The 72,089-nt window shown below is 32.7% G+C and overlaps 3 protein-coding genes across 3 annotated transcripts; 2 read left to right on the top strand and 1 right to left on the bottom strand.

The window, feature by feature from the left end:
* The first annotated feature begins 7,889 nt into the window (after nt 1-7,889).
* On the top strand, nt 7,890-12,211 carry LOC114325717 (endocuticle structural glycoprotein SgAbd-2-like). The gene is made up of 2 exons (XM_028273847.1): nt 7,890-8,029; nt 11,738-12,211. The coding sequence occupies exons 1-2, from the start codon at nt 8,018-8,020 to the stop codon at nt 12,167-12,169; spliced, it is 444 nt and encodes a 147-aa protein (XP_028129648.1). The 5' UTR covers nt 7,890-8,017; the 3' UTR covers nt 12,170-12,211.
* Nucleotides 12,212-25,366: 13,155 nt separating this feature from the next.
* Nucleotides 25,367-29,540, top strand: LOC114325719 (endocuticle structural glycoprotein SgAbd-2-like). The gene is made up of 2 exons (XM_028273848.2): nt 25,367-25,516; nt 29,076-29,540. Exons 1-2 carry the CDS (start codon nt 25,418-25,420, stop codon nt 29,496-29,498), a joined length of 522 nt encoding a protein of 173 aa, XP_028129649.1. The 5' UTR covers nt 25,367-25,417; the 3' UTR covers nt 29,499-29,540.
* Nucleotides 29,541-40,047: 10,507 nt separating this feature from the next.
* LOC114325720 (endocuticle structural glycoprotein SgAbd-8-like) lies at nt 40,048-57,259 on the bottom strand. The gene is made up of 3 exons (XM_028273849.2): nt 57,017-57,259; nt 45,304-45,502; nt 40,048-40,265 (listed from the first exon to the last, which is right to left on the bottom strand). Exons 1-3 carry the CDS (start codon nt 57,026-57,028, stop codon nt 40,120-40,122), a joined length of 357 nt encoding a protein of 118 aa, XP_028129650.2. The 5' UTR covers nt 57,029-57,259; the 3' UTR covers nt 40,048-40,119.
* Nucleotides 57,260-72,089: the final 14,830 nt, after the last annotated feature.

A 72,089-nucleotide genomic window follows, 5' to 3' on the forward strand; every position in this document is an offset into this window, starting at 1 on the left:
TTTAAACAAATTAGACTGTTTATTTACAAATTACAAACAAATTAAGTAATAAATGTCTGGAAAAATTGCATATTTATAATGTACAGAAAAATTAGATACAAATTAAATAAAGAAAGATCAAAATATATTCAGTAGACCCCGAAATATACAAAATGATAGTAGTTTTAAGTTGCCTTTTTTAGTTTTTGAACTAATGCATTTGTCGGCTCCCAGCTCCCCCTTCACTTACCACGAGCAGTCACCAATTAAACTGCATTTTTAAAAATTCGTGTAAAATACTAGCTTTTCGAATATGTAAAATGATTTTTTCTACGTACAATTTTTTTAAAGTTATTCTAAATGTTTTTAAACTACAAAATTTCAAAAATTTGGTGTTAGAATTTTTGACTATATTAGATATTTTTTTTATTTTTTTTAGTACATTTTGGAAGTATAATTTTTCTACTTTAATTTGGTATACGCAGAATTGCCCTATCTTCATTATTTTCTGTCTCATGTTATTGCAAAATAAAGGTCTCTGATATAAACAAATTAACTTGCGTAGCAACAAATTAACTTTTAGTTTTTTAAAAATCGGCGTTTTGAAGGTTTTTTAATGTAATAAAAAATTAAATCTTTTAATTTTATGTTAACTATTTAGTTTTTGAATGGGGTGCAAAAAATCGAAAAAATCGCGATTTTTGTACTAAATTGTTAATAATAAAAAACGGACGCGAACTCTAGGCAGGAAACACGTAGGTTTTCTTCCTATATGTCTGTAACTCTTGCTTGGGCAGCCTACGGAGCTCTGAGAGACATATTTAGGAGCAGTATACCGATCGGTTTAAAAAGACAAGTGTTTGACCAATGTGTGCTACCGGTAATGACATATGGAGCAGAGACACTGACTCTAACCAAGGCAACAGCGTCGAAAATGCGGGTTGCTCAAAGGCGCATGGAAAGATCCATGCTGGGCGTAACTCTACGGGATAAAATAAGAAATGAAGATCTCAGACAAACAACCGGTATCGCAGATGTTGTAGAACGTATCACCAGGCTCAAATGGAACTGGGCAGGACACGTCGCCAGGCTGAAAGATTTAAGATGGGCACGAAGGCTGATGGAGTGGAGACCAAGAGAAGATAAATGAAGTAGAGGAAGGCCGCCTACACGATGGACAGATGATATCAGGCGAATTAGTAAAAACTGGCAAAAATCAGCACAAAACCGTGAAGTGTGGAAACAATTGGGGGAGACCTATGTCCAGCAGTGGACGTAAATTGGTTGGATGATGATGATGATATCTACAATAACTGAAAAAGCAGTCAGCTACCTGGATCTTTAAGTGTCTCGAACATGGTCTATTTCTAGCTTATTGCCCTGGAATAATGTAGCTCTTGCGGTTCGGGGCTATTGCTAGTCTACGCTTGATGGTTGTTAGGAGAAAAAGTGTTGTGTGTGAGGTAGGTCATTATTTGCCCTGCTTTTCAGAATTATCTGACTTTGGGGATCAACATTGCGAAAGCTTCTCAATCTTCTGCAATAGGGAATAATTGTCCAGCATTTCATATCTGGGTCCATTCACAAATAAGGTTTTTTAAATAAGAAACTTGTTTTCTTCCTACAGTTGTATTATTTTATATCGATTTATCCTCACTATATGTCAAAGATTTACGGTGTCATTTTCCGGTGTTTACGGTGCCCTCTTTTACGATCATTATTTTTGTTTTTCCGGTGTTGATCTGAAGTTCGAATTCTTTGCATATCCGAATTAGGCGTTAGGTGATGGTAATTATTTGATTTCACTCGCTACTAGTATGAGTGTGTCATCTGCGTATCGCAGGTTACTCAGGTTTCTACTTCCAATAGTGACTCCTTCATTCCATTAGTTTAGTAATTGCCTCATTATATATATTCAGATAATATTATGTTGTTCCTATCATAATGGTAATGGTATGCAGCCCTATCTAGTACTTATTTGTCTTAGGGTATGTGTATGTATGTATTCCTGTGAAAGGGATAAAAGGTGATCTACAACACTCATCAGACCATTCACCTATGGTCTACATTATGTTGCACACATCCAGAATTACATCTACGCCAAACTTGCCCATTGCTTTTACAGTCTTCGTTAGTATGCCATAGATCACTGGTTTTTTTTTTTGTTTCTTAGTTGGTCTCTTTGATTGTATATTTCTTGTGTTTTCGTCTGTTCTATCAAAGAATAGAAGAAAGTAAAAAAAAAATGGAAAAAAGATATACCTGGGTCACATTCCTGGGATGTGGAAGGGTATGATGGAGACCATGAGAAGAAGTATTTTATTACTAACTATATATTTAAAAACAATCTCATAGGAACTCTGGCAACGTTGATATTTACCTATTCATCCGATTCATTCTCTAATAATGCAAAGTAGGTGTATTGTATAATTTAACATTGTGTAAAACGGTACAGACATTCTTTTCTATAGGCTATCTATAGATACGGACGCCCTCGATTATTTGAGACTGTGATGGTATTTGACTCTCGCTTTTGTTAGGAGATGAAATTTAAGGCACCACCTCACCTATGAAAGCGAATTTTTGTTTGGGTGCTACCTTTGTAGCACTGTTTCGGTCACGAGTGGGCGACTATGGGGTCAAAGACGTGAAAATTGCAATCATTATGTTCTAGAAGTAGAATTAGAACATTTTGATCACGAACAATCTTTATTTTTTACACAAGTTTGTATCGGATACTAATTTGAATGTTATTCTTGTTCAATTTATTAACTTTTTTTAATTACTACACAATTAGGATATTATTTTTTCCAAATTAAAAAAACGGTTTGTTGTTATCAATATCAATCGCCCCTTAAGAATGACTGTCTGTTTTTTGAGAGTAATTTTTTTGAGATATGACTCTGTATGTTTTTTAATGTACCGCCAGTAAGCTATTGTTCCATTATTTTTGTGGTCTTCCCATTAATCGTCTTCCTATTGTGGAACTGTGTCTAGCTTTTTTCACTATATTTGTTGTCATTCGTTCGTACTGATTGTTCCATTTTGTTTATCACCCAGTCCTTGATTGCTCTTCATTTTATCTCCGTGGTATATAATGTATTTCTATCAGCTGTATCCCATAGTGCCTTACCTCAGATATTTCTAAGGATTTTCGTCTCTGTTTCCAACATTATTTGTGTTCTCTGTACCAGATCGTGTTACTTTCCGTATGTCTATTTTTTTTTAGGCGCCAGAGGGGCCACCGTGTCCTTTTTAATTGTGATGGACAAACTCAACGGTTTCTTATGGATTTTTGGCTGATGATTACGAATTTCGAGAGTGGATTTCGATCCGAATGGTCAAAAAATTGTTATAAACAATTTAATTGTTTATAAAGCTCTGGCTCATAAACTAAAAAAATAAAAAAAAGTTTTAAATAAAATTTGTTTCTTAATAAAAAACGAATAAAAAAAGGTTACTAAACTTAAATCCATTAATTTATTAGAATAGAATAGAATAGAATAGAATAGAATAGAATAGAATAGAATAGAATAGAATAGAATAGAATAGAATAGAATAGAATAGAAATATGCTTTATTGCCCTGAAAAATTTTACAATTTTATGGCCAAAGCTTATAAATAGTCAAAAGAACAAAACAGTAACAATCCAATTTACTAAAATTACATAAATCGTCAATATATTTAAATAATAAAAATAATAATGAAGAACAGAAATAATCAATTGCAAAAATTTAAATAAATTGCATAATATGCATAGTCTACCTAATAATTTATTGGGGACAACTTCAGCACAGACTATCTCCAATACTTAAAATACTTTGGAAATGTTATGAAAGGAGTTACAAAAAATGTGGAAAGACTTATCCAAGGAAAGGTAGAAGGTTGACGATCTCTAACAGGATGGATTGGCCAAATTACAGGAATATACAATAGACACTTAAAAAAAAATCACCACAGATAAAGATCTTTGGAGACCGACAAGGAAATTAGAACTGGAGAAAGAGAGAGACATAGACAGATAGATATAAAGATATAGGGGGAACGATAGAGATAGAGAGAGAATTAGTTCGTATCAAATAGAAAAGTTTAATAAAATATATTGATTGAATTTCGCAAGACACCATGGTAGTAAGATAATATATCAAGATAAAATACCAATATCGAGAAAAAGAATAGGCCTAATAAGGAAAGAGATTCTTGAAGGTGGATACTAGGGAGGCCAGAGGTCAATATGGGTTGTAGCGCCATTGGGCAGAGAAAATAAATGAAGCTGATCTGATATGATAATTCGAATTCTAACCTTTGGACTAAAGTTTGATGACGAAAGATGTCTTTATGCTCATGAATGTTTTCCTCGATTGTTTGATTGTTATTATTTTTTTTTTGATAATAACTAAAGGTTGATAGTGGCTCCCAGATATTTGCTTTATTTTTGATCCCTTGAAATGTATAAGTGTGTGTTTTGGCATCTTTGAGTAGACTAATATTTTTATTTTGGATATATTTACACATAAGCCAAATATTTAGCTAGAATGGACTACGAAATATGTAGAAATTACTACTCTTTCAACACAACTTAACATCCTAGAATAACTAATCTGAAAAATAAATATCTTGTGAGTGATTTTTCACTGCTCTAAATTTTGGCTAATACCTACTCCAAAGTTTTAGGTATTTGGTTAAACGTTTGAACTAATTAAAGCAGTGGAATCTTTGTAGATCTTTTACAATGACAAAACACAATATATTTTCTTGTATTTTACATGGACTGTATTTTCCTAAATTGTAAATTCAAACTCAATTCAAGGTAAAGTTACATCATCGTAGATGCGCACCTTAAAAATACCGTTAGACTAGCTAATATCATAAATTTCATTAATCTTGATCATGCAGACCTGTTAAAAGTGGTATATTTGCTATAAAATATAGATAAAAAATGATATTTGCATACTAAGTCTTCCCGGTTACTGGCCCATTTCTCAGTGTCAATTATATAAACATTTCTTTTTCCCAAATCTGAATTGTAGATTTGGTGAATTAAATATCACACCTCGAGATTTATAGATCAACTTTTAAATAACCAATTATCAATCTATGTTTAGTCCTCTACTATACAGTATTTGTAAAGGAGAGATAAAACTAAGTATGACCTTTTCTATATAACTTTTTCTATGTACTTCTACTACTTAATCGAAATATGTGAATTTATTTGTAAATTCCCCAGTACTCTTGGATATTTCAAAGCCAAAAATGTTGTTTTCTTCCAGATTAATGTTCTCTTCCTATGGATCCTATCCACTTGCAATTTTAGCAATCGTCATGGAGATTTTGGTTTCATTTCTTCTTCTTTATCTTCCTTCTCCTCATCAGAGGTTGGCAACCATCTACTTGTACTTTTCTCTGCCTTGTGCTAATCGTATAATTGTGCTGGCCTCCATGATATAGAGGTATTGGCGTAAGCTTCGCAGGCAGTGCCGTTTTATCCATTGGGCGCTTGAGACGGGCGCCCAGGGGCCCGGGCCCCGTAGGGATTCTTCCTTTTATTAATAACAAATTAAAGTCCGCTAAATAATCGAGGATCATATTTTTTTAAATAGAGAAAAATACAACGAAATACCTGCGATTTCGACATGGTGTGATTTTAAGACTAATAAAAACTGTGACAACTTTTAAACCAAAGAGCGATTCCTTAGAAAATAAAAAAAATGTATGAAACTGGAGACAAAGCTTATTATAGAAGATTAAATGAAAGCAACTCTTATAGAGTAATACCCAATGGAGGCAAAGAGAAGTGTTAAAGCTGTTTATTGTTACCCGTGCAAATTATTTTCAATTGAAAAAATAGTTTAACTGATTTTGGATATATTTTACCCACTAGAAATATTTGAATAGTTTACTCAAATCTCACGAAGAAAGTAAATTTCATCTGAACTCTATGGTTACATTAATAACAAGATCATCAATTGGAGTTAGATGGATCATCAGTTAAATTGGAGTTATAGACGCTGGCTTGAAAGAGCAAGTAGAACGCGATGCTGACTATTGAGTAAAGGTCCTAAGAAGAGTTGTTGTCACCATTAAATTACTTGCCTCTCAAGGACTAGCTTTTCGTTGATCCCATGAGAATTTAACGAGTCGTCATAACGAAAATTACTTAAGTTGTCTTTTATAATTTGCTTTTGACAACTTCTTAGCTCAGCATTTACAGCGGAATGCGAATAAAGAAAAAGGTTAAGTTAGCTATCTGTCTGACCAAACTTGCAATGAATTCCTGGAAGCGATGAAAACAAAACATGTAGAAACTTTTGACGCTGTAATTGCTTTACTTAAAAACTACGGATCCATCAAACATATTTTTCCAGTTAAGCAATAATAGAGACAAAAATCAGCAGTTAGAAGTGAAGCCAAGGCACTGCATAATAAAGTGGATACCTTTGAGACAGGTTAACTTGGATACTTTATTGACACTGATTTGGGCAAGGATTTTAAAACGAGTGAATGCAACAAGCAAAACGTTAGTAACTGTGGACTTGAACGTGTCAATTGGAGTAGAAATAATGACATTTGGGCTTTGTTGGAGACGTAAGAAATAAATTTAGCGAAATTGAACTAGAAGCCAAAGAGTTAATCTAGACTTAAATGACGCTTAACATTACCAATAATGGTTGAGCAATCAAAATACCTACGTAGTTAGTATTGTTGGTGCGATTAACCATTAAGCACAAATTAAAGCAGTTGCGTATAGAGAATGCTTAAGAAATAAAGAAGTGCCATAAAATATCATTTCATTACAATACTAAAATACAGTGTATACTCTCAAATTAAAAACTTAGCTATATTAATAATTTTTAACAATAGCAGAATATATTAAAAATCATTTGAACGTAAATAGAGTTTTTGATGTCAAATTACTACAATTCTACAGGGTGTGAAATTTGCTACGAAATTAATAAAAAACGTAATTATTTTATGAACTACCCTATATAATATTCCGAAACCTGATATTTTAAGAAAAAAAGAAATCAGGGAGAATCCAAAAATGTACAAATATACAGGGTGTGCCATTAAAAAAAATACGTTATAAGCAACTTCCGGTATAACCGGAGGCAGCAAATAGATGAAAATATTTTCATTAAATAGATCAGTCTTCAAAACCCATTCATTCCAATTTTCATGATTCAGTTGCCTTTTGTTCCCGAGATATTTCCAATAGGCCCTTTATCTGCCTCACCCTACATATCCTTATTGAAGTAAACGGTTCATTTATTCTTCCTTTATATTTGTTTATTAAGTAATTTGCAAATAAAAATAAAATATGCCAATAATTAAGGGATACAGATACCTACTACCGTAATTTCTTCAAATATTAAAAAAATGCATCAGGTAGATAATCTTTTTTGTATAGTTTTGGTACATTTTTTTTTCAGTTTTAGTACACATAAATAGTAGGAACACGAAAACGAACGGGACGTCTCTGAGACGGTCTGATAGTGTAAACGTAATTTAATGTGTTAAAGGGTGTTAAAGGGTTGAAGAACTATAAATACTGGGATTAGACAAATAATAGACAATATCTTAAATGCAATGGTAAAAAAATATATAGAGCTCTGGGTAAATATTTTTTTTGCGTGTAAAACAGTCAAAGTTAAAAAGATAAGATACAATCATTACCAAGTCTAAAAATGGCCAAAGAAGAATTTCTTGGAATAATTAAACAAGGTTTTTTAACCACTTTCGCGGCTTGTCTCAAAAAAGTCTATTTTAGTGCGACCAAGTTCGATATTAGTTTTCTTAAATATCAATATATTATCTCATATCAACGAACGACAGACAAAATACCATAATTTATTACCCTTCTGCCATATTATCTAACGACGCTGCCCATTCCTTATGCGACCCTGAAATAAAAAGCCATTCAGCCTTGAGAAAAAAATCGGCAAAGTCTAAATCTGATTATTTGTGTCATCACTATCTGTATAAATTTGGGGGCAAATTAAAAATCAACCATATCACGTTGAGAAGTGCATCTGATACCATGAAGACCATTGTGAGTAAAATTTTATTAAAATTCATATATTTTTTACATCATCACTACAATAATTTGCATTTTAATACCATTAGAAAATTAGGCAATAATCACAATAAAATACTGATATTGCTGAAATTTGTAAAATGATCATCAAACTTTTAGTCACTTTTGAATATATCTGTAAATATATGATTTTTTCAAAGATAATTAAAATTGTTGTTTAATTTACTAAAATGTCTTATAGTATATATCTTATCAGCTTTGAGTTCTTTTCTCGTTTAAAAGTTTCATTATCCACTTATTAGAATCGGATTCATGGTCATCATCAACCAGCTTTCTGCATTCATACTTGAATATAGGCCTCTCCCTAAGTTCTTCCAGTTCTGTCGGTTTTAAGGTTCCAGCAGCAAATACTCAACTTCGTTTAATGTCGTTGACAATGATAAAACTGTTCTAAATGGTTACCTACGTTCTGTTTTTTGCCCCCTTGAACATTTTTTGTCATAGATTCAATATTTTTTTCTAGTTGGTTTCCGTTTCAGCTGTCTTCGTTTTTTGCAAGTATTATTTAGCAATGTCTGTTAAATCTATATTTTTCTATAAATAATATTGATTTATTCTATGTTTTCGTGGTAGTTTCCCTTTTCAAAATTTTAGTGTATATTACTGTTTTGATTTTAAATCAGGTGCTCTATATTTAAATGTTAACGGCCTCCTCTATCTTAAATTTTTGATATTATAACTGCCGCTCATCTGTGTTATTTCCTATGGCATTCCTTTCTTTATTGACTTATGTTATTGTTCCGTTATATTTCGTTTATAGACGTCCTATTACATATTCATCAAGTATCTTTATTTCTGTATCATCTATAGTACATCCTTTCACGGTTTTTGCTGTAAATTTTAAAGAACCGCTTGGATTGATATGAAATTTGGCATACGCTTAGCTAACATGTCAACGAAAAAAAGTGATATGGTGCTGATGTTTACTTTTGCCCTGGGGGTGAGTTTCACTCCATCTCGGGGGTGAAAAAATATATGTCCAAGATAAGTCCCGAAATGTATAAACTGACAAATTTTAAGCAACTTTTGTTTTTTTCATCAGATCAACACTTTTCGAGTTATTTGCAAGTGAAGATGTTCATTTTTCAACATAATAACCACGTTTTTAGACGGGTTTTCGCAAATAACTCAAAACGTAAGCATTTTGTCGAAAAAAATATTCTTCGTAAAACTATAGCCTATAAAATAGTGAAAAAACGGTCTCTATACCTAGCAAAAGCAGAGTTATAGCTAATGAAAAATAGGTTCATATTCGTAAAATTCCAAATAGAATAATTCAATGGGAACTATCAAAATAATGAAGCATTCTTGGGGAAACACATTACAACTTTTTTAAATTGTTTAAAAAAGCTTTATTTCTGTTTTTATAAAAAAAAATTCTAGCATCAAATGTAAGCAAGTTACGCTCAAAATAAAGTTGGCCCCTTTTGTTTTGGCAAAAAAAATCAGGAAGATTACCCCCTATTAGCAACTTAAATGAAATTAATCGTTACCGCTTCACAAGTTACTTTACTTATGTTGTGTTTATATGATCTGTAAGTTTCATCCATTCAAAGTGCTTATTTTTGAAAAAATTTGGCTTTAAAATAAAATATTTAAAAATTTTTATTTTGCAAAAAAAATGATTTTTTTCAGAATAACTTAAAAATTGTTAGAGATACCAAAAATCTTATACAATAAAAAAGTCGGCTTTACTTTTCTGAATATTTTGTATTTTTTTGTTTTTTTTTTGTAAGACAAAAATTGGTTAAGATTCGGTGTTTCTAAATTTGCATACACTCGTGATAAGTGACTCGTTCAAGCCCTTTTAACTACAGCTCTTTCAAAAATAAGGACTTTGAACCGATGAAACTTACAAATACAGAAAATTTTCCAGATTTCTTACCAAAAAAAAAGGGACCAACTTTGTTTTGAGCGTAACTTGTTTACCTTTGATACTAAATTTTTTTTTAAAACAAAAATAAACATTTTTTAAACACTTTAAAAAAGATAAAATGAGTTTTCCCTAAAAAAGTGCTTCGTTTTTTTGGTTATGGCACGTTTAAATATTCGATTTGGAATTTGACGAATATTTTTATATACTATTTTTCAGTAGCTGTAACTCTGCTTCTACTAGGTATAGCGACCTAATATATACACAATGTTTTTCACTTTTTTACGTGCTATATTTTTGCTTGGAATTTTTTTTTCGACCAAATACTTATTTTTTGAGTTATTTGCGAAAGGCCGTCTGAAAACATGGTTATTTTGTAGAAATATTCACTCGCAAATAACTCGAAAAGTATTAGCTTGGTGAAAAAACTTTATAGAAAAAAAGTTGCTTAGAATTAGTCGTTTTATCTATTTCCAGACTTATTTCTAACATATAATTTTCACCCCCAAAATGAGGTGAAACTGACCCCTAGGGCAAAAGCACACAATGGCAAAATATCATTTTTTTTCTTTGACTTGTTAGCTATGTGTATGCCAAATTTCATGTCAATCCAAGCGTTTTTTTTTTAAATTTAGAGGTTTTGCAATATTTTACCTTTAAAGCACGTACTACTAGGATATCAAGTACTTTGTATTAAATTTAACTTAATGTAAATAAGATGTAGTCGCTAAACGTGATGATTGTATATTTTTTCTAAATTTATCCAGTGCTTATTCTATTAATTCAAAACAATATAGCTGATAAGTAGGCTTCCCTAATTATCTAAGCTTAACTAACTTTCTATCTTGGGTCATTTCAATATCAATGCCCTTTATACCGACGTGTCCTGCCCAAGCGTCTCTGCTTAGGTCTTCTTTAAACTTCCTCTCTTACACCTCTCAGGAAGGATCAGCGATTCTTCCTATAAGGAGACGCGGGGCTTTTCCCACACCTGTTACACTAGCTATTACTTCCTCATATATGTGTCTCTAATTATCTTTACATATTCATCGAGGACTCATTTCGTATTGAGTTTCCACCACAGACACCCTCGAAGAATTTAATCATAATGATTTTTCAAGATCAATAAATACCATAAGTGTAACAGTTTGTTTCTTTATTTTTTTAATTATCCTTAAAGTGTTTCTATACACACTTCCATAATTATATCTTCATAAACCCTTTAGGTACCTTGTTCTTGTTTCATTTAACCCCATCTGTAGGTCCCCAGGAATATCATGTGTTTAATATTTTACGTGCCTTTATTTTTTTAGTGCCTGAGTCTCTTACTTTCTGGTTAGTTATTTTGGTGACCATTTCTCTATAATCTCAATAATCTAATCAAATTATTTTGCTTCCTTTGCTCTATTTTGGTTTATTCTATACATCTTTGTTTCTCCTTTCTTGGTATCAAGTTTATAGTATACATTCGTATACGCTTCTGATTTAGCTTTTGCTACTGCTACTTTTGCTTCTTTTTGTCCACCGTATAGCTGTGAAGTTCTGCGTCCTGACCTTTTTTCTTTTGGTTAACCACTTTTGAACTTGTTTAGAGATAGCATAATCGTTAATGCTCTCTTTAATCTATTATACATAATATAATATCTTAGTTTGCTATCCATATTATTTAGTATTTCCGGATATTAAGATATTATTGAAAAATAAAAAAGTGATTTTGTTTTGTAAAATAAAATAATTTCTTTTAGTCAGGTTAGTCTAAAACTTATTTAAATATTTTTTTTTGTTTATAGATTGCTTTTTCCGCTTTGGTAGCCGTAGCCTTTGCTGCTAGTCTCGAACATGCTGCTCCCAGGCAACACATTCCCATAATCAGACAAGAAAATGAAGTCAGCATCGATGGTAACTACCGTTCTTCCTTCGAAACCGGAAACGGAATCGTAGTCCAAGAGCAGGGTACCCTTAAAAATGCCGGAGGCCAAGAACCAGTTGCTGAAGTTTCTGGGTCAGCAGAATACCAAAGCCCGGAAGGTGTTCCAGTAGTACTTAGGTATGTAGCTAACGAATTTGGATTCCAACCTGAAGGAAGCCATCTCCCAACCCCACCAACAGACACCAACACACCTCCACCAATACCAGAAGCAATCCTTAGATCTTTGGAATGGAACGCTGCTCATCCAGAAGAAAATGAAGAAAGACCACAAAGACCCCTACAACATCATTAAATTGTAACCATAAGTTGTAAATAAATTGTTATTTTTATGCAACGTCAGCGTTTTATTAATACTCTTGAGCCATATTTTTGTGCTTGTTTAAATCACAGCTAACTTCTTAAATGTGATGCGAAGAACATCTCAAGTAATGTGTAAAATACTACTAAATTAAACAAAACGTTGTTGCTTAGTAAGAAATTCTTCTAATAATTTATTTAATCTGACTCATTTATATCGACAATTCAGACATAATATATTATACATTCTAAAGTGGAAGACTTTAAAATGATATTGCCAATATTTATGAGTTGCGTTTCTGAGACGACTTTACTGAAAGATAGTTCATTCTATTATATGAAATCAACCATAACTCAAGAATATACGCCACAAAAAAATCATAGCGTGACTTTAAAAAGAGTACCAAATGCAGCGGTGACAGTAAAACTCTCGCGTTAGAGATTCCATAGTAAATCACGAGGGAAAACCAAAGAAAAACCTCGTGATACTATCCCGACATCGTAAGTATTTGGTCTTACATTTAGTTTACTCTCAAAACTAGTACCAAATTCTGACTTTAATATATTATAATATATGTATATGTTGTTAAAATTATAAATAATATTAATAATGAAGCCATTTTTGGGGAACACATTTAAAGCTTTTATAAAAGCTTTACGTTTACTTTTTATAAAAGTCTCTAGCATTAAAATTAGTTGCGCTCAAAATAAAGTTGGTCTCTTTATTTGGTAAAAAAAAATCTTGAAAATCTCCCCCTAATTAGCAACCCAAATGAAATTAATCGTTACCACCTTACAATTTACTTTACTTGACCTATTCAAAGTGCTTATAGCTATTGGTAGGGGAGCCCAAGCGGGGATTTTTGCAGTTACTCGAGCGCGTCAGATTATCATATGGGGAGAAACCTGGTACACTGAAGATGTACCTCTACCATATATTGGCTCTTAACACAGGGGAGTTCGTTAAGGGGGGCCCGAAAGAAAAATCTATCCTTAAAAAAACTCGAAATTGTCAGATTAAGATAAGGTAAGTTAAGTACATGCAAAAGAGTGTATATTTCAAAAATCTGACGATTTGAGCCGGGCGTAAAGAAATGGGTGAGCCCCAAAATTTCACAAGAAAAAAGCGAATATTTCGCGAAATTAATGACAGATCGAAAAACTAAAAGATATGTGCTCAATATTTTTTAAAAATCTATCGAATGATACCAAACACGACTTCCCACGGAGAGGGGTGGGGTGTAAATTTAATATTTTAAATACGAATCCCGCGATTATTCGCGAAATATACATCAGATGGAAAAACTGTAAAATACACTTATTCAATATTTTTGAAAAATCTATCGGATGGCATCAAACACAACCCTCCACGGTAGTGGGGTGGGGGGTTACTTTAAAATCTTAAGTAGGAACCCCATTTTTTTATTGAAGATTTGCATTCCTTACGTAAAATAAGTAACTTTCATTAGAAACATTTTTTCGAATTATGGATAGATGGCGTTATAATAGGAAAAAACGATTATTTGAAATGAAAAATTAAATTAAAAAATGGCAAGCGCCCACTAAAATGGAAAACTTTAATTAACTTTTTTTGGTTTTAGGACCTACTCTTCACAATCCAATAGGTCCCCAAAGCGCTCGAGTGACTGCACATTTAGCATACTTTGCTCCCCTACCATATTTGAAAAAATCTAGTTTCGTAGTAAAAAAATATTAAAATTTGGAAAAAAGCCCTTTTTTTCATAATAACTTAAAAAGTATTAGTGATTCGAACAATGTCAAAGAGTAATAAAATGTAGCATTTGCTCTTTTGAGAATTTGAGATATTTTTGTTTTTCTGTAAAAGAAAAAATGGTTAAAATACGATTTGCATACACTTGTGATTAGTGACATTTTCAAGTCCTTCAGTTATAACCCTTTCAAAAATAAGGGGCTTGAAAAAATTACTCAAATGGTTTTATTTCTCTCAAAAAAGCATACAATAATTATTTATGAAACAGTTTGTGAAGTATGCTTTTTGCGAACGCACGCGATGTTTAGAGCACGAGCGACAGCGGGGCGAGTTCGCAAAAATACTTCACGCACAGTTTCATACAATATTTTATCTACGATAAACAAATAAAAAAACTGTAACTCTTCGTGACTGGAACTAATTTCTATTCTACAATTTTTAGAACTTTGACATTTAAAAATTCTTACTTCTTTCAAACAACAAAACTGTCAAAACTTTTGTCGTAATTTATTTCTGACAATGTCATCACCATGACAACGCGAAAGTTAAGGATATTTGATTATATGAAAGTGTGCCAAAAACAGTGCGAAAAAGTAAATCCCATTTAAAATACATTGTTACTTCACGCACACTTTAAATACTTCACGCACTGCTATCTATAATGACAGTTTTCACAAACTAAAAAGTTATACATAATATGAGATAGAGTGGATAAACTGGATTTTTAAACATTTCTTAGTTTAAAAACTGGCAGAGCTATGAGGAAATACCAATAACATATTATTTTAAAAGATATTAAAACGAGTATACTGGAGCCTTGTAAGATATACATAACGTGCTATAGAAGCTACTTTTCATGTGCTGCAACTCTGCTTCTACTAAGTCTACAGGCGTCATAAATACGTATTTTCTTGAAGTTATATTTCTTTAGGCACGAGGGTGAATTTTTACATTCACTGGCGCATCCGCATACCGACAGTGTGTTATTAGTTGCTAAATCGTCCAATTTTATGTATGTATCAGCGCAACTAAGGTTTGAAAATAATATCTTACTGTTTTTAGTAAATATATTTATTATAATTTTTGTGTCTTTGGATTTTTCTTCGTTGAGAGTAAGATAATAAGTATTTTAAACATTTTTATATTTAATACTTCACTTGATCCATTTGTCACCGTCGTTTGTAATTACGTCCCAGAAGCCGTAAAAACAAAACCCTGATGGGGTATTGGTAGAGCATTAGAGTACATAATAGTCTAAGAGCTAGTGAACCCTTCGACTAACGGTCGTCCTGTAAGGCTAGAAATTTTTCTAGTGATAATTCATAGCACACCAAGGCTAAAAACCATGACCTGGCAGGCCTCAGCGGTGCACGTGTATCTACCAGGTGAATCGAAAAGTGCAAATTTAGGGGGTAAAATAAACTTTCTCCTGTAAGGTTTAAATTTAAGTATGTGTTTGAGTAAGTCATTTAAAAGAAATGTGTACAATGACAGGCGATTCTGAAGAGCATAAGACCTTGCCAGGCGAGGGGAAAGATTAGGGGTTTTTCCTAAATTTATTTTTTTTGCATCGAAAATTTTTTTTTTAAGTTTTTTGAATCATTCCAAACCGAAAAGGTCTTTAGTGATTTTTCTCTTAAGTTAATAGTTTTTGTTATACAGTGCGTCCATAAAGTAACGCATAAATTCATTATTTCGTAAACCGGCGATATTAAGGAAAAATCCCGAAACAGGTCGATTTTTATTTTTAAATTCCGATTCTTTGGCATATATATCATACTAGTGACGTCATCCATCTGGGCATGATGACGTAATCGATGATTTTTTTTAAATGAGAATAGGTGTCATATGATAGCTCATTTGAAAGGGTATTCAATTCTCTATTCACTAATATAAACATTAACATATTTATTTATACAAGGTGTTCAAAAAAACATTTTTTTAATTAAAATAATTGAGAAAAAAAGAAGAATATATGTAATTTATTTAATTCAAAATGCGTTTTACTATTGTCAGAAAACAGGAAAAAATGTTTATTTGACAAATAAATATTGTTTTTCGCTTAAATTCAATGTTAAAGCTGCCACCCACCTGTCTCTTGGCAGTTTGAACATTTCTTTTAAACGAAAATCAATGTTTATTTGTCAAAAAAAAATTTTCTCTTTACTGACAGTAGTAAAATGCATTTTGACTTAAAATAAATTACATATATTCTTCTTTTTGTCTCACTTATTTTAATTTAAAAAATGTGTTTTGTACACCCTGTATAAATAATTATGTTACTGTTTATATTATTGGATAGAGAATTAAGTACCCTTTCAAATGAGCTATCACATGACCCCTGTTCCCATTTAAAAAAATCCTCGATTACGTCATCACGCCCAGATGGATGAGGCCACGAGGATGATATATATGCCAAAAAATCGTAATTTCAAAATAAAAATCGACCTGTTTCGGGATTTTTTCTTAAAGTCGCCGGTTTACGAAATAACAAATTTATGCTTTACTTTATGGACGCACTGTATAAGCGATTGAATATTTTGAAAATTGCGAAATCGACCATTTTTAACCCTAAATCGGATATTTATCTAAAAATTTCAAAGTTGCCAAGGTAGGTAGATATTCTTTAAACATTGATTAATGAAATCCCAAAAAGTTTTTTGCAATACAATATCGGAAACCCCTTTGTTTTTTAATTGCTAATCAAGCGGACGCGACACTGTAGTATAAATGAGGACGTTTGAGTTGGCATAAATTCATTATCTCGAGAATGGGCAACTTTCAAGAGCAATCCTCAGACAGGTCGATTTTTATTTTTAAATTAGGACTTTTTGGCATATATATAATAATAGTGACGTCATCCATCTGAGCGTGATGACGTAACCGATGATTTTTTTAAATGAGAGTAGGGGTTGTGTGGTAGCTCATTTGAAAGGATATTTAATTCTCTACTCACTAATATAAACATTAACGTAATTATTTATACAGGGTGTACAAAAAATTTTTTTTTATTAAATTAACTTTGATTAAAGGGCCTAGCCGGGTAAGATGATGAAAAGTGCCCCCAACTCGATTCGAATTCGATATAGGTCACCGTTTAGCATTTTTAGCCCCCTAGGTGACCCACCTAGCGAAAAACTTTAAATAAAAAAGTTGTAAGATTTAAAAAGTTATGGCCGAAAAAATATTTCTTTTAATTTTTTGGCGGGAAATTTAAATTTTCGAACGATTTTAAAATTTTAAATGAGTATAAAAAAATAACTAAGACATTCGTGTTTTTCACAAAAAAAATATGTAACGTGTATTTTTGCATAATATTTCACCCTAAATTTTTTCATATTTTTAAAATTGGTGAAACGTACCTTTAAAAATAAAACCCGCATTTTTTCGGTTTTTTTTTCGTTTTTTGATATAATTTTATACATATTTTCCAAAATAGGTAATACCGTCACTAGAATAGGTAAAAAACTGAAAAATAATTGGGATTTGTTTAATAAAAATTTTTTGTAATGCCATCCATTTTAAAGATACAGGGGGTTGGAGAAAACAAAATTTTACACATTTTTTACGATTTTGCCGAAAATACTGGCAACATTGTAATAAAATTTGGCGAGTATTAAGAGGTAGTTGTTGTTCAATTTTTGACATACAATTAAGAATTTTATATTTTTTGTCATTGGCGCGCATAGGGATAATGGTCTGAACTTTTTAAAGAAAAAAGATAGTACGCCACTGACATATTATATCAAATTAACAATCGCTTTTGAATTCATCGTTCAATTCGTGACAAGAAATCTATCTTCCTATTTTTTCATACGACGCGCCATTTTTATTCAAAAAAGAAAATATCTTAACCCTTATAAAGTATTCGAACTTCTAGCAGTTTCTACATCTACATAAACTACTCATACATCCATAATATGTATATAAAAACTAATTCGAATACTTTGGAAGCGTTAAGCTTTTTAATTTTTACAGCAAAACGGCGCGTCCTATGAAAAAATGAGAAAAAAGTTTTTTTTATCGCAAATTGAAAGAGGAATTCAAAAATGATTGTTAATTTGAAATATGTCAGTGGCGTACTATCTTTTTTTCTTTGAAAATTTCAGACCATTACCCCTATGCAAGCCAATGATAAATATCAAATCCTTAATTGTATGTCAAAACATGCACAATAACCACCTCTTAAAACCCGCCAAGTTATATTACAATGTTGCCAGTAGTTTCGGCAAAATCGTAAAAAATGTGTAAAATTTTGTTTTCTTCAACGCCCTGTATCTTGAAAATGGATGGCGTTACAAAAAATTTTTATTAAGCAAACCCCAATTATTTTTCAGTTTTTTATCTATTCTAGTGAGGGTGTTACCTTCTTTGAAAAATATGTATAAAATTATATCAAAAAACGAAAAAAAAAACGAAAAAATGCGGTTTTTTATTTTTAAAGGTACGTTTCACCAATTTAAGAATATGAAAAAATTTAGGCTGAAATATTATGCAAAAATACACGTTATATATATTTTTAGTGAAAACGAATGTCTTAGTTATTTTTTTATACTCATTTAAAGTTTTAAAATCTTTCTAAAATTTAAATTTCCCGCCAAAAATTTAAAAGAAAAATTTTTTCGGGCATAACTTTTTAAATCTTACAACTTTTTTATTTAAAGTTTTTCGCTAGTTCTCGATGCGGCTGAGATAAAAAATAAAAACATAAATACCCTAATTAGGCTCTAGGTGGGTCACATGACCACCTAGGGGGCTAAAAATTTCAGAAAGGGAATTTAACTACATATGCTAAAGGGTGACCTATATGAATTCGAATTGAGTTGGGGGCACTTTTCATCATCTTACCCGGCCAGGCCCTTTGACAAATAGAAGAAAATTTTTTTTTGTACACCCTGAATAAATAATTATGTTAATGTTTATATTACTGAATAGAGAATTAAATAACCTTTCAAACGAGCTATCACACAACCCCTAATCTTATTTAAAAAAGCATCGATTACGTCATCACGTCCAGATGGATGACGCCACTACTACTATATATATACCAAAAAGTCCTAATTCAAAAATAAAAATCGACCTTTCTGAGGATTTCTCTTGAAATTTGCCCATTCTCGAGATAATGAATTTATGCAAGCTCAAACGTCCTCACTTAGACTACAGTGTAGCGCCCGCTTGATTAGCAATTAAAAAACAAAGGGGTTTTCGATATTTTATTGCAAAAAACTCTTCGGGATTTCATCAATCAATGTTTAAGGAATATCTACGTACCTTGCCAATATTGAAATTTTTAGATAAATGTCCGATTTAGGGTTAAAAATGGCTGATTTCGCAATTTTCAAAATTTTCAATCGCTTATATAACAAAAACTATTAACTTAAGAGAAAAATCACTAAGAACCTTTTTTGTTTGGAATGATTCAAAAAACCTAAAAAAAATTTGTTCGATGCAAAAAGAATAATTTTAGGAAAAACCCCTAATCTTTCCCCTCGCCTGGCAAGGTCTTATGCTCTTCAGAATCGCCTGTCATTGTACACATTTCTTCTAAATGACTTACTCAAACACTTACTTAAATTTAAACTTTACAGGAGAAAGTTTATTTTACCCCTAAATTTGCACTTTTCGATTCACCTGGTAGATACACGTGCACCGCTGAGGCCTGCCAGGTCATGGTTTTTAGCCTTGGTGTGCTATGAATTATCACTAGACAAATTTCTAGCCTTAGAGGACGACCGTTAGTCGGAGGGTTCACTAGCTCTTAGACTATAACGCGAAGGTCCCGGGTTCAAATCCTGATACGGACGATTGTTATCCTTTTTTTAATTTTTGGTGTTGTTTTAATAAAAAATTTTGGAAAGTGGTAATATCAAAATTTGTTTATTAATTAAATAAAATACAAATAAACTTTTAAGTATCCTTATTTCGTTGAAATCATATAATATAAATATACCTTCTTACGTGCATACAAAGTACACACACATTCTTTTTTTTTTGTTTATTAGTCCATTTATCCATTTCCGCACTTAACTTGTAGGTCCGTTTTTCACCCCCGAAAAGGGGAGGCTCTAACCCCCACGTAAAAGCAACCCTCGGCTCAAGTTCAATAATGAATTAGAGGGTAAGAGGAACTTGAATCTAAATTTTGTTGCAATTCGTGGGTGATACTGTAAATCACACGGTATCGCCGTATTTAATGTTTATTCACTGGCTTATATTGTGTGATATACTGTGTGATAGTCTAAAAAAAGGTTATTTAGCTCTATGTTGCGCTATATCTATAGCCTGTTCAATCAGGCTAGGTATCAATACTAATCAAGATTTCTCTTTTAAAACCAAATCTAGCTTTTTTCAAGAAAAGCTCTAAAGTTTAAAGGAGAAAATTCCCTAGGTTCTCCTAATTGATCAATTTCAATTTTTCAAACTGCATTTGAAAGTTTCAGCCTTTCTGTAAATGTAGAAAATTGAGTAGTTCAAGTGCTTGTTGGGCCTAGTATAATTTTTCAAATTTGTATTTTTTTGCGGACTTTGGATTGTAAAATGATTATAAAAAAACTATTAGACCAACCCTAATGAAATTCATCACACCATCCATCCAATGGCACTACAGCTTAAACTGGGCCTTGGCGTCCTTATCCAACAAGCTTCTCGAATCATTTCCATTTACCGCTGTTTTTTTCCATGAACGCGTTTTTAGGACGTTTTTGGTATCCTCATCTACTTCGTCTTCCCATCTCTTTTTTGGTCTTCGAACAGGTCTTTTTCCTAGCATTCTTGCATTTAGCAATTTTTTGGTAATCTATTCTCATGCATGCGGACCACGTGCCCTGTCCACCGCAATCTCTGAAGTTTAGTGTATTGTGCCAGCGTTGATTGGCAATATTGTTCGTATCTTTCTTTATTGTACGTAATTCACCCGTTGTTATTTTCACTTATAATTGGGCCCAGTATCCTACGTAATATTTTTCTTTCAAATAAGTCTAATTAGACCGGACTCTCAAAGGAGTTTCGTTTGAAACAATTGCAGACAGGATTCTGACTTCTGAAATGTGTTGTTGTAACCCTGGAATTTGATTTCACAGATGTTGCCAGTCTGTACTGTGGTTCTCCCTCCCCCACCCCACCCTCTCCAATACTTCATAATATTTGTTTTTCAAAAAATTCTACAGACTGTACAATAGCACCAGTAAAGTTAATTTTAAATTTGGATCGATCTCTTAAATATGACCTACATAACAAAAAATGAATCATAAAAATCGGTTCATAATTGATGGAGTAATCGCGTAACAGACATAAAAAAAGTCATACAAATAAAGGCTTGTATTTGAGATGAACAAAATAAAAATGCGATGAGATAAAAGCTTCTTTTATTGAAGTCGATTAAAAAGACTATTGCTTTTAGGCATGAAATTTTATAGGTACCTACTTGAGGCTATGTTTTGCCTATTCATATGTGGCGAAAGTAAAACTACAATAAGGATTTAAAAACTTTTAATAGAAATGAAAAATACGCATTTCGTTTCCAAAAGTTGCACTTTTCCGCACAGCGTGCGCGAAAGTAAATTTTTACGCACGGCGTGCGGGAAAGTAGAATACCTTGTAATGTGGCATTATAATATATGATAATACATGCAATAAACTAATATTTAGATATAAAAATTTATACTATTTTTATTCAGTTGCAATGCGAAGGCAAAACAATCTTATTTTTCATTTAGAATACGGAGCGCAGTCATGCACTCTGAATCGATGATTTTCGACTCCTATTGGAGTCTCATCAGAGAGACCTAGGCCTGCTGATCCATACTCTAAGTGACCAACATCGAGAGTTTATCCCCCACACCGCAACTGACGTGAATGGATTAGATGACTAGAGTCATCTGCCAATTGAAAGGAAAAGTTTTTCAATCCTAATAGCGACATTAATAATATTTAAAAATATTAAAATGCTACTAAAAGATTTTTAAATTGAAAACCTATTGGTCTATTTCCCTGGTAACACCTCCAAGGCTTCTAAAATATGCAAGCCAGATGGATGCTGCAGTGAAAACAAAGAGAAGGAATTCTACACTTTGCAATTCACAACCCCGTCTGCAGCTTGGTAAAGTTCCAACGGAAAATGGACCTAGTTACTCTATAGGAGTAACTGGGTCCATTTGGGTGACGATTATTTGGGTCACTTGATGAGAGCTCATAAATACGCATTACTTCAAAATATAATTCAAGGGAAAATAGAAGAAAAACGGAATACAGGCCGTAGAAGAATGTCATGGTTGCGGAATTTGAGAGAGTGGTTTGGCTGCACCACTAATGAACTTTTTAGGTCAGCTGTAAACAAGGTCAGGGTAGCCTTGATGATTTACAATCTCCAATATGAATGGCACAAGAAGAAGAAGACTCTATAGAAGTAATAATAATATAAAAATAAAAATGTATGCCATTTTTATTCAGTTGCAATGCGAAGGCAAAACAATCTTATTTTTCACTTAGAATGTGGGGGATAAACTCTCGATGTTGGTCACTTAGAGTATAGAGCAGCAGGCCTACGTCTCTCCGATGAGACTCCAGTAAGAGTCGAAAATCTTCAATTCAGAGTGCCGGACTGAGCTCCGTATTCTAAGTGAAAAATAAGATTGCTTTGCCTTCGCATTGCAACTGAATAAAAATGGTATACATTTTGATTTTTATATTAGTATTACTCCTATAAAGTAACTAGGTCCATTTTCCGATGGAACTTTACCAAGCTTCAGACAGGGGTTGTGAATTGTATAGTGTAGAATTCCTCACCTTTCGTTTTCACTGCATCATCCATCTGGTTTGCATATCATAGAAGCCTTGGAGGTATCACCAGGGAAATATACCAATAAGTTTTCAATTTAAAAATCTTTTAGTAACATTTTTAATATTTTTCATTATTTTTAATGTCGTTATTAGGATTGAAAATCTTTGCCTTTTAATGTTTAGATATTGTTTACTAAATTGTTTCAAATGTATCTTATTGTGTTAATGTTTTATTGAATTAACGCAATAATTCGATGAAATAAAATTATTTTGACATACTATTTCAAAATCAAATCAGTAGACAATACAATTGTTTTGAATCGTCGTCATGGAAACCAATATCGCCGTCGTGGTATCCCATTATATTGAAAGTTTGGTTTTGTCCACCTTGTCAAAGAATTAATTTGTGTATTTTCACTCCTAAATAAAAATTGATATTATGACTATTTTTTGAGGCTTCTTTCCAAACGTACGGCCCTAGAAAAAATATTGTTCTTAACGCATGCGGAAAGTGTCTTCCCCGCACTCGACTGCTTGCCCGAACTCCGCTATCGCGTCGTTCGGGTCAACGGCAGTCTCGTGCGTAAAAGTATCACTTTCCGCACTAGTTAGGAAAATAACTATTTCCTCCTATATTTTCCCCCTTTTAGGAGTAATATCTCCCGTCTTATGGGCGAAAAATGGAGACAAAAAGTAAAGGTTTTGATTCTTTTCAGATTTTGTTAAATAAAAAATTCAGCACAAAAGTTTCACAGCACAGTTTTCTACGACCTTTTTTTATTTTAATTAGTAAAAAATTTAATTATCAACTACTCGAGATTTAAATTATAATAATTTAAAAAAATACCTAAATGCTATTTACCCCTAGTACGTCACTGAATAATTGGTTGCCTACTATTACTAAATTCTTATTATTAATTGTAAAAATACAACTAAAAATGGTCAATATAAGTTCTATTCGTTTCCGAAAAATTATAAGCTTAAATTTGTACCTACATACTATCAGTGAATCTAATTAATGGGAAATGGCTGTTGTCGGTGGACGTATTTCATATATATAGTTATAATGTTTATTTACATTTAACTATATATAATATAACAATATATAACTATACATAATATGTCATAACATATTTAACACAATATAACTTGAAAAACAAACACAATATTAGTTATAAATTCCAATTAACATAAACAAAATGCGCTAATGTCACTGTCACTAAATTAAATGATAGACGTCAAAATTTTTAGTAAACAAGATATAAACGTAAAAAAATATACTGACATTGTTACAGTTAAAATTCATTTAAAAATGTTTCGAAGTTAATTGTTGGTATAAATTACAATAATTATTGTATTAAATAAATATGTTTATAGTATATTATTCAACGAGCATGTAATGATGGCTATTACTCACGATGAAGAAGTTTGCGACACGAGCCGTAGGCGAGTGTCGTAATTCATCAGAGTGAGTAATAGCCATTACATGCGAGTAGAATACTATACTTTTTCTACGACCTTTTTTTATTTAATTAGTAAAAAATATAATTATCAATTTCTCGAGATTTAAATTATAATAATTTACAAAAATACCTAAATGCTATTTACCCCTATTACGTGGCTGAATAATTGGTTGCCTACTGTTACCAAATTCTTATTTATTGTAACAATACAACTAGAAATAGTCAATACAAGTTCTATTCGTTTCCGAAAAATTATAAGCTTAAATTTGTACCTACTGTCAGTGAATCTAATAAATAGGAAATGGCTGATGTCGGTGGACATATTTCATATAAAATATAGTTATATTGTATATTTACATTTAACTATAATATATAATATAATAATATAACTATACTAATATGTTATAACATATTTAACACAATATAACTTGAAAAATAAACACAATATTAGTTATAAATTCCAATTAACATAAACAAAATGCGCTAATGTCACTCTCACTAAAATAAATGATAAACGTCAAAATTTGTAGTAAGCAAGATATAAACGTAAAAAATATACTGACATTGTTACAGTTAAAATTACTTTAAAAATTTTTCGAAGTTAATTATTGATATAAATTACAATATTTATTGTATTAAATAAACAAGTTTAAGTAATTTTATATGCAGTTTATATACGATTAATATTAAAAGTGCCATGCGCCCTTGAATCTAACTTCAGCCCGTGAGTAATGACACGTGAGTAACTTCAGCCCGTGAGTAATGAATTATTACTGACGGGTACAGTAATGGGTACTATTATCTATGAAAAAATAGCGAATAATGAGCATGTGATTAAACGGTCGTAGAAAAAGTAATTTTATTTGAAGTTTATATACGATTAATATTAAAAGAGGCATGCGCCACTTGAATCTAACTTCAGCCCGTGAGTAATGACCCGTGAGTAACTTCAGCCCGTGAGTAATGAATTATTACTCACGGGTACAGTAATGGGTGCTATTATCTATGGAAAAATAGTGAATAATGAGCATCTTATTAAACGGTCGTAGAAAAATGATATTATTAACTTTTCGACGTCCACATCGGATGTCGGTGTTAAAATACAAAACATTAATCATGTAATAATGACAGTAAAATTCTCCCGTTAATGATAAGATGCCACAAGAACAATATTAATTCATTTATTGATACCTACACGTTTCAATCCTTGTGCGTCCTTGAAAAATAAAATGGACCAACTTTGCCTCAACAAGTATCTGCAACTCTAAATATGAATAATTTGTGTCATGAAGGTGTGTATAAATTTGGTGCCAAAATAATAAGTGGTCATAACAGACTGAGAAGTGCATCCAACAAGATGAAAACCATAGTGAGTATACTTTCGGTTTATTACACAGATATATTTCGTGTTGTCATTACAACACACACACGCAGTTAGCAAAAAAAAACAAAGGTCGTTGATTCTTGTACCGAACCGCCAAGTAAAAAATTTACATTTGATCATATTTTTGTTGAAAGTTCTTCAAACAAATCTATTTTGATTTAAAAAACGTCATAAATTATTTTCCTGATCTACCTATTCATATCTTTTTTTATTTTTTATTCAAAGCAAAGATTAAAATATATTGTTGTACTATTTAAAATACACAGTTCAAATCTTTCTACTTTCAAGCACTCAAAAAGCTTGCACGAGCTTTCCTGGTTTTTGGCTTATATTTCTTTGCTTTTTTCTTGGATTCTTTTTTAATTATTCGTCTTATTTTCTGTTTTTCCCTTGCCACTACTGCATTTGGCATTACGGCGAATGATTATGCAAGTTTTAGGTGACGATTTCTTTTAAATTTTTTTCGAATTATATTTTTCGTTTTTTTGCGTTTTTTTAGCCTACACTTTTTTTACAGACCTTATTGGCTGGGTTTCTAGGTTTGGTGACAGTTTTTAGGACTCTTTTTTCTCTTGAACTAAGTTTAGCGTGTCTAGGTAACGAAGAATATGTTCAATCCAGGTTTAATTAAATTTTGGCATATTTTTTTATTCACTTGTGCATCCAATGCAATATTAAATATTCCACAATCAACAAATATTCTGCTTTCCCAATGCTAAGGTCTACCGCTTCTATCACAGATGCTTGTATTAGTTCCCATTCCTCTTCTGTTCCCCGTCGTCATTCTTTCCAATCTCTGGTTTATCTCATCCTTTCAACCATTACCCAAGTTTATTAACTTCGGAAGAAGAATTTTATAAATTTTTTCAATAAAAACTTCTGTCACCAATAGGATCCCTCTTTAGTAGTAGTACTTTTTGAGTTTTGACCATAGCTCTGAAGATGGCTTTGTAAACCGAAAGCACTTCGGTTTACGAAGCAATTTTTACACACTTTTAAAATGGTACCCCGTCAAAATAGCCCCGTCGAAAAAGCTCCGACAAAATAGCCCCGACATAATATCCCGCACACAAAATAGCTCCGACAAAATAGCCTGCAGACAAAATAGCCGCGGAATAATAGACCGCCGACAAAATAGCCCCGACAAAATAGCCCCGACAAAAAGCTCCCTTTAGAATTCATCATGAAATAATCCCTTAAAAATACATTTTTTCGGAAATGGTAATTATCCTCTATTCAGATGTTTATCTTAACCACATTAAATAAAAATGGTCTTTTCAGAGAACTCGAGTCCTGTCTTCCCTGCCTCTTGGAAGTCTGAACCTTTAATTTAAGCGAAAATCAACGTTTATTTTTTTCTGTTTTCGGGCAACAGTAAAATGCATTTTAAATTAAATAAATTACATACATTCTTCTTTTTTGTCAAATAATTTAAATTAAAAAAAATTCTTAGACACCTTGTACAAATAATTACGTAATTGTTTATATTACTAAATAGAGAGTTAAATAACCTTTCAAATGAGCTAGAACACGACCCCTATTCTCATTTAAAAAAACATCTATTACGTCATTACGCCCAGATGGATGACGTCACTAGTGTGACATATATAACAGAATATCGTAATTTAAAAATAAAAATGATCTATTTCAGGATTTTTCCTTAAAGTCGCGGGTTTACGAAATAACGAATTTATTCCTTCCATTTGCATACTGTACGTCTGAATTGCCGATATGAATTAAATTAAATTATTAGAAGAATTTTTTTACTGATTAACAACATTTTTGTTTAATTTATTAATATTTTGTATTATGACAACGACGTCCGAAGTGGAAGTCGAAATGTTAATAAAATAATTTTTTTAAAAACATTGTGGGTTATTTCCCAGTAATTTAAAATATGTAAATGGTACTCCGTTAAAAGGTAAAACATTTTATTGGAGATGTTTCCTAAGAGCCTCTTTTAGCCGGGGCTATTTTAGCCGGGGCTGTTTTGACCGGGGCTATTTTGTGTGCGATCTATTTTGTCGGGGCTATTTTGTTTGCGGGCTATTTTGTCGAGGCTATTTTGTGTCCGGGCTATTTTGACGGGGCTTTTTTGACGGGGCGGCTGTTTTGACCGGGCTATTTTGACGGGTCACGTTTTAAAATACTTTTTTCTTTTTCCGTTGAATAATTTGTTATATGTACTTACTTATCCCTGTTCACTCCATGCGAAGCATAGGGCGTCAACTGTCTGCCTCCATTCTGTCCTATCCTTTGCACTAATCTTTATTTCTGCCCAGGTTTTCCCAATAGCATTAATTTCTTTCTCCACACTTCTTTTCCACGTTTCTACCGGTCTACCTGGTCTTCTCTTGCCATGTGGTGTGTATTCTAGGGCTTGCCTCGCTATGTCTGTAGTAGGTATTCTTAGTGTGTGCCCCATCCAACTCCATTTCTTTTTGCATATTGTCTTGGCTGGTTTGGCCAGTAAATGTTAAGGATCTTCCTTAGGCATTAATTTATAAACACTTGCATCTGTCCGATACATTGTCTTGACACTTTCCAAGTTTCTGCTCCGTATAATAACACAGTCTTCACGTTGCTGTTGAATAATCTTATCTTGGTTTTACTTGTCATCTGACGTGAAGTCCACATTTTCCTTAGCATATTGAATGCGTTTTGAGCTATTTCTATTCTCCGTTTTACGTCCTCCTCCATCCCTCCTTTGTTGTTCAAAATACTGCCCAAGTAGTTAAATGTCTCTACCGTTTCTAATTCAGTGCCTCCCAGTGATATTCCCATTTCTCTTGGTGTATTTATTTACATTATCTTAGTTTTTCTGACGTTTATGTTAAGTCCGATCTTCTTCCCTGCCTCTGCTACGTTTTCAGTTTTGCGTTGCATATGTTGTCTTTTTTCTGTTAAAAGGCATATGTCATCTGCAAATTCCAAGTCCTCAGGTTAGTTAAAAACATTCCATCTTATTCCAGTCTTATTACTAGTAGCCTTAGACATGATTCAGTCGATTACTATCAGGAATAAGGTTGGAGAGACCACACAGCCTTTTCTTACTCCTGTACCAATATCTATTTGTTCTGTTAACTTGCCTTCGTGGACTATGTGTGCTGTGGAGCCTTCGTAGAACAGCTTTATAATTCTGATATACTTGGGAGGCATTCCGTATTTCTCTAAAAATTTCCATAAGGCTTTGCGATCTACACGATCAAACGCTATCTCGAAGTCTATAAAGTTCACATATAGCTTATTCTACCACTCTAATGATTGCTCTATAATCGTTCTCATCGTACAAATGTGGTCAATGCAGGATCTTCGTGCCTGGAATCCAGCTTGGTTTTCTCTTATAACTTTATCAAATTCCTTCTTCATTCTTTCAAGCATAATTCGGGTCATTATTTTGCTTGTTGTGCATAGCAGGGTGATCGGCCTCCAATTCTCACATTTGGATGTGAAACTTTTCTTTTTCCCTTCATTAATTTGTCCTATGTAAGTGTGTACAAAAAAATATATCAGCCTTTATAAATTTTCAATTTTTTCTTTACAGATCGCTTTCTTGGCAATTTTAGCAGTATCATTAGCAGCTAGTCTCGATCATCTCGAGCCTAAACACATTCCCATAATTCGTCAAGAAAACGAAGTCAGCGTCGATGGAAACTACCGTTCTTCTTTCGAAACTGGAAACGGAATCGTCATCCAAGAACAAGGTGTTCAAAAAAACGCTGGTAGCCAAGATGCAGCATCCGAAGTACATGGATCAGCTGAATGGCAAAGCCCCGAAGGTATTCCAGTAGTCCTCAAGTATGTAGCCAATGAATTCGGATACCAACCCGAAGGTAACCTTCTCCCAACTCCACCAACAGACACCAACACACCCCCACCAATACCAGAAGCAATCCTTAGGTCTCTCGAATGGAACGCTGCTCATCCAGAAGAAAATGAAGAATACCAAAGACCAAAACATCAGTAAATTTTAATTAAAAAATTGTAAATAAATTTTATTTTTCTATGATTTTTTGTTATTTTAATTTTTATGTCTATTCTTTTAATTTTTTTTAACATCCAATGTTTTTTGATACTTTAGCTTCTAGACCTGGATCCCGCGTACCAAAAAAAGTTGATTAATAGCAAGCTGAAAATTTGTTAATAGCTTAACGGTATATAGTCGGACAAACTTTGATGTATAAAATGATGTATGTTAGGAAAACTGGAACAGGGGAAGTTTTAATTGTGGAACAGGTTAAAAATCTGGAACGTCAGACTACGAAAACGTTCCATGTATTTTGTCGGACAAAACTTCCAATTGATTTGTTACCATGTCATTAAACTCTCATGCAAAAATCAGACTGACGTTTATCATCAACTGGGCATTTTAATGAGTGGAACGCGAAGAGCATGTCAAATGACAGGAATCATGTTGGTTAGTAGGAGCAGTCTGATTTTTGCATGGGAGTTTAATAAAAGGGTAAAAAATCAATTGCAGTTTCTGTCCGTCAAAATACATGGGATATTTTCGTAATCTGACGGTCCAAATTTTTAAACTGTTATACAAAAAACTTCCCCTGTTCCAGTGTTCCCGTACGTCAAAGTTTGTCCGACTAGATACCGTTAAGCTATTAACAAATTTTCAGCTTACTATTAATAAACTTTTTTTGCTACGTGGAATCCAGGTCTATTCCATGTCAGAAGCTATTTTCATAAAAAGCATGTTTTTAAAAGTTTCCTATTTGAACAAAAAAAAAATGATGGCTAAAATGTAACGAAATTTGGTAAAAATTTATAAACTAAAACCTCATAAGAAAAGTTTACAACAAGAACAAACTTAAGAGTTAATTCGTTCAGCTGACTCATTAATCTTATCTAGTTTGTATAGGTGTTTTCTTAAACGATAATGTTCTGGGTCATCAAATTTTTCGAGAGTTTTCAATATCAATATCAATAATATTCTTAATTACTTTCTTAGCCGTAATTTGCCCTTGAGTGGATATCCATTTCTATTGATGATTTCTTATCATTCACTTTGGAACATAATTTTATATAGGTTTCTCCATAGTTTTTTATAGGTTTTAATATCAAATGTTCACGGTCATCCTCATGCACTCCTTTATGACCCTGCACCAACATTGAAAACACTTTATTATTTCTTCGTCGCCATGTTTTGATTTTGTGAGTGTATTCTTTACTGCCAAAATAGCTACTTGGCTAACTACAAAATGTTGATTGTCTTTGGTTTGAGATTTCTATCTACGATTCTATCAATTAAGGCCACCAAAGCAAAAACTTCTTGCTTGAACACAATTTTTGTATATTGACCAACGCTGTAATATTTATTTTAATTACATGTCTGCCCAAAGACTCCTGATCCAGGAACATGGCCAGATTTAGACCATCAGATCCATAGTGACCATAATAAGTCCCCATTAATATTTTGGCGGAAGTAAAACTAAAGATTTAAATCAATTACTTTTAATGGGAAGTAAGCCACAATTTTACCAAAAAAATAATTTTATTAACGCTTCGAAGTATTTTGTATTATTTTGTATTTTGTATTTTGACAACGAAACCCGATTTGGGCTTCTAAACGTTAATAAAATCATTTTTTTGGTAAAATTGTGGCTTATTTCCCATTAGAAGTAATTGATTATAAAAATGCCACAAGAAAATAGTATAGTACAGCACTAAATTTACAATCAAGATGCAGTAGGAATAAACAAACCAAGACACTTTAAATGCTACTAGGAGCACTCCCAAATCATAATTTATAATGTATATACATTATAAATCTCAAATCATGATTTCCAAAGTTTATACATTGTAAATTATGATTCGGGAGTGCTCCTAGTGGCATTTAACGTGTCTTGGTTTGTTTATTTCTACTGCATCTTGTGAATGTAGTATAATTCTATTATGTGAATGTCACTGTAACTTGAAATGTAAACACAAAGTCGAGAAAATTGATGCATATGTAGATGAAGTAACTATATGTAAAAAGAACAAGCAACTCCTTTAGGAAGTCTTAGGGCAGACTAATTATTAGGAGCACAAAAAGGCACTTAAAATCAATGAAACAAAAGCTAAAATTATGATAGTCAGTAGAACATGTAAAATAACCTTACTTTTAATCTTGAGGATACCTTCGCCTGTTAATTAAAAATTGAGAATGTATTTAGTATGAAATCCAAATAATAATTTATAAGACAGTAATCAGTAACAACCTACAGAACTGGATAAGGATAAGCTCAGAACACTTACGAGGAATAAATTCAGAACGGTAAATGATCCAGACCTAAATGATGCATAATGAATAAGAAAACAAAAACGATATTACTGTATTCAATAAAGGATATGGTATGGTTCGATTAGTAAACAATCAAAGTAAAGCTGGCATTAGAAAAGTCCAGAAGTTACAAGACCCAGTAGACCATAGGATGAAAGAAAGGAAGGTTGATTTGAAAATAATGGTGGCAAGAACAATAGCCAGACAGGGAAAGAACCACTTACGATTATAAAACCAGAAGGAGAAGAAGAGGAAGATCTGTTTGTGATACTCAGAAAACTAAATAAATGAGAAACAACTTCAAATCACAAAAGGTTTGGTTTCGCTACTAATATAAAATGGAGTAATAATTCAAATCAGAATTCAGTATAACTTCCGCTGAAATTGAAGTGTTCTCAATCGCGTATCTATAAATATTGATAAGCGCCTGGTATTCCTTTATTTCCAAAACACTATTTTTAAATTAATAATCATTTATTAATTTAAATTTTTATTTACATATCACCTACAAACCATGTACCGAAGTAGTAAAATTCTGTCTATCTCAAAAACAGTAATCTTTTAATCGTAGACACACAACTTGAATAGTACGCTCAGTTTCCACTAGATGTCTGCAGTAAATTCTGAAAAATACAAAATACGAATAATTTTTTTCTTTAAATACAATTTAGTAATAGCCAATTATTATTAACTAATAACAATTATTCGCGTATGATGTTACTTTATTCAGTGAGCTTAATTAGCTTTATAGATTGTTGATTTCATCTCTCAGTTAATGTGTGGTGTGTGGGTTACAACAATAGGTATTTAGGCACCCTGCTATTCTATTTTTGGTCTTTGTACTTATTCTTTCCTTCTTTTTTAACGTCTTCAAACTTGGACAATGATGTAATAACTAGGTATTTATTTCCTTAACCATATCCCTTTATTTCCTTAACTTGTTTCATGGTAACTCCATCGACTCCCAATGTATATCTTTGTACTTAATTGGTTCCTTACTGGTAACTGGTGTTCTAGTTTTCTGAGTTTAAATCGTCATGTTTTGCTCTTACTATATTAAATCTGTAGACTAGTTTTTGATGAATATCTTCATTTTGGGCTATCATTAGTGCATCTTCTGCGTAACAGATTATGTTAATTTCATTAGGTATTTCTCATTCTGTATCCTCATCCTCTGTCGTTTACTGACGCTCTTTTTGTCTTCATCAACGACTAGATTAAATAGTATAGGGCTCAGTGAATGCTCATGTCTTATTACATTGCTTGCATGTAGGTTCCGTAAAGACTTTCCACAGAAATCAAATGTAGGCTAGAGAAAGAAAGATCTGCATTTCAAAAAATGGCTAAACTGTTAAAATATCATGATTTATCAATGCTCATAAATATCAGGTTACTATTATATTATATATTTCCTATACCTACTGTTGTCGGAGTTAGGGGTCGGCAAGACAATAATTCTTGTCTTGACAACAACTTCTTGTCTTGTCTTGAGAAAAAATCAAGAAATTTAAAAAAATCTGGTCTTGACGTTTTCTTGACATTTTATATTTTGTCTTGACTCAAGAAATTTCAAGATCTTGAAGAGAGATCTTGAAGAGCTTGAAATTTCTTGATTACCCAGTCGGGTGATTCCACGGCGACCTTTTTATTGAGTTGCGTGCTAACACGGCGTTCACTGCCATTGGGGGGAGTCCTTGACCTGCATTTGTTTCCTGACGAACCCAAAATTGATGTGTAGTTGCATGCTTACAATAAGCATTTTATATGTTTCGCACATATTCTAAGCTTAGCTGTCCAGGATTTCATAAAAATTGCTGAGCCAAATCGAAACAGTTTAGAAATCGAAAAGAATTTTGATTATTTGGAGAATAAGATCGAAGTAGAAAATGCTATTAATGCTACTACTTTAGATTTTAACTTTTCTGTAAGTAAAATTAAATACCGTGTAAAAAAAATCAAAAATCAGGGCAAATGCAACTTAAACTTAACAGTGCTTGCGAGAGCATAAATTGTAAGATGACTTTGCCAGAACTAGATGTGCCTACAAGATTGCATTCAACTTTCGAGATGCTAACATGGGGCTTAAGTGTAAAAAATGCTTAAAACTATATTTTGGGACAACAACCAAAATCTAAATAATTGAAAAATGTTACATAAAGAATGGTTCTGATCAGTAAATTTTGTCAGTATCTGAGAAGGTTTAAAACACATTCTTCAATTCTCGAAGGGGAAAAATATTGCACACTCCCATTGGTGGTAATTGGAGTAAATTTACTTTTAGACAAACTGGAAATATGGGCTCATGAACTTAATAATTAAATTGATAGAGATGCATAAGGACAAATTTCCTGTAGCTGGCTGTAAACCACTAATTTCAAAAATTTAAGAAAAAAATTTTCTGTGTGAAAGGTATATTTATTTAAAACCCCAATAAAGGGCTACATTAAAAGACAGGGCGTTTTCGCTCTAAAGAGAGCATCATCAGTGTTCTAAGCAAGCTCTACATGCTACACCGAGAGAACAATTTCTTTTCTCCTAAAACACCGATTTCTTTGAGCAATATTTCTTAAAAGTTAACATATCCTATTAACTTAAACATACCGGTTCACATATAAAGAAACGAGTTTTTTAAACACAACTCAATAATTTCTTACAGATAATTTCGTCAATACTAAGAAATGCATTAATGGTTACATTTAATTTTCTTATCCTAAAGTTTTTATTTCTTAAATTGAAAACTACAAATATTTTGCAGTATAAGAAATATAATGTTAAGTTAATCCATATTTATATTTGCGAACAAGAAATTTTCTTGCAATCAAATAAATATTTTAAACCAAGAGAAATAATTCTTCAGAAATACCCTCTGTAGTAACTGTGGTTATAAAATAAAAACTTTGTCATTAATGCCGAAATGTCACTTGCAAACAGATTTTCTTCCACAAAAGAATTGTGCAGATTAACTATTTATGATTTAGTCGTCAGTGTTTGTCAAGATGGCGTGATATGTTCATGTTCATATAGATGGATTTTGGATTCATTGGTGTTCTTTAAAAATTACCGGATAATTTGAAGGTACGTACATATATAGGTATTAAATAAAAGTAAATTGAGTAATTTAAGATGTAATAATAATATTGTTGCGTATCCGAATGGTTAAAAGAGACACATAATAGTATCTTTATATGCTTTTAGGTATAATGATGGACGACTCTAAAATAAAGGAGCTTATTATTCTAACTGGGAAATATGCCACAATTTAAAGCTGCGACAGAATGATATAATATATAGCTTCAGAACAATATTAAGAAAGGAGTTATTAACCAACTGCGGGGCCTTCCAGAAATGGTAGAACTTCATACATGTAAGTACCTTTTTAAAAATGTGTATACTTATGTATCAACTATAATAGGTTTCTTGAATGTATCGTCTTCTATAAAAATATACAATACAACGCTATATCAAACATGGCGGGTGCAACGCTGAGGATGTGTTCTGTTAATTTATTTGAGATAAAGAAATCAGTTAGTCTAAAAGAAATATATGTTTATGGTTAAGAAATGTTATTGCCGAAAACCGTTAATTAGTTAATATGTATTAAATGACTAAGATGTAAACTAATAATACTTTCCCGTAATAAAATTTCTTAATAATTAGGTATGCTGTCTCTTTTACATTATAAAAATTAAGAAAATTACATATTATTATGTCTGCAGACATAAAACATTGAAGCATGCTTCAATGTTTTATATTGGTTGTATTTTCCCTCTTGTTTTAGCTAAACAATGTTTATTGTGTGACTTAATATTATACAGATAAATATTTAATATTTTATTAACAAAAAGAAAAAAATAAACAAAGATGTGTAGGTTAAATAATGCCATGTTTGAACTAAATATGATTGATTATTATTATAAGTATTAATAGTTCTTATGTGGGGCCGTGTATTTGTTTTTTTTTGTATTTCCTAAATTTGACAAAATAAATATCTATATCTTTATAAAAAAAATTTATTAAAGTAAGTTTACTCTTTCTACATAACGATTTTGTTTTAGTGAATTGCTGATATACAAAGTGCTATTAACAAAAGAAGGAAAATTTGAGAAAGTTGGATTTGCCTCTCCATCCATTTATTGTTGTGTAGAAGCCAGTGGTTTAAGAGTGGAGAAAATATTTGTATGTAATAATAACGCTTTATATCTTGTTTTATTAATAAATAATGATTTTACCTTAACACAATGATTTATTTCGCCGTATGTAATATCACTTTATTTTCAAAAAATATTAACTTAACTCTAAATACACGTTTATCTCTGCGAAATATATTTCTTAACATTAAATACATTAATTATTAATAGTAAAATAATAATTTTCCTTACTAACAAATATTATTGCTCAGAAAGAATAGTTTTGTAATGTGTGTAAAATATATTTTTATGACTAATAAAATTAATTAACATCAAGTGTAATTTCTTTCTGATAAATGGGTTTGAAGTTTGCCAGAAAGTGATAGTTCAATCATGTTTAAGATATATTTCTTTGGCTGTAGTAGAATTTATTTGAAATATTTTAGAAAATTATATCTTACATACAAAGATATATTTCTTAGGCAATATGCCAAGTCGATCTTTCTTAAATATTAATAAAGTTTCTTTATGTCAAGAATTTTTTTTTCTCGGTGTAAGCCACCAAAAATACATGGGTTAAAACCCTTAAAATGCCGACCAAAAGTCTTACATTGGCATATTATATATCAAACCCTGGCGATGGGTGAAACTTAAACAAGATATACCTCAAAGCATCATATGACTATACCACGTGTATGTGGGTGGTTGAGTTGATTTCTCTGTTGGTAACAATTTTGGTGATTTTTTCATCAATTTTTGATAGAGATGCTACCGATGAGCAATTGATTTACTGCATTCAAGCTGCGAGGGATAAAATACTGAAACACTTATAACAAAACTAATTGGATATACTATATTATTGTTATTTTGAATCCTCGCCATAAAGACTAGCAGCATTTTCCTCTTCATCTTGGGAAAAGCTTCTATAATCAGCGGCGGTACAAAAATTTTAACAAATATTTAAAGCTAAATACTTTAATAAATCCCAGAATGATCTATAGAATCCAATACCAGAGTCAGTCTGAAAAAAGAAGATAACGAATTTGATTTAGATATTACTTACCTATTTAAGAAAGCTGATAAAGATAACTTACAATCTTGGAACTGTGAAATTGAAAAATACTTAAATGAGCCCAGGTCAAAAGATTCTGAGAATATACTGATGTGATCTTGATTATTGATATGAGATAATATTCTTATATGTCATTTAATTTAATCAATGCATTAATAATAATCTAATTAATTTACCAGATCACATATCAATGTTTTCAATCTCAGGGCTTTTTATAAAATTAATTACTTACTTACGTGGCTTCTAAGTATTTCTCAATGGTTCCTAATCGGGATAGGAAAGAAAAGAGTAAAATAATACACACATATGGGTTACAATTGTAATCAAAATATTGTTTATTTTATTTAAATGGCAATCACTGCTTAATATTTGCTATATCTTATTATTCTTAAACATAACATTTACACATGGGAATCTTATTTCCTTTTGGTTTCCAATTGAAAGTTTTTATTAACATTTAACTATTATGATTTATTAGCAACAATTCTATTTAAGTTTGATGAAGCTTTTCTGATATTATTGATTATGTTTCTTCAATTTTAAATGTGGTATTTAATACGAAAAACCCATACATTCATGTCCAAACAAGTGAGACTGACCTTTTTCTGGTGAACTGAGAATGTCTTCACACAAGACCCGTTTCCTGCTATCCTTGGCTGCGATCAAAACCTCGTCCTGGCTTCCAGTAATGTTCTCCTTTGAAACTAGCTCGTATAGCTCTCGTTTCCTGCTTCTGTCGTGATGCTGTGTTCTACCTTTTTCGAAACTGCAATCAGCTACCGGGAATTCTTGGCTCAAGGAGGTTGGCACACTCACGGAACTACACCGGCTTTCTCACTCTCCGTACACTACCGTCTACTACTGGACTTCACTTCTCGACAGCTCAAAACATTCTGATCTCTATTTGTCATTCATTCCCCTACTTTCTAAATATCCCTTCCAGATTCACAAATCAAACTTCCACCACCAACTCTCATTCGCAGTATTCCTCAAAACCAATTTTTAATCTTTCTAAATATGCTTAATGGATTTCAAAAGAAAAATAGTTAATTCCCATTCTAAAATTACTTTCTACTATTTACAAAATTGAATGATCTATTATCTACTTCAACTGAGTCTTATTTAGCATAAGCTAATGATCGAACCTTCCGCGAACAACGATAATGACCTATTATCGATTTCACTTGAGTTTTATTTAGCATAGGCTAATGATCGAACCTTCCGCGAACAACGATAATGGTACGCGCCATTCACTTTGTTTGTTCTAAGCGCATTGTCCCGAGTTTCGTTTAATCACTTCTTAAAATTAAATATAACAATTTGTTGTATACAGGTTGTTCTAAATTTATATGCCCGTGGTTGAGAAAATTGAAAATATTTTATATTAAATTGAATTTTGTTTATAATTATCAAAATTTATTTTTCATATCAAATAGAAATATAACAATACATACTTGATTGGTGGAATAGACACGAAAATATCTACCCGTCATTATCGAAAATAGCCAAGGATTTTCTCGGAACGCCAGCAACATCTGTACTTTCGGAAATACTATTTTCAACAGCAACTTTAACGATAACAAAGCCAAGAAATCAGATAGGCGTTGACTCCATAAGAAGTGTTATCTGCCTTAATTCATGGCTTATCAATTCCGATTTAAAAATGTGCTAAATTTGTTATTTAAAATAAAATCTAGTTTTTATTATTACGTAGTCAAGATATTTCAAGATTTCTTGATTTCTTGACAAGAAATCTTGGTATTGACATAAAATTCCTTGTCTTGTCTTGCAGTCTAAAATTACTTCTTGTTTTGATCTTATCTTGCAAGCAAGACAAGATCTTGAAGTTTTCAAGAAGTTGGCGACCCCTAGTCGGAGTTGAGTCGTGGACTCTAGCAGATGCCACCTGCCAGAAAAAGAGGCTTTCGAAATGTGGCTTTATCGTTGAACCCTGAAGATATCTTATACTGACCACTTTACTAATGAGGGTGTCTTGCTAAGAATATAAAAAGAAGAAGAGCTGTTAACCACAAGAAAAAGAGCCAAAATCGAATACCTCGGTCACACATCATGAGAAACAGCGAAAGATGTGGACTACTGCAACTAATCTTGCAAGAAAAAGTAGAGAGAAAGCAGGGACCAGGAAGGCGAAGGATTTCCTGGCCGAAACATCTACGTACGTGGTTTAACACAACAACCAACAAGTCCTTTTAGAGCAGCAGTGTGCAAGGTACAAATTGCCGTAATGGTCGCCAACATCCGAAACGGATAGGCACCACAAGAAGAACGAGAATAGGTTCCGTAAGTTGTACATATATTCTGACTTCCACCTTAATATTCTGATTCCGTCTTATTATTTGGATAGGTACTTTCAATTGTTTTTATAATATCCAATGGGTCTTCTTATTTAAGTCTTATTCTGTCAAATGCCTTCTTTAAGTTAATCAAACACAGAGATTTGGGTGTATTGTATTCTAATGCTCATGATGTAATCGTTTTTTGAGGGATATTGTATACATGCATGGCCCTACCGTACGGAAACCTTGCGGGAATCCTTATTTCGTGTATCAAATAAAGTCATGATTTACAATGAGATCACCAACATCACCAACAGTCATTGCATATGGTTGTCTTTTTAAAGTCAACGCACATGCTATGATTTTGACTAAATGATATAATTGAATGAACTATCTTCCAATAAAGTCTTTCCAGGAACGCAACTCAGAATATTGACAATATCATTAAAGTCGTCTATTTGGAGTAAATAATAAATATGCCCGAATTGTTAATATGTATGATTAAATAAAATTAAATTATTAGAATTTTTTCTAAGCAACAAAAACAAAATTTGTTTAGTTTTGTTAAAATTTTTAATAGTTCCTATACAATAAAGTTTTATAATCTATTTGTTTGTTGTTTACATACAAATATGTATTTTTAATTTATCATTCTTTCTGATTATGATTATCACGTCGTAGCATTTACATTATTCTTATAAATTTTCTTACGCTGCGAAGTACAATTTTATTAAATAAAATTTCAATTTTGTACTCTGGATACCTACTTTTTGATATGTATAAAAAATACAGATTATTTTTTAAAACAAACTAATTATTTAAGGCCAATTGCTAAACGAAAAAGATGCTGGAGGAAGAGGGGGGGCAGTTGGTAAATGCGCACCTTGGGGATGAAAGCCATCTTCGTCAGCTGTGTATATCGTCCTTATGATCTCCCCATTTGGTCCAGTATATTGGTACTGTCCTAAAAAAGTAATATGGACAAATAAAAAACGAAACATATCAAGTGCTTATATTATACATAAAACAATACACATAAAATAAATAAATGTAAATCGTTACAGTGTAACTAGTCACTGTCACTGCTTCGGCTATACTAAATTAACAATCAAGATGCAGTAGAAATAAACAAACAAAGACACGTTAAATGCTATTAAGAGCACTCCCGAATCATAGTTTACAATGTATACGCATTGTAAATCCCAAATCATGATTTCTAAAGTTTATACATTATAAATTATGATTCGGGAGTGCTCCTAGTAGCATTTAACGTGTCTTCGTTTGTTTAGTTCTAGTGCATCTTGATTGTAAATTTAGTATAGGATGTTATTTGTTTTGAGAGACCAAAATAGAATCAGTTAGCAAGAATGGTTCATGTCTTGACTTCGTTGTTCATGTCATTTTTTGTATCTACAAGAGAGCCAACGTATACAAATTCTTGAACAGCTTAGATGATCAGACCATTTATAATGTCTTTGAAAAGTTGCTGGTTTAGTATAATATATTTAAAAATGTATAAACATTTTCAATTTCTTTGCAACACGAAAATGCAGCCGCTGCATAATATTCTGGTTAAATAGGAGAGTGCAGGAAGAGTCTATACCGGTTTCGGAGATCTTTTCCCCCGCATCAGTAGTCCCATATCCTGTTCTCTCCGATTTCTCCACGCATCATAATTTGGGCCTTTCCGAATTGTAAAGAAAGAAATGTCACGGATGAACTAGAGCCATCTACCGAAAAACAAAGTAAGTTATCAATCGAAGTAGCACAGAAAACAACAATAAATATCGCTCCCGTACCACGAGATTGACAACAGGTGGAATACTTTCTTTGGTTACACCTCCCGAGATTTTCAAAATTTATAAATCAAACAGGATGCCGAGGAGATTAAGATGAGAGAATTTTAAATAACTCACAACTAATCTGCTTAGCGTGGTAAAAGCTCCAACAAGAAAGATTCCTTAATACTCCTACAAGGGAGTAAATGAATTAAAAATTTGTAAACATTTTCTATGGGACTACTGATGAGGGGAAAAGACCTCCTAAACCGGTATAGACTCTTCCTGCACTCTCCGATTTAACCAGAGTATTATGCAGCTGCTGCAACAATCTTTCTTGTTGGAGCTTTTACCACGCTGAGGAAATGAGTTGTGAATTATTTAAAATTGTCTCATCTTAATTTCCTCGATATCCTGTAAGATTTATAAATTTTGAAAATCTCGGGAGGTTGTAATCAAAGAAAGTATTCCACCTGTTGTCAATCTGGTGATATGGGAACGATATTTATTGTCGTTTTCTGTGCTACTTCGATTGATAACTTACTTTATAATATATTATTTCGTCGCCTTAATACTACAACTTGATAACTCGAAATTAGTAGTTTTGAGATAAACGAGCTTAAAGATTTTAAAGATATTTGTGCTGCTACCATGATGTTGGTAAATACGGAATTCACTCTGCGGCTCTAAAATACTGTTCCTTAACTTTTTGGCTACTGATCTATTTAGGAATATGGTCTAAATTTGTTTTCTAATATGGAAAAAAACATGAAAAATTAAAGTTATCAACTTTTAGCACTACCATAATGTTAACATTTGGTAATGTCGCATGTTGTGCTAAGTCGCATATAAGTGAACTTTTTAACACAACTAATATTTTAAACATTATTTTGTTGAAAATTAGCCCTCTGTCATGGGGGTTGCCAGATCTGCTTACAATTCTCGAATTATTGCATTAAAATGAACCGAATAAACAGACAGCAATTATGTGGTAAGTTCAATGGTTTCAGAGAAACACGTGCTAAAACTAGATAACTCGAGTTATCTAGTTATAGCATTCAGTGTATGTCGTATTCACGATTATTTCGATTAAATAATAGCTTGATAACTTATCTTGTCAAGTTTTAGCACTGAATATTAGTGGCATTTGAGTTTTATCAACTTTCGTCAATCATAAATAAATACATAACCCGTTTGAAGTGAGATATCAAGTTTTTACACAATATGGAGGCAAATAAAATACATCTTGTGAACTAGTGATCCCAATAACGTCAATTTTGGAGTTATCAAGTTATAGTACTAAGGCGACGATTTGTTTTCGTGTAAGGGAACATTGTTTAAGCTGTAATTGTATGGCGTTTAAGCAAATGAATTTATGGTAAGTTCTATATTCCTTGGGATTTATTGCTAGCGAACTTTTCTATAATTTGCTAAGCATCATCAAATCAAGTTCGATGACTTTCGTCATATCATTCAGTCTTTGTTTTCTAGAGTATGGAATTTGAGAGGTATTTTAAAATAACTAAAAATATCCTATGCAGTGGTGCATTATATTTAGCTTTTGTTAATTAAGTTCCATCGGTATCTTTACAATACGTAGTTTTTGGTTTATAAGATATTTTTGTGAAGTTTAGTGTTTATTATTCTTCTTCTTTTAGCCTTCTATCATCCATGTTTGGACATATTGGATATTATGCCCTTCACAACTCATTTCATCGATCTCTATCCTGAAAAACTTCAAATTTGTTCCCGCTATTGTTTTAGTGTCTTCTATCCTTTTCTTTTTCTTGGATTTTTACCATTGTAACGTCTTCAATGTCGTATTGCTTTCAGAATGCTTCAATGCTTTCAAAACTACACACAAAATCTTGTAAAATAGGACTGAAAATGAATTTAAACAAAACAAAAGTCATGCACTCCGAAGAAACCGTGACAATAATAAATGAGAAAGTTATAGAAAAAGTTGAAAAATATAAAATATATACTCAGGACAAAAAATAATACTAAATAGGGAAATTCAAACGCAAGAAATAAAAAGAAGAAGAAAGTTAGCTTGGGCAGCATTCGGCAAACTGAATTATATACTCAGAAATCAGCAAATTCAACTACAGTGGAACCTCGATTATCCGTCTCTCTATTAACCGTCACCTCTGTTAACCGTCAGGGTCCATACATACATAAGTTATATTGACTACATAAGTAAAAATTTAGTCATCAATTCATTTTGTTTGAGCATTTCGATAAGCCAAACGAAATTCGTTGAAATGTACACGTGCAGTTATGACGCCACCGCAATTTTTATGTAAATATTTTTTGTTCTTATTAAGGGCTCTGGATTAAATTTCAATTTAAATATGTGATAAATGATACCGTGCTTTTAGAGTTCTATTTTTAGAATCGCAAGCCGAAAATAAAAATGTACAGCACGATCATTATTACAGTCAATATCTGTGTGTCACCATAATTAAATTTGATTCAAATTCGAACATTGATTGTGTCACTTAGTCGTTTGATCAATTAAGTTTTGTTAATGTTCTGTTAACCGTCTTTTCGATTATCCGTCATACCCTTGGTCCGGTGCCCTGACGGATAATCGAGGTTCCATTGTACTTACATCTCAGATCTAAAGTTTTTGATGCATGCATTATTCCGATATTAACATATGGGGCACAAACATGGACAATAAAAAAAAAGAATATGAACATACTCAGAGTCACTCAACACGCGATGGAAAGAGCAATGCTTGGCATATCACTTAAGAACAGGAAAACAAACACATGGATAAGACAGAAAACCAAAGTCATTGATGTGGTACAAAAATCATTAAAATTGTAATGGGATTACGCTGGACATGTAGCTAGGAGCGATCTAAACAAATGGCACAGAACAATTTTAACCTGGAGACCATACCAACACAAAAGACTCAGAGGCAGATCTCCTATGAAATGGACAGATGATCTGAAACGAACTGCCGGGAAAAATTGGCAACACCTAGCGTACAACAAAAAATAATGGAAAAGAAGACTTGAAGAGGCTTATGTTCAGATGTGGACGTAAATGGCTAGACGAAGAAGAAAAAGAAGAGGAATGTCGTACAGTAGCGTAGTACCTTTGGTATTTTTATCTGGCAGTGTAGCCAGCCAAGCTCCAGTTTAGTTTCGCAATTTCTATTGTGATATCCTCGGTTTTTGTTTTTGATGTTACCCAGTCACTCCTATTGCTATCTGACATTCGTATACCTAATATTGACCTTTCCATTGTTTTTTCTGCTATGGCTAGTTTGTTTATATTTGGCTTCGTTAGGGTCCAGATTTGAGATCCATATGTCAGGATGCACTGGTTGAACACTTTGCTCCTGAAATATTGAGGTATTTTGAGAATTTTACTTATCGAACTGAGATTTCCTATAATTGGCAGTCTTACTCGTCCAGTAGATTCTTCACTTTGGTTCTCTTTGACAAGTTTTATAATTTGGGCTAGGTAGAATATTCTTGGACTTATTCTCTCCCATTGCCATTTATAGATATACGGTGGGGTTTTCTGTGTTTGTCGTTCTTTTTTGTCATATTCATTTTTAGCCGGATGTATTGGGAGTTATCTGAGAGTTCCATTATCATAGTTTGCAGTCCCTTGAATGTGCTCGCTACAATCACGATGTGATCAGAGAATTTGAGGTGGTATATCTTGCCATAACTTTAATGCCACATCTTGACCAATTTGTAGTTTTGTCTTCTAGGGCTAGATTAAACAGCTTTGGCGATATTCTGATGCTTTGTCTAACGCCTCTGTTAATGTGGAGATGAGTTGAGATAGTTGTATTATTATAGTTAAGTTTCGTATACAGTGATGTCGCGCTAATAACCGGCAAAATAGTACAAAAGATTGAAAACATAATACATTGTAAAATAAAAAGAAGTAAATCTAGTAGAGATGTAAAATTATCAGCAGGAACCTATAAACTTACATTGCACTACATAGTTTCCCACCATTAGACGTATCAGGGGATTATGAGAACTGTCACTGTGACAGGAGAATTTTATAAAATTTTGTAAAATTCTCCTCTCACAGATGTATAAAGGTGGGAAACTATGTAATGTAATGTAAATTTATGGGCTCCTACTGATAATTTTACACCTCTACTAGTATTATTTGTTTTATTAAGTGTGAGTGTCATGTGTGTGTTAAAACATAGAATATATAAAATATTTATGAATAAAAACTCACCTTGTTTTGTTAATGTTCCGTCATTATTATGATGTCCTTCCTCTTCTAAATAAATTTCGTTTTCAGTTTCAAAAGCATAATTATATGTTCCTTCAGGAGTAATATCAAAGGTTTGTCGTACTATAGCTGGAACTGTATTCGACTTGGTACCAGTTTGAGTATTAATGGTCGAAATAAGGTTAAACAAAACTAAGGACACCTAAAACAAAAATAGGATGTAGATCAAATACATATATTATAAAAAGATCTTTTTCCATTTATTAAAGTATTGGAAAAAGTAAGGTCAAAAAATAAAATCAATTGATAAAGATCTATCATATTTTCTTTTAAATAGAGAGCTAGCTTTGATTAAGATCTAAGCGAAAAGCATCATAAGTTACTTCTGTTCAAATTCTGTTCAAATAAAGTTGAAAATCTGCAGGACGATGATACAAACTACCAAAAAAGAATGGCAGAAAAATGCAGAAACATATAATCATACAATGCGACGGAGTCGAAGAAAGCTGGGCAAAAATGAAATCAGACATCGTAGACTGAGCTAAAAAGCTTACAATGAAAGAATGATAAATAAAAGCAAGTCTCTTCCAAAGCGAAAAACTCTTTCTTTATATACACAGATGAAGAAAAAATGGAAAAAATGCAAGGCAACTAAGATCCGATAATGTCGCAAGAAGAATAAAATTCCAAATACACAAAACCTTAATAACCAGTACTTACACTGAAAACGTGAAATCTGAACAATCTCTAAAATTGGGGAAAAATTAATAGCCACATTTGAAAGAAAATTCCACACCTGTAATTTTGAACCAATCAAAATACGTTATTTTGACAGATCACCATGGCAACGGAGGTATTTTATCGGAAATTTTTTGCTCGTGGGGTACCCAACAGCGAATTATAGTGGAAATTTTTTGACGTTTACAATAACAGAACATTTTTGACAGACTGGTTTTTATTTGTTTACATAATTTAGTTTTGATTCATTTTCTATCACTTGTAGTTACTCAAAACTTATGTAAAATTGAAGAATATACTATTTTCTATCTTGAAATGGTATTCCCATGCAACTACAATGAGTAGAAATTACGAATTTGAAAGCCTAAATAATTGCTGACAAAGCTATGGCGCGCTATTAATCTGTTCATGCAGCTTTGGATTTTCAAATGCAAATTTGGTGTGGAATTTTCTTACCGAATACCACGCGAAGTCAAATTAATATCCGGAAATTTTTTTTTGATCATGAATATTTTTAGAAAATTTCCCTCGTCTGCGACTCGGGAAATTTTCAAAATATTCATGATCTCAAAAAAATTTCCGGAAATAATTTGACCTCTAGTGGTATTACTAGTGAAAATTTTTGTGACACATACAGGGTAGCGAGAAAGTATGGAAACACGGTAATTTCTCGGAAACCGCTCGAACGATTTTTATAAATTTTGGTGGGTAAGGGTGTCCGGCCGATAATATAGTGGTAATTACATTGTTGTCAAATATTCCGTTTTTCTGGAAATCTAATGAAATTTCTTATTTTAAATGGAACACCCTGTGTATTGTTTGCGTCTTGAAGTCCTTTATAAATACTGATTATTTTTCATGATATGTTCCCTATACCTAAATGCCATAATTTCGAAGTTATTGCTACATTTATTAAAGAAAAACATTTTAACAATTTATAAAAATCAATTATTTCGGACCAAGTAGACATTATTTTAGGTTCTTTGGATCATTGGGAACAAAAAAGGTGCTTTGTAATTTTTCTCAAAAGTTAATCGTTTCCGAGTTATAAACAATTTAAAACTGAAAAAATCGAAAAATGACGATTTTCAAGGTTCAAAAATACAAGTAAAAAAATCCATTTTAAAATTATGAAATACCTAAATTCAAGCCCAAACCTTTTTCTATCAGATCCCTATAAGAACTTTTTGCATATTTTATTCGAAAACATTGTTTTTTTTATTGTTAATAAAGCTCATGTGAGGGGACGGGCTATCGCGCATCATTAACAACTAAAAAATAATGTTTTAGAATAAAATAAGACCAAATCACTTATCGGCATCTGATAAAATAAGGTTTGAACTTGAATTTAGGCAATTCATAGTTTTAAAAATAATATTGTTTACTTATGTTTTTGAACCCAGAAAACCGTCATGTTTCTTTTTTTTTTCAGTTTTAAATTGTTTATAACTCGGAAAGGATTCACTTTTGAGGAAAATTACAAAAGACCATTTTTGTTCCCAATAACTCAAAGAACCTAAAATAATATCTACTCTGTTCAAAAAAATAAATTTATATAATTTGTTAAGATTTTTTTTTAAATAAATGTAGCAATAACTCCGAAATTATGGCATTTAGGTATAGGGAACATAACATGGAAAATAATCAGTATTTCTTAAGGACTTCAAAACGCAAAAAATATAGAGGGTGTTCCATTTAAAATAAGAAAGTTCATTAGATTTCCAGAAAAACGGAAGGTTTGACAACAATGTAATTACCACTATAATATCGGCCGTATTAGAGTACCCTTACCTACTAAAATTTATAACAATCGTTCAAGCGGTTTCCGAGAAATTACCTTGTTTCCATACTTTCTCGCTACCCTGTATATACCCTATTCCACGAACATACGCCTGTTTTGGATTACTTCGACAACGAATATTTTACTGTGCAAAATAAGAAGAACGAAAGTAAATTGCAAATTACATTGTTGTTTACTGGAATAATTATTATCGCCATTTACTTTCGTATTTCTTATGTTGCACAGTAAAATATTCGTTGTCGAAGTAATCCAAAACAGGCGTATGTTCGTGGAATGGCCCATACAAAGGCACAAAAGGAAGCGGAATTTGGCTAAGAAAGTAGAACGTTGAACTATACAAAATATACCAAGTTCTGGACATCGTAAAATTAAAATAGAACGGCTGTGTTCGATATAATATGTAAAAATGGAAGTGGAATGGAAATGGAATGAAATGTAAAAATGCAAAATACCTAACAAAACTTAAGTAAACAAGTGCCAGTAGAAAAAGGAAAAGGGGAATACCGAATAGTCTAGGCGCCAAATAGAGGTCACCGTGTCATTTTCAATTCTGATGGACAAACTCAAGGGTTTCTTATGGATTTTTGGCTGATGATTACGAATTTCGAGGGGGGATTTCGATCCGAGTAGTCAAAAAATTGTTATAAACAATTTAATTGTTTATAAATTGTTTATAATGCTCTGGCTCATAAACTAAAAGAAATAGAAAAAAATGTTTCAAATAAAATTTGTTCCATGATAAAAAACGAAGAAAGAACCCTTTACTAAACTTAAATCCGATAATCAGAACTCAAGATATTGTAAAATTAGTGCACAATGCAAATTGCAAATTGCAAAATAAGTATTTTTCGAAGCTTTATCGATCGTAACTCGGCTTCTGCGCATGCAAATGAGCCCTATAAGGTGTCCTTTTAAAGCTTAATTAAGAATCTTCCAAACAAAGTCTGTTAAATTATCTGATCTTCATTTGTTTTAAAGTTATACCCGTTTGAAGTTATAATTTTCTCAAAAAAATTGTACATTAATTTGTTTATGGAGGTTTCAAGCAAACTTGAGCTATAAACATTTATACTTTAATTAACAATAATCATAAAACAACTTAAATGGAACAATTTGAGCTTACGAAAATGTTCGTAAGTTTATTTTTGGCTAAGATGTCGATATTTTAATGGCGCGCTATGAGGCGCAAGATTGGCTCACAGTCAAGTAAGTATGTATTCTTCGACGCTTTATCGATCGTAACTGGGCTTCTACGCAAGCAAATGAGCCAATTTGTGATATCCATATAAAAATGGATCAAGTTATTTTGCAGCATCATCATTGCATATAAAACGAGAATTTATGATGTGGCGGCATACACACAATTGACGGGACTTGATGATGCTGCAAAAGAACTAGATCCACTTTATATGGATATCATATAGATAATTAGACTCTGAAGCCTCAAAAAGTTTTAGTTTCACTGCCTACAAGAACAGACTTGTACCACCATGTAACTGTTTAATGTAAATTTGGCTAAGAACTTATGCAGATGTAAAAAAGCTGATATTCCCTCTATATCTATATGCAGATTTGCAGATGCATGAAAAAAATGTTTGTAAAAATAGTACTAATAAATAATATCAACTTACTTTTTAGTTATACTTCTGAAATATTAGTTTTTAATGTTTTTTTCTCATTTAGTGCAAAAAATAGAAGACAAAGTAAATAGAATGAAAGGTGTTACGAGATACAGTATGATGATTTAATTATAAGAATTATATGACAAAATTTTATTAGATTCTTTAAAAATGAAAAATGAAGATAACGTATGTACACATAGAAATTATAATTTGCATCGAGAAGTTAGCGCGTGAACCTTTACGCGGTGAGCCGATCTTGCGCCTCATAGCGCGCGTCATTAAAATATCGACATCTTGGCCAAAAATAAACTTATGAACATTTTCATAACCTCAAATTCTTCCTTTTGAGTTTTTCTATCATTATTGTTCATTAAAGTATAAATGTTTATAGCTCAAATTTGCTTGAAACCCTTATAAACAAATGAATGTACAATTTTTTTAAGAAAATTGTAATTTCAAACGGGTATAACTTTAAAACAAATGAAGATCAAATAATTTAACAAACTTTGTTTGGAAGCCTGTTAATTAAGCTTTAAAGCGACATCTCCTAAGACTCATTTGCATGCGCAGAAGCCGAGTTACGATCGATAAAGCTTCGAAAAATACTTATTTTGCAATTTGCAATTTGCATTGTGCACTAATTTTACAATATCTTGAGTTATAATTGTTAGATTTAAGTTTAGTAAACGGTTTTTTCTTGGTTTTTATTAAGGAACAAATTTTATTTGAAACATTTTTTTTTCGTCTCTTTTAGTTTATGAGCCAGAGCCTTATAAACAATTTATAAACAATTAAATTGTTTATAACAATTTTTTGACCACTCGGATCGAAATCCTCCCTCGAAATTCGTAATCAGCAGCCAAAAATCCATAAGAAACCGTTGAGTTTGTCCATCAGAATTGAATATGACACGGTGACCCCTCTGGCGCCTAGACTAGAAGATGAGGCATACAGAACAAATAAAAATAAAAAAAAATCAAAATAAAACTTAGAAAAAAGCACAGAACATATCAGAATGGAGAAAACTCGTGGAACAGCCCAATACTCAAAAAGGGTTATTGAGCCAGTAATGATGAATGATATTGATTGACGTTAGTTTGAGTTGCTACTCATAAATAAAATTTTCTGGAATAGCAGAGTAAATTTTACTTAGCGTATTATTTCTAAGGAATTAACCCTCGTAAAGCGGTGTTTAGATTCTTACGTAAACGACGGTGCGGGGTGTATTTGCACCCCATCCGTATATCCATTGTGTTTCATATGTGAACGTCTGGGAAATTGATTTGAAAGATAAATAGGACTTGCATATTGAACTATGAAACATAATTTTACAAACAAAGTACTCATTTCTTAAAAAAAATTATTATCGTTGCATTACAAACACATGAAATTTTTCACAGAGTGAGCAACACAAAGTTTTTACACACAATACAGTTATGTCGGGACTTTCTGTCTTTTTCTGTGACATAAGTAACACCGACCTTGTCCCGTAGCTCTGTTAGCTCCAGGTGGAACATCAGAAACGTCCAATTCAAGATATGAAATTTTCATCATATTATGCACCCTATAGTCATTTTTCCAAAAAAACACTTAAATGCAAAGAGTTTTAAATGCTGTAATGGGTGGAGTGAGTTTTGAATCGAATTTAATGCGAATAAAAAAATGGACAAAAATAAAAAAAATCTAAAAAAAAAAAAGAATGTGTGTGTACTTTGTACGCACGTAAGAAGTTATACTTCTATTATATGATTTAAACGAAATTAATATACTTTTTATTTATATTTTATTTAAATATTAAACTAATTTATACTTACTACTTCTCAAACATTTTTATTAAAACAGTGCCAAAAATTAAAATAATAAAAGAATAAAACACACACAAACACATTAAAAATGCTACAAATGATTTCTGAACATTAATTGTCGGAAAATTTTTTAACCCTTAACTTGGCAAAACAAGAGATACGCAAAATAAAAATTATTTCTGACATTATTTGTTGAAGTGGGTCATCAATTAATACATTTTCACTAATAAACTTTTTTTTTGAACAAATTTTGACTTTAATTTTTACGTGTGTATCTGAATGCACAACGCCAAGAAACCATAAAAAATATGTGTGTATTACAATACACATTACCAATTTGAGTATTTGTTTTCTAAATTAAAATTAGGCGGAAAAATGAAAGAACACCCAGGGTTGTACTGATTTATTTTACTAACAAAAATATTACAATGATTACTTGCTCATATGGAAATCGAAAAAACAATTTCGTTTTGACACAAAACAAAGACGTACGTCACATTTCGTACATTTTATATGTGTTTAGATATTTACACAATTGCGACATCGGCCCTCTGTGGAAAATTGTGGAAGGTGTCCGAAATTATCAAATCTTATATCACTTTCTGGCCAGGGTTTAAATATGGTTCTTATTCTTTTTTTGGAACAGCGATGTCCTCATTTGAAGGTCTTCCAAGTTTTTTATTTTCACGGAGCAAGCTGTCGATTATGGAAAAACGAAACTGTTTTAAAGTTTTTGTTCTTTTATATCATCAAAAATTTATATCATCGAAAAACATTTTAAAGTAATCAATTGGAGATAAAATCTCGTCTGGAACTTGAAAATTATCCTCTTCAATATCTACCGGGTAGCTAAAAGGTTCCTTTGTCCAGCTATATATTTTCACTTTCTTGGTTTTGTTTTTCTTTTGAACTCTTTGTTGTTGTTTGTTCTTTTTTAGCACATTTAGCTCGTTGTTTTTAGCACCTTCTGCATTTTCTACCTTTTCATTGTTTGCTTCGTTTTCCAAGATCTCCTCGTTTTCGAGCAATATATTCGATAAAATAGTAAACTTAGATGAATTTTCTAATTCATCGTCATCAATACCCTCTATTACAGGATATGCTAAAGGGGCAGACGGTAACATAATATATTCTTCATTATCACTTTCAATATCGGAGTCAATATTTCTATTGGGATCTAAAATATTATACTCACAATCCTCCTCATAATTTATTTGTTGAGTTGCTAATTGTATATTCTTTTGTTCTGTTGGAAGTCATAATCTGAAACAAAGACGAACTTGAAACTAATACCCAGCGCCCATTACTAAAACTTATTGGAATACATTTAAATAAAATCACAAAATATATTAATTTTATACAGTTAACAATTCAACGAGTACTACCCTGGACACCTATTACTCGTCGTTCTTATTTTAATGGTCTAAAACGGGCAGTGTGTATTTAAATTCACATTTATTGTTGTTCGTGTTATTGGCGATGTGAATTTAAATACACATGTATTTTAGACGAAGCTCACATTTTATCAAACATCTAAATTACGAAACTATTGACATATTACTAAAGGACAATGCTTACCTCTTACCTCATTCGATTTTATTCACAGAATTAAAATAACTTTACAAATCGCTACAAAAACTACCGTTATCTTGGGAAAAGTTGGTAAATTGAACCCGGCCAACGGTCGTCACAGAACTAACCTATAAAAAGTTGACAAATTTATTCCCGCCAAATATAAAAATTGCAACAGTGTAGTTACCTATACAAAGAACAGGGGTGTATCGAAATACACATTACAATATCTACGCAGATTTGGAGGTTTAAACTTTGTAAAAAAAAATCTAAAATATTTGTGTATTAAGATACACATTGTCAAGTTAAGGGTTAACTAAATACGTATTTTCTGAAAATAAAATTAAATAATAAATATACTTACAATCATAAAATGTATAAAAAAAAATAAAAAAATAAAAGTTTTTATTGGGATTCGAACCAGCTATCAGCGCGGTTGATATATTGGGGTTCGTTCGCCTTAAACGCTTCGCCACGGAGGCGGATTTATGTGCGAAAATCGACAAACTAAACGGATTAAGCTTTTGACATTTTTGAATTAAATTTAATTATTTTGATTTTGAATTGAAATTATTTGGAATTCAAAAAATACAACAAAACATAGAGTAAGAAAACAATATATTAGGTGAACATTGATAGAAATTTTGATGGTAATCAAATTATGTAAATAAAAGTATTACATACTATGTATTTTGGTAGGTTTAAATAGGTAGGTACCTATGATACATTTACAATTATTACGTACCTGTTGCTTTTAAAAACTATTTAAATGTCACTACAATTATAAACTTTTTTGTTTCTGTCCTCACAACAATAAAACTAATATTATTATACATTTGTTTACCTTCATATTGAACAATTATTTATTATTGACGGATCATTTTAACACCCAATCATAGCCCGTATAACGACTAATACCATACTGTCGGTGTGCGCATGCGCGCAGATCAATATAAATTCACCCTCAATCTACATCGCGCCTAAAGAAGTATAACTTCAAAATATAGGTGAGAAAAACGAGGTCTGGGGTGCAGCTGCACCCCGCACCGCCTTACGAAGGTTAAAAGAATGCTCTTATGTCTTAGATTCTCCGGCTAACCCGGATTTTCGATAACCCGGATCGGCCGCGGTCCCGATTATTCCGACTTATTGAGGTTCCACTGTATGTGAAGCAAATGAAGACATCGAAGTTCCACGAATATCAATAAAAGCAGTGAAAGCACTTTACAAGGATAACAAAATGGCTATCAAAAGCATAATACAGGGTTGCTCCACATGTCGTAACCTGTACAAAAAATACCTGGAAAAAACAGTGAAAACATGGAAAATAAAATGCGAAGGACTGGTCGTAGCAGTAAGAAACGAATATCTATATACCCTAAGTTTTGCTGAGGACCAAACAGTGATCGTACAAGACGAAGATCACCTCAGCTTCATGATGAGAAAACGAACAGGATACAAAGGATATAATGAAAAATAACCTAAATAAAACTGAATATCTTGGTCGAATTGGTCGAAAAAAACCAATTCGACCAAGATATTCAGTTTTATTTAGGTTAATTTTCATTATATTTTCGTTAATTTTCGACCAATGCGTGCTACCGGTGATGACCTATGGTGCAGAAACATTATCGCTCACAAAGAAAAACGCACAAAAGCTAAGAGTAGCGCAGAGAATAATGGAGCGATCAATGATAGGGGCCACTCTGCGAGACAGGATTAGAAACGAAGATCTACGAGCTAAGACCAAAGTCGTAGACGTCATTGAAAGAAGCTGTAACTTAAAATGGAAATGGGCTGGACACGTTGCCAGAATGAAGGACGGAAGATGGAATCGTAATCTAGTTGAATGAAGACCAAGAGCCGATAAACGTAGCAGAGGAAGACCACCAACACGATGGCAAGATGACTTACGAAGGAGAACAAAAAACTGGGTACAGCAAGCACAAGATAGAACACTTTGGAGACAAACAGGGGAGGCCTATGTCCAGTAGTGGATTGAGAGAGGCTGATGATGATGAAAACTGAATATCTAACAACGGAGAATATAGAAATTAAATAGTTAGAAATATACGAAGGTAGAGCTCCAGGGCCCGAAAATATTCCTACCGAATTAATAAAATGTGGCACAGATAAACTCTTTCAAGCACTTACTTGGTGTACGAACAAATATATAAACGGTGTCACACTACCCAGTTTATGGAAAGTAGCTTATATTTCTTCTATTCATAAAAAAGGAAAGAAGTTGGATTGCTCAAATTACAGAGGAATATCGGTAACTAGTACACTAAGCCGGGTGTATGGGGGCATTCTTAGAAATCTCATTGAGAGGGAGTATAGGGAACAACAATAGGAGTCTTAAGAAGAAGAACAAGCTGGTTTTTGCGCTGAAAGGACTTGCACAGATAATGTCTTTTGCCTAAAACAATTAATTGAAAAAAAAATCAGCAACCAATCAAGAGACCCATCTCATGTTTGTTGACCTCCGTAAAGCATACGACAGCGTTCCTGTGACTAAATTGTGGAAATCATTGCAAGAAACTAACATCAGCTACACTGTACTCAAAGCCTTAAAAAATCTATATGAAAATTCTGCATCACAAGTAAAAGTTGGCAACACACTATCTAAAAAGTTCATAGCTAACAAGGGTCTGCGGCAGGGCTGCTGTATTTCACCAATTTTGTTCAAGATATATGTCGCAAAAGCACTAAACCAGTGAAAACGTAAATGTCACGGTATGGGTATAGACCTCGGAGAGGTTTGTTTGTATACCTTACAATTTGCTGATGACCAAGTCATCATAGCTAATGATAAAGACGACCTACAGTATATGAAAAGAAAACTGAAGGAGGAATATGGACAGTGGGGCTTGGAAATTAATGTAGAAAAAACTAAATACCTACCCATAGGAGCTGAGTTATCCAATATCGAACTAGAGGATAATGAACAAATCACATCATGTAGTGAATATACGTACCTGGGAGTAATCTTCGATAGAACGGGAAAAGACGATGAGGAAATAAAGAAAAGGGTAACACAAGCTAGAAGAACAGTTGGATGCCTAAACGGAATACTTTGGAGCTCCGAAATAGGAATACAGGGAAAATAAATCATCTATGAAACACTTATTAAAAGCAGCCTACTTTACGGAGCAGAAACTTGGAGAATAACCGAGAACAACAGGAAAAAATTAGAAGCTGTAGAAATGGATGTGTTTAGAAGATCGTTAGTTATATCCCGTAGGGAAAGAATTCGAAATGGGGAAGTAAGACGACGAATTGGAATAGATGGTTACTTAACAACAGACATTGAGAGGAAACAGTTGATTTGGTATGGTCATGTTCAAAGAATGGAAGAAACAAGATTGCCCAAAAAGATCTTGGAGTGGGTACCACCAAACCGCAAAAAACGAGGAAGACCCAAAAAGACATGGAAAGAAGGGGTAACCAAAGCAATGAGTACAAGGGATCTTAGAGATGGCCAATAGGATGATAGAAGGACGTGGAAGTTAGGCATCGGACAACGTCGAAATATGTTCTAAAACCGATACATACATACATACAAATATACGAAGGTAAACAATTCAAAGGAACAGATTAGTACAATTATTTAGGTTTCATAATATCAAACAAAGGAGCAATGGAAGAAGATATAAAAAATAGACCTGGACAATCAAAAGACTTCATACGAAAATTATTCAACCCGGTATTGTGGGATAAGAACATCAGTTGTAAAAACAGAAATAAGAATACCGACTTATGGGTGTGAAAATTGGATAATAAATAAGAAATCCAAAAACAAAATAAGAGCAACAGAGATGAAATTCCTAAGGAGCAGCTGCAGAGTGACAAGAAGAGATAGAATAAATAACGTAGATATTAATAAAAGAATGGGAATAAACTCAGATATAATAGATTACGTAGAAGAGAAGAGATAAGAGAAGAGACGGTAAGGGCATGACAAAACAGATAGAACTGGAGAGAACAGTCGAGTGAAGGACTACAGTACAAACTGTGGAAATCCTTAGTATAATATAAAAAAACTAAATAAATTAATTATTATATACAACAATAATGTCAACGACTAATAATGAATAGGCTACATACAATTAAAATAATTTGCCTAAAGCTAATTGTACAAGATATTTTTATGGCACGTATGCAACTTTCGCACTTACCACTACTTTCATCTTCAAGCACTTTAATCCGCTAATAAGCCACTTGGACTTCCTACACTGTCCCGACGACTTTGTCAATTAAATTTAGTGTTACATAATGACAATCTCTCGACTGAGAATCTTCTTTTGTGGTGATTAAATATGCACAAACAATTTATGATATTATTTCTAAGAGTATTTGTCTATAATACACCTTACACGCTCGATTGGAAATTTAAAATAAAATCAGTAACTATAAAGCTTTCGCTTATATAACTTGGCAGTAGTTATTTGGGTGAAATGGGAATATTAATTTTTTTAACAATGTGATTTCTCTACTAATATAGTATTATTACTACCTCCCTCTTGAGGTGATTGTCCGATTTTGATTCACACAGTTTTTGGGGCAGACACTATCAATATTGATATTTATATTTCTGAGAATAAAAACTTTTAATTAAAATTTTCAATTATTGTTAATGTTTCAAAGTTTTACATCGACACCTAGTGCAAAAACATTGTAAAATTCTCGGTTTTAGTCCCCAGGACATAACGGAGAAAAATAACGATATATAGAGATTTCTCGAAACACCTCATCCGATGGATTTTTCATTCATTCTCAGAAATTGTAGATTTTACATTCCGTCCTTCTACGGTTTCTCCTCGACGCAAAGCTTCTAATCTTTGCAAAAGTACTTAGATCCTGATGAAAACACACTTACCCGGTTCTAGCACCTTAACAGCATAGAACTGAATGGAGCATAATCATACTATTACCGAATAACTTACATCTCGCCAAAACAATGATTACTCAGAAAAAGGTAAGATGGGCCATATCGTGTTTCACCCCTTTCAAGTCACCAGAGGCTGATGGGATATACGCAGACCTACCAGGGTGGGGACTAGATATCTTTCAGCCGCAACTTGTGGGAATGTTCAGAGCCTACTTGGCGAGATATAAATATTCCTAGGGAGTGGAGAGAGTTCATGTAGTCTTCATACCAAAATCAGGTGAGATGAACTACTACCTACCAAAAGCTTTCAGACAGTGGCTGCTAGCCCTATGAGGCAGGTGAGGCAGTGCCTCACCGGTATATCAATCGACTCTTTACGTTATTTCATCATCAATTCTTTAAATACAATTTAACTGTTTGAAATTTGCTAAATAACTTTATTTTCGTTATTTCATCATCAATTATTTAAATACAATTTAACTTTTTGAAACTTGCTAAATAACTTAATTTTTATTATAAAACTTAATAACTTTATTTTTATGATAAAAAATAAAAATAGGTAGGTACGGCCCTGACCCCGTATCTTTGTTAAGCGTTCTTCATAAATACATCGGTAAGTATTTACCTACCCTACGTGGGAGTATATATGCGTCTCATTCTCACTTTCTCAAATTATAGCAGAAGCACTGCCTCAGATGGGTCCTTGTCTAGCATATTACGAAGCCGGCGGTGATCGGCCGGCCGCAATAAAATTTAAACTGAGAATAATTTTTGGAGCCGGGATTAAATATCCTTTCAGAGGCTGGCAAAAATATGCCTCTAGCGTGGTTTTGCAGTTTTAGTTAGGTAGTTTGTTAAAGCAGTTTGTTCTGGACTTGGCCTTCTTACACTCTGGTTACTTACTATTAGTATAATTAGATGTTTAGAATATGTTATCATGCTGTGACTAGCTGTATGCCATTTTCCAAATGTCAATTAAATAAGTAAATTAATAAATAAATTAGAAATTATGATTTCTTTCATAATAATTTTACTTTTAAGCACGCTGTTTAATAAAAAATATAAAAAAAACCAAAAAAATAAAATTTAACCCTTAGTTTATTTACCATAAAAAATCAATCTTATAATATAACAGTAATTTGCTTACTTGCTTGTTTTTATTTCCTATATATTCAATACATTTACAATATAAGATTGGTTCCAAATGAAATTATCACGTGTTTGAAGGTATATTGATTGCGCACAATAATTTCATTTTGGCAAGTGATTAATAATAAAAGAATCAGTCAACAGCGTAACCAGGATGATCCTAAGGGGGTATGGGTCTCCGGGGGTATGGAATTAAGGAGGATGTTAAGGGTATGGGGCGCTTATAACCCCTAAAAACCCCCTGGTTACGCCACTGAAATCAGTTGTACGTTCTTATCATGTAGTATATAATGTAAATTTTACTTAATATGACTGTACAACGCTGATGAGACCAAGAAAGGACGAAACATCTGACCACTGTTTTGATATGTGGTATCATATTAATTATTTTTAGCTAAAAAAACAGCTAATAAGAGTATGAACGATGTTATAGACTTAGAACTTTCGACTTTCTTTGGCGAATAAAATAATTGTTATTCAATTTCGTTTGCAAGCCTTAAAATAAATACGGTGCCGTTTTGTGACGTTATGACGCCACAAAATCGACCTTCCGGCTATTAAAGAAAAGCTAACCATAATAATACAGTAAACTCCCTCTATAACGAGAACTGAAATGGCGTACTAATTACCTCGTTATAAGCGGATCTCGTTATATCAGACAACAATATTATGTAATATATTATGTTTAGGATGTAAAAGAAGAAGACCAACGACAGACAGATGTCAGCGACGTAACGCCATTCCGGCTAGCGTCATGTAACTTGTAAGTTGTAGCTTCTTGATTGCTAATAAATATTTGTATGAACAATACTGTTTAATATTTGATTTACATGACGAAAGGAACTTAAAACAGTACATATCACCACTACTGAAATGTTTTGAAGCCTCCTACATAGTTTATTAGGTGTCGATCATCGACTTCAACAATGAAACTTGGCCATCGCAAATTGTAAATTTCCTACGATATTCAATATCGGTCGACAGATAAATAGGAAGGAAGTTACAGGCGGTGGAATTTATTACAGCACTGGCCTCGGTAAGCACACAGATGTTGGACATACCTCGTTATAAGCGAAACTTCGTAATACCCGTGTTCGTTATACAGAGAGTCTACTGTAATATTCCTCAAGTGTAGTGTGCCTCACCATCTTGTACTATCACGAGCCACCCCTTCTTTCAGACCAATTAGCCTAACATAGTTTCACTTGAAATCAATGGCAAAGCTATACGAAAGTAACACGAGAGATGAAGTATTGGTTCACAACCCATTCACTGAAATTATTATGCATCGTTTGAGTGAAAAAAAAATGACGACCTAAACAGAGTTATTAATCTGTTGTGATATCAGATGCACCAAATAATCATATTTGTGCTGACCTTAAAATGGTCTGTTTCCCCCTTGGACAGAATCAAATATTTTGACATAGACCCAACAATTTTGAAGAAAATTCCAGTGTAACCAACCAACAGATAGCAGCAGACAAGAGATTATTTAATTTCGAACTTGACATAAGTTTGGAGAGGTATATAAAATAACTAAGCAGACGCTGAAGCTGAAGCTAAAACACAAATGGAAGCATATTATTCATATTCATATTAGCTTATATTCTATATAAATTATTTTAATATTCATGAAAGAGCTGAAGTGGAATTAATAAGATCGACTTTCGAAATCTTATTATCTCGTAAAAACACTTACTACTATAATACACAAATATGTAGATATCAGTGTCCAAGTGTGCCTCAACAAAGATATTGTGTCGAGTAAGCATCTAGAATCTCTGAGACACCCTGATTGCTTTAAGTGGTCTGAAGTCTTTTACTTTGGAGCCAAAGGTCCTTTTGCTTCCAAGTTGGTTGGTGGTTGCAAACAATCTTACAAAGCTACAGTAATCAACGAGATAACCTTGATATCCATAAAGAGATCAGTAAAGCTCGTCGTTCTTCATATAAAAAAAAAAGAATGTATGTGTACTTTGTACGCACGTAAGAAGTTAAACTTCTATTATATGATTTCAACGAAATAAATATACTTAAAACAGTTTATTTGTATTTAATTTAATTGTTAAACGAATTTTGATATTACCACTTTCAAATTTTTTTTATTAATATATCAAAAATAATAAAAAAAAGAATTGTCCGTGTCCGGATTCGAACCCGGGACCTCCGCGATGCGTAGTCGAATGCTCTACCAATAACCCATCAGGGCTTTGTTTACACGACTTCTCGGACGTAATTACAAACAACGGTGACAAGTAGATCAAGTGATATATAAAAATATAAAAATGTTTAATACTTATTATCTTACTCCCTAGGAAGACAAATCCAAAGACACAAAAATTATAATAAATATATGTATTTACTAAAATAAAAACACTAACATATTCTTTCCAAACCTTATTTGCGCTGATGCATACATAACTTGAATGATTTAGCAACTAACAACATACTGTCTGTGCGCATGCGCCCAGAATAATAAAAATTCACTGACAATCGCGCCTAAAGAAGTATAACTTCAAAAATAAGAAAAGCAAAAATATTCGTAAAATTATCGCCTGACGCCTCTATGTCGCATGTCGGGTGAACTATTTATCTTTAGCTTTAGTTATAGTTCCGTTTTCTTTCACTTGTATTATAATTCTGAATATTAATGTTTTTGAATATTAATGCCTTATCCTAGTTTTTAACTTATCATTCTGTCTTTTAAATATAAACAATACTATTCTTTAAAATAAGCTAAGAGAAGAGATAATAACCAGGATTGAAATATCACATAAGGCTTTTCTGACTTGGAAACCAGTTTTATGTAACTGAAACCTGTCGATGAATATTCGCAAGAAGCTCCTAAAATGTTACGTGTGGTCTATATTATTGTATGGTTGTGAGACATGGACGTTAAAAACCACAATGCTAAATAAATAGAAGCATTCGAATTGTGGTGCTATCCACAAATCCTAAAGATATCGTGGGTTTCGCACATTTCCAATGAAGATGTTCTCCAAATGATGAATTCAGGACGTCTACTCATAAACATCATAAAGAGGATAAAAACAGAATATTTCGGCCATATCATTAGAGGGCCTACTTCGCCTTATAATACAAGAAAAAGTGGAGGAACGAGATGGATTGGTCGAAAGATACTTTCATGGTTGCGTAATATTAGGCAATGGTGTGGTTACACGGTAGATGAATTATTTCGCGCAGCAGCCGATAGAGAGAGGTTTCAGGAAATTGTAAACATGATGACGGCCAACGTCTGAATACACCCACGGCACCTAAAGAAGAAGAAGAATACAAACTACTAAATTTTACTAGTTTATTGTTGTTCCTCAGTATATCTAATATTGTTAAGAGCGCAGGCGCAAAATTGGGACCAATACTTTTCAAAAGTATTCATTTTTTTCGAATCCTGTGAAAACTAATAAGTATTTTTGAAAAATTTAAACTCAGAATGAAAGATTACATTATTACCGAGGGCCGAAAGTCCCTGAAAACTTATACAATGTTTATTTTAAATTAATAAGTTACAGGGATTAAAGAGAAGTGAAAATTTAGTGACATTTTCAATTTTAAATATCTCATTAAAAAAAAACTCTTTGTTTATTCTAAGCCATTCGAGACTTTCGGCCCTCGGTAATAAGGTAATATTTCATTCTTTGTTTAAATTTTCAAAAATATTTATTAGTTTTTTCTTGATTCGAAAAAGATGAATCGATTTAAAAGGCATTTACCCGAAATTTTGTCCCTACGCTCTTAATACCGAAAATTATATACAAAAATATAATGGATAACGTTTTAAGATAAAGCAAAGTTCTTTGTTTCGAATAATTTAACCTTAACATACTAGACATTTATTTCATAATTTTAAATTTATAATGAAGCAATAAATTGTATGTCATTAATATTATATTATTCTTCACATTTTCATCATTTCCAATTAACTACTAAATATAGTATTACATATTTCTTTACGCAAATGAGGTATTTTAAGAATGAACACCTGCACAAACTTTAACAATATTCTTGGATTATTCCATTCATAAAATTTTACGCTATTCAATATTTTTAAGTGTTGACGTTTTGAAAAATTTTTGATCTTTTTTGTACTCCATATAGGTAGGTACTTCGTATAGGTAGGTACTTTTGAAGGTACTCCGTATATCACTGCCGTTCTTCTGTAAGATGTTCTCCATTAATGGTCTCCACTGCTTACTTATTGTGATGTTCTTTATTTAATTGTAAATGCGGTTTTCTGGATTGTTTTAAGTGAGACAAAAGTTCCTCCAATGATTAGGTCATAGTTCCACACTTGTTAATTATTGTTGGTGTTATTAGTGCTAGCCATAGTACGAAGAATCATGGCCAGCGTATAATAGTAACTATAATTATTGTATTAATAATATAAGGATTTCCATAGTTTTTACTGTATTCCGTCACTCAACCGTCCAGTTCTTTCGGTTTGTATTGCCAGTCCCCTTCCACCAGTCCACTTCGTCTCCGAAGGATCTTCGGGCTCTGCCTCTCTTCCTTCTTCCTATCGGGCTCCACTCTCTTTTTCTGTTTATCCAACGTTTCTTTTTCTGCTCTTCTGACATGTCCGTACAAGGTTAATATCTTCTGTTCTATGTAGTCTATTATATCTGAGTTCATTCCCATTATTTTATTAACCTTTCTGCTTCTTAACGTGCCGTATTAAGTCCCCTTGACGTTGGCGATTAACATGGCATGGCGAAACTGTCTCTATTTTGAGCTATTCTAAATAGTTGTTCAGCTTTCTTTATACTTGTCCACTCACTGATATTCTTCAGCCAAGATTCCTGTTTTCTACCAATTCCTCTGCGTCCTTCGATTTTACCCATCATAATAAGTTGAAGAATATTATATCGGTCTCTCCTTACTCTACGTGTCCAAAATGTGCCATCGTTATACATTGGATATTATCAAGCAGCTCGCGAGTAGCATTTGCTCTCTTAAGGACTGCCAGATTTGACAGCCTAGCCGTACATGGCAGTTTTATTATTCGTCTGTACAGCCACATATCAAAGGCCTCCAAACGATTAATGGTGGATATTTTTAATGTCTCTTCGACACCATAATATAAGAGGACTGACCAAATGTAAATTAAATACACAGCTTTTGGTTAACCAACAACTACTTGCCAGGTTCGACATCTACACATACCTTGGTACCAACATAAAGAGCCACTGGGACCACTCAAGTGAAATAAAACAACGCATAGGAAAAGCGAGGTCAGCGTTGATAATGATAAAGTCTCTTTTCAGAAGCCACGATTTACCTCTTGCTACCAAAATCTCTATCATCAGATGCTACGTATTTTCTACGTTATTATACGGAGTAGAGGCCAGGACACTTTCCGAGGCTTCTTTGAGAAAACTCGAGTCATTGGAGATGTGGTGTTACAGGCGCATTTTGAGAATTTCGTGGGTGGATCGTGTGACTAATGTTGAGGTTCTACGTAGAATAGGCAAGGAATGCGAGATTATTAACACAATCAAAAAGCGCAAACTAGAATATCTTGGCCATGTTATGAGGAGTGAACAGAGATATGGCTTGTTGCAGCTCATTCTTCAAGGCAAGGTATTTGGAAAGAGAGGACCTGGGAGAAGAAGAATATCTTGGCTTCAAAACCTGAGAAAGTGGTTTAATACATCGACAACCGGACTGTTCAGAATAGCAGCAAGCAAAGTTAGGATAGCCATGCTGATCGCCAACATCCGGAATGGATAGGCACCTTAAGAAGAAGAAGACCAAATGTAACATTTAATCATACGCTTTCGAAGTTGAAGTTGCAAGTTTTCATTACCGAAGGATGACCTGATTTTTAAAAATGTTGCTCTGTTGATCTCGAAATGTTGATCTCGATTCTGCATTTTATCTCTATATCTGGATCTATTTGTTCAGTAATATGGCAACCAAGTTATTTAAAACTGGGTACTCTTTGAATTATATGACCATCAACATAACCGTGAATCTTGATGTGCTAAACACAAAGTATTTTGTTTTTGAACAGTTTATGTTTAGGCAAAACTCTCTTCCCACTGTGCCAATGGCATTTAAAAGAGATTGCAATCCATTCGTGTCATCTTAACTTCTATGTTATTTATTATATCTATTCTTGTTACTCTGCACCTTTATCATCATCATCATGGTGATGATGATGATACATCATCTCCTAGCTGAGTGATAGCCGCACTCTTTGGGCTCTTCCGATTCGTTTGTAGCGGTGAATCAATCCGCATTAACATTTTGGTTTTACAATTGGTTGTGTGACTTGGCATCTTCTACAATTTTCCTCCATTCGTTCCTTTTAGCTCCTAGCTGAGTGATTGCCGCACTCTTTGGGCTCTTCCGATTCGTCTGTAGCGGTGAATCAATCCGCATTAACATTTTGGTTTTACAATTGGTTGTGTGACTTGGCATCTCCTACAATTTTCCTCCATTCGTTCCTGTTTTTACTTCTGGTTACCCATTCTCTGACTCCCATCTTCTTAAGATCCTCCACTGTCTGGTTCTCCCATCTAGTTTTGGGTCTTCCTCGTGGTCTGACTGATACAGGTCTCCATTTGGAAATTTTCTTGATAACGGCTTCTGGATTCCTCCTTTCTATATGTCCCATCCATCTGAGTCTCTGTCATCCTTGATAAATCTGACGATGTCTTTTCCTTTCAGAAGTTCTCTTACTTCGTGGTTCATGAGTTTTCTAAATTCATTATTACCTAAGTGTAGTGGCCCTGCTATTCTACGAATTATTTTCCTTTCTAGGATCCTCAATCTTTCTTCCTCTTTCTGTGTCAGACACATTACTTCAGTACCATATGTGATTACTGGTCTAATTGCTGCTTTGTAAATTTTCAGTTTTGTATTCTGAGTAAGTTTCTTATCTTTGAGGAAGTTACTGTATTTCCAGTAGGTCCTGTTTCCTGCCTGGTACTTCTATCATTAGTTCCATTGACTGAGACTCCAAGATATTTAAAATATTCTACGTTTTCAAATTTATATTCACCAATATTTAAGCTTATATTAACTGAATTTTTTCTTGCGCATATTAGGTATTTTGTTTTGTTTTGATTTATTTCTAAACCCCTTTTGGATGCTTCTTTGCATAACTTCATAAATTCTTCCTTTAAGCTGTTTAGGTTTTTGCTAATTAATGCTATGTCGTCAGCATACGCCACAAGTTGCGACGTCGATGTTATAATCGTACCTTTATTTCTGTAACCCTTATTGTTCCTTCTATAGCGACATTAAACAGTGACGTTGATAGAGAGTCGCCTTGTCGTAATCCACTTGCGGTTTCTCCACTCTTCACCTTATCTTTAGGAATTAAATATCTGTTGCTTGTCATCTATTTTTCTTATATTTTATATTATTTCTGGATTTCTTATGGTAGGGAAGCAAAGTATGCTAAATGTGCAGTCACTCGAGCGCTTTGGGGACCTACTGGGTTGTAAAGAGTAGGTCCTAAAACCAAAAAAAGTTAAGTAAAGTTTTCCATTTTAGTGGGCGCTTGCCATTTTTTAATTTAATTTTCCATTTCCAACAATCGTTTTTTCCGATTATAACGCCATCTATCCGTAATTCGAAAAAGTGTTTCGAATAAAAGTTACTTATTTTTACGTAAGGAATCCAAATCTGCAATAAAAATTGAGGGCTCCTATTTAAGATTTTAAAGTAACCCCCCACCCCACATCCATGGGGGGTCGTGTTTGGTGCCATTCGATAGATTTTTTAAAACTATTGAATAAGTGTATTTTACAGTTTTTGGATCTGATGTTCATTTCGCGAAATATCGCGGGATTCGTATTTAAAATATTAAATTTACCCCCCACCCCTCTCCGTGGGAAGTCGTGTTTGGTATCATTCGATAGATTTTTAAAAAATATTGGGCACATATTTTTTAGTTTTTCGATCTGCCATTTATTTCGCGAAATATTGTCTATTTTCTTGTGAAACTTTTGGACTCACCCATTTCCTTACGCCCGGCTCAAATCGTCAGATTTTTGAAATATACACTCTTTTGCATGTACTTAACTTACCTTATCTTAATCTGACAATTTCGAGTTTATTTAAGGATAGATTTTATTTTTCGGGCCCCCCTTAACGAACTCCCCTGTGTTAAGAGCCAATATATGGTAGATGTACATCTGCAGGGTACCAGGTTTCTCCCCATATGCTAATCTGACGCGCTCGAGTAACTGCAAAAATCCCCGCTTGGGCTCCCCTACATTATATATTATTATCCAATTTTCAAATCCTTAGGTCAGGATATCACGATTTTTGTTTTTATACTGATGTTCTTATCCCATAGTACCGAGTTCAATAATTATTTTGGTATGTAGTCTCTTGTTTGTCATAGTATATTTTTTGTATATTCTTCAGTTGTTCTTTGTTTGATATTATGAAACCTAAATACTTGTACTAATCTGTTCCTTTGCTTTGTTTACCTTTCTCTATTTCCAGCTGTTTTATTTCTGTATTCTCGGTTGTTAAGTATTCAGTTTTTTTACGTTTATTTCCATTTAATGCTTTCTATGTTCCTTCTCCAGTTTTCTCATAAAAAATCTGAGGTCACCTTCGTCCCGTGCCATCGCTATTTGGTCGTCAGCAAAACTTGGGATATATAAGTTTTCGTTTCTTTCTGATATGCCCATTCCTTCGCACTTTCTTTTCCATGCTTTCATGGTTTTTTTCAGGAATCTTTTGAACAGGGTAGGAGATGTGGAGCAGCCCTGTGGCAGTCCCTTTGCCGTCTTAAATGGACTGCATATTCTACTTCTCGCTTTGATAGCTAGTTTTTCATTCTTTTAGAGTGCTTTTACTGTTTTTAAATATTCGTGAAATTTAGATGTTTTTCATTGCTTCCCATAGCTTGATTTTAGCTATCGTGTCATAGGCCTTCTTAAAATCTACAAAAGCCAGATGGACGGATCTACAATGGTGTTAAAAATCCTGCATCACCTAAGCGCCTTATAGTTTTTGAGATTTAACAAGTTTTTTGTATATCTTCGCTAATTCGTTTTAAGTTTTTGCTTGTAATTAGCATTATCGGTATACTTACTAATGTTTTTTTAATTACTAGCTCAAAATTCTACAGAAAAGTTTAAAATATTCGGATTGAAGGGATTTCCAATGATCCGAGAATATTATGAGGTTATTATTAGGTCGGTAAAATACTATTAAATTGAATCTTGATGACAAATTTGCCACATATTTTGACTATATAAACACTGTAGTTACCCTAACACATTTATTCGCCCTTTGATTTTTAATAAAAAGGCCAAAATGTCATCCCAGACCAAACAAACCAAATTATCGAACAAAAAGCGTTTTGAAATTATTTTTCACCATAAAAACGGCAAATCTAGTCGCGAAATAGCATCCGCAGTAAACTGTAACAATCTACAGTAATTCGAGTTATTATCATTAAGAAGTATGCTGAACAAGGAAAAATCGACGACAGACCGCGTATTTGGTAAGGTGATGCAGGACTTTTTAACATCACTGTAGTTTTGGCCATTCTTTTTTCTATTTTTTGTTCGACCGTGTAGATGTAATCTAAGCATGCTTTTCCCGCTGTGAACCCTGCCTGGTCTTCTATACTATGTAACTGTAATAAATTACTGTGGATAATACCGAAGAAGAAACAGGAGTCAATAAATAAAATAAATACTGTAACGAAACTTCAATGAATAACTTTGTTTATTTTAAAACTTCTTTCACTTTATAATATATATCAAATATATTTCAAATACTAATAAAAACCAAAATTAAAAGATATTTTCTTAAATATTACACATGCGTTGCAGTTTTAGTTCATTGTGTAAAGATAATAACATAATAGATAATAGAGCCAAATAAAGTAAAAACCATAGTATTGTCCAACTCAAAGAAGCCTTGAGCAGTAAACGAAAACTCCTTGGTTGTCAGTGAATAAGACAAATACATCAAATTTTCTTCTATCAGAGGATCAGGTTTTGTTTGTTGAAGAGATAGTTCTGAAATAACTTGAAGCACATACAGCGAACCTTTTTTAAATGAGGCTTTAGTTCTTGTACAAGCAGAAGAAATTGCTAAAGTTATTCCCTAAAATGAAATAGTTTTACTAGATTAGAAACTAAACTTATAATATTTTTTAGATACATTTGACTAAAGAAAATAATTTAATATCAGCTTCTGTATTGTCAGGGTATTACTGTAAAAAGTCGGTTTAGGATCATTTTTTTTTAATCTAATCCTAGTACTGGTAATCGCTACTGCCCTTGTACCGAATAATAATACACTCGGGTGCAAAAAAATCTATCTACTGAAAATTTGATAATTTTTGATGTCTCGAATTTCCTAAACCTTTTTCCCATTTAAGTGATTTTTTTACCATGTTATAGCCTTAATAACACTGGGGAACACTTTTTTGTTGAGTTAGATCTGACACTTGTTTTTCACTAATTTTTGGCGTCTGAATCTGAGAATAACCTCAGATTTTCTCTGTCACATCAACTTTTTAAACTACAGGATATCCTCAAAAATCATAAAAATCATGCATATAAAGGAACATAAAATAAAAATCAGTTTACAATACAGTTTATAAATCATTTAATTTAAGTTAAATCGAGTTCATACAAATAAAATTGTTTAATAATGAACATTACTTACAAATTAAGAACAAAAATTGCGTTTATGGCTTTTTCAGGAGTGTTCAGTTTGTGTACATTCGCGCTTGATGCTCCAAAAATAGCCAGCCATCATATGTACATCCTATCTACCTTGGTACCGTGCTTCCATGATGCAACAGAACCAAATAAATTTCCATTATGGAGGAGAACACATTTCAAGCTCCGCTTTGAGCTATCTATAAACAGTCTTGAGTTATAGTTTAATTGAAATTATAGTTTGAAATTCCCAATTCTTCCATTAAACCACTTACATTATGGCAAAACACAAATCCACCTTCACTTTGAAAATATTGCAGAAATGCCCTTTCTCGTGTTCGAAAATAGGATACCTTGGCTCCTTTTTCAAGCAAGTTTTTCTCATTGAGTCGTGATGCTAATAGCTCTGAAGCTTTCTTGGATAGTTCCAAATCTCGTACCAAATCATTTAGCTCTTGTTGTTCGAATCCCTTACGTACGGAGTCATCTTCAATTTCGAAATCTTCATCGTTGGAGTCGCTTTCATCTGCACCATATCCGTATTCCTCTTCTTCCAAATAGGGAAATTCATTGAAAACTGGCAAGGGGTTTTCGCCGGAATACGGCACTGGGCGTATAGCTGACAGTAAACTAGGATACTCTATTTTACATTTGTTTTTCTTGTTATATCCTGATGTTTTCACTATACAAAAGTAACAATCACTTGAATGATCTTTGGGCTCACGCCAAATCATAGGTATACCAAATGGAAGTTTAGCACGTTCTCCCTTGGTCCACATCCGTAAACCCGGAAATGCACTTTATGAGGTGCCCATACTTTATTTTGATCACCAAGTTTCACTTTAAAATAGGCAAAATATGCTTGTCTGACAAATGTACTAATGTTTGTCCTTTGACTGGGAATGGTAAAACTGCCACATATATAACAAAACGAATCGGGGCTATTTTCGCACTTACGGCGTATAGGAGCACAGGTAACCATGAGGAAACGTTTCAGTTCAAACACACTAAGCAGTTCTATACACTTCAGTAACAAAATACTAAATACTGCTAACCGACACACAACGTTTCACCACAGTATAACAGACATAACTGAATTTAACAGGCAAGTCTAGACAAATTGCAGTTATCAGAGCGTCATTACTCCCACCAGGCGCCCCACCCCCATAGAAAAAGAACGTGACGTGATAGAAGAAAACTAAAAACAGTTTTGAAATCAGCATGCCTAATTCTATAAAAAACTGCTAAAAAATTTAACTCAACAGAAATTAAGTTTCAAATTGTTCCCCAGTGTAATTAACAATATCGCTGTAATAATATTGTTGCCAGATAGGTAAACTATCATTGAATACCAGGTTTACGAATCAAACTGTGTTTTTTTCTCAAAGTTCGCATCACCCTGTGGACTATTCTAGCGTTTATAAAATACTGAAATTAAAAACCAGCTGTAACCTCAGGTTTTCTTAACATTCTGTTTTTATATTCATTCGCTTATGTTGGATAATAAAAAAGTTAGATATTTTAACAACTGGCCATGTTCGTCATCAGTACAGGGTGTTTCAAGATAAGTGCAGCAAAATTTAAGGGTTAATTTTACACGTGAAAATAATTACAGTTTGCTTTATAATCATATGTCCGCAAACGCTTCGTTTCCGAGATACGGGATGTTCAATTTTTTTACAAACTGACGATTTATTTATTGCTTTAAAACCAGTTGAGATATGCAAATCAAATTTGGTGAGTTTAGAGACGTATTTATTGCACATTTTTTGACATACAATTAACAATTTAACATTCACCATTAGCGCTCAAACGGGTATAATGACAATGACCGTTCATATTACCCGTATGCACGCCAATGGTGAATATAAAATTCCTAATTGTATGTCACCAAATTTGATTTGCATATCTCAACTGGTTTTAAAGCAATAAATAAATCGTCAGTTTGTAAAAAAATTGAACATCCCGTATCTCGGAAACTAACCATTTGCGGACATATATGCTTATAAAGCAAAGTGTAATTATTTTCTCATGTAAAATTACCCCTTAAAGACGAAGTAGTTTTCAATCCTAATAGTAAATTTATTAATATTGAAAATATTAAAAATATTACTAAAATACTTTTAAATTGAAAACTTATTGGTACACTTTCCTGGTGACACCTCCAAGACTTCTACAATTTGCAAGTCAAATGGATGCTGCAGTGAAGACGAGAGGGAAGGAATTCTACACTATGCAATTCACATCCCCCGTCTGCAGCTGGTAAAGTTCCAACGGAAAAATGCACCTAGTAATTCTACGGAGTAATACGACTATAAAATAAAAATGTATACCATTTTTATTCAGTTGCAATGCGAAGGAAAAACAATCTTACTTTTCAATTAGAATATGGAGTGCAGTCCAGTCCCTTGAACCGCGATTTTCGGCTCTAATTGGAGCCTTCATCGGAAGGAACGTAGGCACTGTTCTCCATATTTTAACTGATTCGTATCGAGAGGTTTTCCCACCCATTGCAACTGAAGTGATAATAGTAGGTGGCTAGCG

The sequence above is a fragment of the Diabrotica virgifera genome, chromosome 7 (assembly GCF_917563875.1).
Source record: "Diabrotica virgifera virgifera chromosome 7, PGI_DIABVI_V3a".
NCBI classification, from domain to species: domain Eukaryota; kingdom Metazoa; phylum Arthropoda; class Insecta; order Coleoptera; family Chrysomelidae; genus Diabrotica; species Diabrotica virgifera.

Coding starts and splice junctions, on each gene's coding strand:
- LOC114325720 (XM_028273849.2), bottom strand. Junction 40,266..45,303: donor CGGAACATTAACAAAACAAG/GTGAGTTTTTAT, acceptor TTACTTTTTTAG/GACAGTACCAATATACTGGA.
- LOC114325719 (XM_028273848.2), top strand. CDS start 25,418: ATGAATAATTTGTGTCATGAAGGTGTGTATAAATTTGGTGCCAAAATA. Junction 25,517..29,075: donor CCAACAAGATGAAAACCATA/GTGAGTATACTT, acceptor TTTTCTTTACAG/ATCGCTTTCTTGGCAATTTT.